Source organism: Giraffa tippelskirchi, chromosome 3, assembly GCF_054371585.1.
Source record: "Giraffa tippelskirchi isolate mGirTip1 chromosome 3, T2T-mGirTip1v1.2.pri, whole genome shotgun sequence".
Lineage (NCBI taxonomy): Eukaryota > Metazoa > Chordata > Mammalia > Artiodactyla > Giraffidae > Giraffa > Giraffa tippelskirchi.
Window position 1 is genome coordinate 17,922,552 of NC_137277.1, and position 51,799 is coordinate 17,974,350.

At 53.9% G+C, this 51,799-nt stretch overlaps 4 protein-coding genes and 2 long non-coding RNA genes across 48 annotated transcripts; 3 read left to right on the plus strand and 3 right to left on the minus strand.

Moving 5' to 3' along the window:
* Window positions 1-3,309: 3,309 nt before the first annotated feature.
* Window positions 3,310-12,355, minus strand: HEXIM2 (HEXIM P-TEFb complex subunit 2). Of its 27 annotated transcripts, none has more exons than XM_081577109.1 (5): window positions 10,750-10,890; window positions 8,809-8,905; window positions 7,588-7,682; window positions 6,534-6,634; window positions 3,310-4,308 (listed from the first exon to the last, which is right to left on the minus strand). In XM_081577109.1, the coding sequence occupies exon 5, from the start codon at window positions 4,228-4,230 to the stop codon at window positions 3,514-3,516; it is 717 nt and encodes a 238-aa protein (XP_081433235.1). In that variant the 5' UTR covers window positions 4,231-4,308; window positions 6,534-6,634; window positions 7,588-7,682; window positions 8,809-8,905; window positions 10,750-10,890; the 3' UTR covers window positions 3,310-3,513. The 27 variants fall into 27 exon arrangements, with proteins under 27 accessions (XP_081433235.1, XP_081433231.1, XP_081433232.1 ...); XM_081577105.1 differs by lacking the exon at window positions 10,750-10,890 and adding an exon at window positions 9,250-9,403; XM_081577106.1 differs by lacking the exon at window positions 10,750-10,890 and adding an exon at window positions 9,250-9,403 and having other exon boundaries at window positions 7,588-7,685.
* Window positions 5,871-8,835, plus strand: LOC145541224 (uncharacterized). The gene is made up of 3 exons (XR_014078885.1): window positions 5,871-5,924; window positions 6,029-6,118; window positions 6,540-8,835. It is a non-coding gene; the product is annotated as an uncharacterized LOC145541224 (long non-coding RNA).
* A 3,100-nt stretch (window positions 12,356-15,455) lies between the features above and the next one.
* On the minus strand, window positions 15,456-18,386 carry HEXIM1 (HEXIM P-TEFb complex subunit 1). The gene has a single exon (XM_081577087.1). The coding sequence runs from the start codon at window positions 16,996-16,998 to the stop codon at window positions 16,036-16,038; it is 963 nt and encodes a 320-aa protein (XP_081433213.1). The 5' UTR covers window positions 16,999-18,386; the 3' UTR covers window positions 15,456-16,035.
* Window positions 18,387-21,097: 2,711 nt separating this feature from the next.
* On the plus strand, window positions 21,098-22,866 carry LOC145541222 (uncharacterized). The gene is made up of 2 exons (XR_014078882.1): window positions 21,098-21,339; window positions 21,838-22,866. It is a non-coding gene; the product is annotated as an uncharacterized LOC145541222 (long non-coding RNA).
* ACBD4 (acyl-CoA binding domain containing 4) lies at window positions 21,297-27,643 on the minus strand. Of its 7 annotated transcripts, XR_014078879.1 has the most exons (12): window positions 27,576-27,643; window positions 27,373-27,471; window positions 27,078-27,197; window positions 26,706-26,826; window positions 26,537-26,621; window positions 26,145-26,265; window positions 25,836-25,922; window positions 25,449-25,599; window positions 25,258-25,333; window positions 24,739-24,832; window positions 24,415-24,554; window positions 21,297-22,029 (listed from the first exon to the last, which is right to left on the minus strand). XR_014078879.1 is itself a non-coding variant. In XM_081577085.1 (11 exons), the coding sequence occupies exons 3-11, from the start codon at window positions 27,163-27,165 to the stop codon at window positions 21,907-21,909; spliced, it is 912 nt and encodes a 303-aa protein (XP_081433211.1). In that variant the 5' UTR covers window positions 27,166-27,197; window positions 27,373-27,471; window positions 27,576-27,643; the 3' UTR covers window positions 21,297-21,906. The 7 variants fall into 7 exon arrangements, 6 of the variants coding, with proteins under 6 accessions (XP_081433211.1, XP_081433210.1, XP_081433207.1 ...); XM_081577085.1 differs by lacking the exon at window positions 24,739-24,832 and having other exon boundaries at window positions 25,449-25,519; XM_081577084.1 differs by lacking the exon at window positions 24,739-24,832 and having other exon boundaries at window positions 21,297-22,032; window positions 25,449-25,519.
* An 812-nt stretch (window positions 27,644-28,455) lies between these two features.
* PLCD3 (phospholipase C delta 3) lies at window positions 28,456-49,810 on the plus strand. Of its 11 annotated transcripts, none has more exons than XM_081577073.1 (16): window positions 34,070-34,138; window positions 34,444-34,509; window positions 40,868-41,029; window positions 41,145-41,373; window positions 41,718-41,847; window positions 42,694-42,922; window positions 43,400-43,601; window positions 43,766-43,910; window positions 44,718-44,870; window positions 46,078-46,221; window positions 46,370-46,520; window positions 47,303-47,419; window positions 48,271-48,437; window positions 48,579-48,714; window positions 48,824-48,977; window positions 49,171-49,810. In XM_081577073.1, exons 3-16 carry the CDS (start codon window positions 40,897-40,899, stop codon window positions 49,361-49,363), a joined length of 2,283 nt encoding a protein of 760 aa, XP_081433199.1. In that variant the 5' UTR covers window positions 34,070-34,138; window positions 34,444-34,509; window positions 40,868-40,896; the 3' UTR covers window positions 49,364-49,810. The 11 variants fall into 11 exon arrangements, with proteins under 11 accessions (XP_081433195.1, XP_081433198.1, XP_081433203.1 ...); XM_081577078.1 differs by having other exon boundaries at window positions 48,824-48,973; XM_081577076.1 differs by lacking the exon at window positions 34,444-34,509 and adding an exon at window positions 40,387-40,485 and having other exon boundaries at window positions 34,086-34,138; window positions 48,824-48,973.
* The last annotated feature ends 1,989 nt before the right edge of the window (window positions 49,811-51,799 follow it).

The window sequence follows — 51,799 nt, forward strand, 5'->3', positions numbered from 1 at the left end:
ACTTTAGACTGGAAGCTCCTGGGGGTGGGGGCAGGGACCTCATCTTCGCTGTTTTTAATTTTCTGAGCAGAACGTCATCAAGGTAGGCAATTCCTTTAGAAACCCTGACACCAATGGAATGAAATCAAACACGTTAAGCAACAGGAAGATCACCCACCACCCGCCCACACCCTCACCGGGGAAGTGAGGCTGGCACTGGGCTGAGTTCGGGTGCCACCTCCGAGCAGCAGGGGGGCTCCCGAGACTTCCCAGGGCCAAGAGGCTATCCCTCACCCCTTGCAGGCCCCAGAGTCCCCAGAGGGCAGCATCCACCGAGGGTCTGGGATGGGGGAAGGGGATGGCTGAGCACCTTGGGCTCCTTTGTCAGACCCAGGAAGGAGAGTGGGGGCAGCTACAGGAAGCAGGGGGGTGAGGAGCTCCCTCCGGAATCTATCCCCCCACTTCCCTCCCCTCTGGCTTTGCACAGCTCCTGCACATGCTCAGTGTGCCCTTGAATTGGGTTGGCTGGGGGAGGGCATTGACTGGCACCCCCACTTAAAGGGCCAGTGCCATCCTTGCCTGTGCCCAGTGGGGCAATGGGACCTGGCCATTCTCTTCACTCACACTGAATGACTTCACCTTGATCCCCATCCCCCTCTCCTGGCAAGCTCCTCCCACCCCATCACCTCTTATTCCCTGACCCCACGGCAGGCAGGGACTGTCCATTGGATACAAGGGTGTCCACCTTGGGTGGGGAAGAAAGAAGTATCCAAGACTAGGGTATGCAGTCTCTCCTGGGAACTACCTGCCCCTCTGGGCCTCCCTCTCCCAGTCCAGGAGACCAAGAAGGTGCTGGAAAGCAAATGAGCTGGAGGGAATGAGGCCCTGGGCATCTGCTCTGGAAAGGCCTCGGGAGGAGAGAGAAGTGTCCAGGTCCAGCTTGCCCAGCAGACAGGGTGATGGGGCCTGTAACCAGGAGCTTCCTCACCAAAGTGGGCTCCTGGGAGAGGGAAAAGCAGGGAGGCAAAAAGAACCCCCAGCACAGAGCTGGCTCCACCCAGTGCTGAGGGTTAGGGGCGCTGAGGTCAGGGACCCAGATGGGGGTAGGGATCCATACTGACTCTTCTCCCATCCTTCTCAGCCCCTCCTGACACTCTTCCAGCTCACACCCTTCTCCTTTTTTTTTTTTTTTCCTGTTTTCTTGCCCAATCCTGGGCCCCACCAGCCTTGGAAAAATTATCCCACCTTGGTGTGACCCTGACCCAGAGCCCTTCAACCATTGTGTGTGTGCATGCATGTGTGTGTACGTGTGTGTTGGCATTATGGCAGCTTTTCGGTCTCCAGGCTCCTCAGCTCCTTGGCCGAGAAAGGCCAAACTCTTCACCTGTCCCCTCTGCTATGTGCAGCTCCTGCCTGCTCAGGGACATGCTGGCCCCAGCTGCCTCCTGGACACACCCCCAGCACCCTCTCCCCTGACACTGCACCCACACCCCTCCCCCTACACTCTCACAGCCCTCTGGAATCTTCTCTCCCCTCCTAGTTACTTTCACACACACACACACACTCACACACACAGAGGCCTCCCGGTGGGTAAACAACTCTGTCCTGGCCCTGGCCCTCCCCTCTCCCTCTGGCTCCATGCTGAGGAATGCAGCCGCTGGGAGGCTGCCTGCGCCCTACCCAGGGGCCTTCAGGTCCCTGGCTAGCACCCCCACAGGGGAAGGCCAGCCCAGGGCCAGCTTTCCTGGAACCCAAAAGCGGCTTCCTCTCTGAGCCTAGGGCTTTCTGTCTGCAAAGTGGAAACGATCATTCCTCCAGCCCTTTCCTGACAGAGTTGTCTGGGATCAGAGGGGAGAGGGCTAAGACTCTCGGCCAGGGCTGGGTCAGGGGAGACCCCAAAGATGGGATTCTGCCCTCATAAAAACCCATCCCTTCCTAGAGTCTGTTTCGGCCTTGCTTCTGGTAGAAGACGCTGGCGAGGCCTGGGTGTGGCAGGGTAGAAATGAAAGTTATCCTGGCAACACACGGGGTTTGTCAACATTTCCATCCCAGCAGCTCCCAGGCCTGAGCCCTTCTCTCGCCCAACGTGGCCTGTCAAGATGAGTTTTCCTGAAACGGAGGTTAGGCTGGGCCAGCCAGGCTTCCACCGCTCCCTGAGCACAGTGGCAGAGCCAACACACGCTGGTTGACTAACTTCCCCTCCACCACCGCAGCTTGACACTCTGCAGCCACAAGAACAAGAGACGAGGTGCCTGGGGAAGGGTGGGTCTGAGTGTGAGGGGGTGTGTGAGCTCGCTTCAGAGCCCATATTGCTGGTGTGTTGGTGGCATATCTGGGATGACTCAGCTCTCTATTAGACAGACAGGTGAGGGGCTCACCTTCGAGGGAATTAACCACACAGGTGATTAGGCTAAAAGGAGCAGGGATGCACAGGTGCACAGCAGGCTTCCAGCTCTGCTAAGGATCTATCCCGTCCAACTGGCCTTGGGGTTATTTTCCATCAGGAGAAAATTTCCCTTGAGTGCTTACTTGTAAGTGCCCTTCTCGGAGGTCAGAGGGCAAACCTGACAACTCACCTCCTGCCCAAGCCCCAGCTGAGAGATGTGGGAGGCGTTTAGGGAGACTGTTAAGGACAAGGAAACACAAGGTCCCCAGCCTTTGTCTAGCCCAGCCCTCTACACTGTGGAGAGAATAGGGAAAACACAGGGAGCCTGAGAATAAACCCTGAAGAAACCCCTGGCCTTGAGCCCAGGCCTCTCTCCTCCAGGGAAACTCCCAGTTCCTCAAGGCAATCTGGCATCTTAAGTCAGGCTCTGGCTGAACTTGGTGGTTCCCTCCCTCTTCTGCCTTCCTCTCTCTAAAACCTTCAGAGCAGTTGATGGTTCCCAGATACATGGAGCAGATTTCAGGCAACCAAGACACCCCAGGGCAGGGGTCTCCGGTCCTCCCAGGCTTGAGGCAGTCCCAGACCCCTCTGGGAAGAATGGGCTTTGATTCTTTCTCACAGCTGCTGCTGCTGCTGCTAAGTCGCTTCAGCCGTGTCCGACTCTGTGCCACCCTACAGACGGCAGCCCACCAGGCTCCCCCGTCCCCGGGATTCTCCAGGCAAGAACACTGGAGTGGGTTGCCACTTCCTTCTCCAACGCATGAAAGTGAAAAGTGAAAGTGAAGTCGCTCAGTCGTGTCCAACTCTTTGCGACCCCATGGACTGTAGCCCACCAGGCTTCTCCGTCCGTGGGATTTTCCAGGCAAGAGTACTGGAGTGGGGTGCCACTGCCTTCTCCATTTCTCACAGCAGCCCTAGTGAAATCAATGCTAGTCACTCCCATGTGATCTCACCAAAATCATTTAATTCCTTTGTGAAAAGTAACATGACATCCAAGAACAAATTGTGGCCATGACAAGGTAGAAGCCTGAGCCTGTACTGGGTGTTCTCAGGGAGAGCAGGGGGACTGAGACCTGCCTGCCTCCTTGAGACTCAGCTGGCCTGAGGGTACACTCCTTGAGTCAGCCTGGCTGGGGCAGGGGGCACCCCTAGCTGCCTGGCTGCCCACCACGGCGGCCGCCTTCTCGGTTCCACATCTCATTCTCCTGCCGAAGTCGCTGGTTCTCCGTCCGGAGCCTCTCTATCTCGGCGGCCAGTTCCTCCACCTGGCAACAGGGGCGCCAGCTGGTGCACCCCCGCAGCTGCTGCAGCCTCCTCATCTCCTCCTCGGCCTGGGACAGCCGCCTCTCCAGATCCAGGTAGTCTTGCACCAGCTCCTCCTTGCTGCGGCCCTGCAGGCTCTCAGCGTGATAGCGCTCATAGGCCTCGGAGAAATCCTTCTGCTGGAACTCCCCACGAGCGCGGCCCTGCCCATCACTGTCCCCGGCTTCACTCTCCCCGCTGGAGCCTGGATGCGAGGCCCCCTGGAGCACATCCAGGTTGGGCTCCTCGGGGTCTCGGTCGTTCATCAGGAACTGGGTGGTGTTGTAGGGTGCCACGGGTTGGCCTTTGGCGAACATCTCTTCTCGGACCCGGGAGGCCCGCTTGCTCTGCCTCTCATCCCGCTGTTGCTTCTCAGCCCAGCTGAGCTCCAGGTAGGGCCGCCAGTGCCTCTTGCGCTTTGAAGGCCGCCTGCGGTGCTTCTTCCGGGCCAGCATGGCCTCTGCGGAACAGCCCCCTGGGCTCTGGGCCCGGGGACTCCTACCATTCCAGCCCAAGCCACCGCCAGTCCCAGGAGGGTCTTCCTCCTCTGAGTGGCTCTCCATTCGAGGAGTCAGGGGCCGGGAACCTCCAGGGTCATGAGGCTCAGGGGGTGTCTGGGGGCTCCCACAAGTGCCAGAGATCTAAAGAGAGAGGACAAAGGAGGAGGGATCACAGACGGCCTCTCCCCAGTGGTTGAATCCGACCCGCACACACCCAGCTCACTTTGTCCCTCTCTAGCCTCACACCTTCTACAACCATCTGTCAGTTTATGGGCTTACCTGTCTACTGTCTGTCCTCTAACCCTCCCCAAGCAAACTCATGGGGAGAGCCAGAATCTTGCCTGCGTATCTCACTCTGTAATTTCAACACCTGCAACAGTAGCTGGCATAGAGTAAACATTCAATAAATACTCTGAAACAGGATGGAAAGTCGCTCATGATGTATTTGCTTGATCAGAAGCCCAAAGAGCACTTGCTCTTCCCTCTTTAGAAAGCTTCTCTTACATGGATGGACCCAGAGATTATTATACTGAGTTAAGTAAGTTAGAAGAGAAATATCATATGTCACCCCTTATATGTGCAATCTAGAAAGAAATGATACAAGTGAACTCACCTAGAAAACAGGAACAGACTCACAGACTTAGAAAAAGAACTTTTGGTTGCCAGGGGAAGGATGGTAGGGAGGGATAGTTAGGGAGTTTGGAATGGACATGTACCCATGGCTATATTTAAAATGGACAACCAATAAGGACCTACTGTACAGCACACAGAATTCTGCTCAATGTTAGGTGGCAGCTTGGATGCGAGGGGAATTTGGGGGAGAATGGATACATGCATACAAATGCCTTGTGCGTGCTTAGTTGCTCATTTATCCCCAATTCTCTGCGACTCCAAGGACTGTAGCCCGCCAGACTCCTCTGTCCATAGGATTTTTCAGGCCAGAATACTGGAGTGGGTTGCCATTTCTTTCTCCAGATTTTCCCAATCCAAGGATCGAACCCATGTCTCCTGTGTCTCCTGCATTGCAGGTGGGCTCTTTACCACTGAAGCCCAGGTGATGAAAGTGGTAAAAAAAAATCTGCCTGCCAATGCAGGAGGCATAAGAGACGTGCGTTCCATCCCTGGGTCAGGAAGATCCCCTGGAGGAGGGTATGGCCACCCAATCCAGTATTCTTGCCTGAAAAATCCCATGGATGGAGGAGCCATAGCGTCACAAACAGTTGAACGCGACTGAAGAGACTTAGCACAGCACACACACATGTATGGCCGAGTCCCTTTGCAAGTCACCTGAAACTATCACAACAGTTAATCAGCTATATTCCAAAACAAAAAAAATTTTTTAAAAGAAAACGAAAACTTACCTTTTGGGCAGAGCTAGTTCCCTGGCAAATGACCTGTACTGTCCCACAGAACCCCTATCCAGAAAGCCCCAAGCTTAGCGCTTTGCTTAATCTCTGCTGCCATTGTCTTGAACTTCTTAGTAATTTTGAATTAGAAGCCCCACAATCTATGTGGCCAATCCTGCTTCCAGCTATCTGCATAGCTGATTCTTTTTCGTCCCTTAAGGTTTAGTTCCAATGTCAGCTCTCCCTGACCACCCTATGTAGCCCCCTCCTCCCCTTTCTAGTGACTCCCTGATATGTGACAGTTAACGTCCCACTTAGCATTAGCACATTACCATTTACCATCTTTCTCTCCCCTAGAAGAATGGGTCCCATCTGTTCGGTTCACCACTGTGTCGCTATGCATGGCTCAAGGTGAGTGTTCAATAAATATATATTAAATGACATAAGCCCAGAAGAAGGGGGTGGGGGGACCCAAAAGATATCAGAACACGAGACTCTCTTTTCTGTCATTCCAGGGTGAATGGAGTGTATTTATTCCAGGCAGAAGTTGGTATCACTCTTCTACAGGAGGGCCAGGAAAGCACTACAGGAAGGGCCAATCTGCAGTATGTAGCCCAGAGAATTCTAGAACTTATCTAAGAGGTGGAAAGGATTCTGTCAAGAGTGTGTGTGTTCAGGGCATCTGTTTATCTCTGTCGTGGTGAGGGTGGGAATACTGAGTGTGGGGGGAGGGGAATGAATTGCTAGAAGTTCGTGGTTTGGGGAATTCTAATAATAACTACTAGCATTAGAACAGTGTTTTATAATGTTTAACACATTATATGTTGTGTTCAGGGATATCTGAGCATGGGTCTACACAAGCATAGGGTTTGTCCTGGGAGGTAGACACGATCCTATAAGAGCTGGAGGTGTGTTAACACGCATTTGGGAGACCCCAAAGTCCTCTTCACAATGTGGGATGGGGTATGTTGGGGGTGCGCGCATGTGTGTGTTGTTGGTTGTGTTGTATTATTACTTTACCTGCAGGGAGGCTATCAATCAAGAGTGACAGGCCGTGTCTCCACCAGTGTCTTGGGCCAACTGAGAAGAGCTTCTGCTCCATCCAGGAAGAGGCAAGGCCACTGGGAAGTCCGAGGCGGGGGGCTCACTTGTGTGTGCACAGTCATCCACCCATTCCCAGCCCTCAGCAACTGTCCTGCAGGAGCTTACTCCCACCCAAGCCAGCCCTGCCCTCAGCCCCACATGCTGCCTCCCTCCTAAAGGCCTGTCCCTCTACCACCATTACCACTACTGCAGATAAGCTGTGTGATCTGGGTGAGTTATTTGCCCTCTCTGAACCTGACATGCCATGAACTCCAAGTTAAATAAATCCAGAAAATATACTGGAGGTAGCTAAGTATGGGTCAGAGGGCAAGTATTCCTTCCTTACCTATAGGTAGCTGTGGACTAGGGGAAAAGAATGGGCAAGGTGGAGGCAGTGAGACAGCACACAGGTTGGGAAGCTTTGGGCTCCTGCTGTTGATCAGAAGGTGATGTTCTCTGAGGGCCTGATACAATCTGACTCTCCCCTCCCTCCTGGGTGATTTTCTACCCCCTAAACCCAACCTAAATTATGAACCAATGGCTCAAACTCTTCTCCCTGCTTCAGACTTGGTTCTCAGCCTAGACAAAAATGCAAGGCAGGGTTCTGTTGTTTAAGGCCCTAAGCTTAAATCCTAGGTCTTCTGCTTGCTGGCTGCATGATTCTAAAAAAAGGCACTTCAGGGGACTTCCCCAGCAGTCCATGCTTCCACTGCAGGAGGCAGGGGTTTGATCCCTGGATCCCTAGTGGGGGAACTAAGATAGCAAAGGCTGCCTGGCCCCAGCAAGAGGAGGGGAGGTGTGGGAGTGGGTAACCATTGACAGAAAAGCGTTTTTTGAGATAGCATTGGCATGTTGCTCAGTGCACAGTAGGGACTCATTTAAAAAATACTGGTTTCCCAAATCCACCACCACATTTGAGACAAGAAGCCACAATCCCAGTTGGCAGGATCCACCTTCAGGGCACTAAGGTGGTTGGGAGAATGGGGCTTACCTTGGCCTCCTCCAGGGCGGCTGGTGGCGGTTGGTTTGGAGAAGCCACCTTCTTCTGTTCCCAGTCTTTCATCAGAGGCCTTTAACTAGTGACACCTGCTTTAAATAACACAAACTTAAGTCCAGAAGGAGAATTTTCAGGAGGATTCTGGCTGCCCAGCAAATTTTTACCAAGGCAGCGGCAGCCATTTTGTAGCATCAGACCTACACACCTTCATTTTCAAATAAAGGGCCGGAAGGCCGCCTCCACCCTGGTTTTCACACCTCTAAGCAGGGAGGGGGTCAAATGGGGATTAGGGAACCATCTTTCCAGCCCTGTTCCTCAGGTCCCAGGCCAGGGCTTACATCTTATTCTTCTCAAAGTCACTGAGGCCAAAGCAAGCAGCTAGGCAGCTGCAGAGAACCAAAGAGGGGGAAAAGACAGCCTGGGGAGGCGAATATACAGCAATGACCTGGATAGGCAGGGAGAGGAGTGGGTCAGTGGCTCTGACAAGCCTGAGGAGGAGTCCTTTCCCTACTGCCTCCAGAGGCCCCCATCTTGACTGCAGCTCCCCACCTCCATCCCGCGTTGGGCTCCAGAAGTCAACGCCCCAAGAGACACGACTGAGACCTGGGCCCAGCCTGGGACTGAGGCCCTTTCATCTATAGGGTTTGGCCGACTTCCCTCCTCCTTCTCAATGGGAAACAGAAGAAAGGGGAAGAGATGTCTTCGCGCTATAGACAGCTGGGAGGGAAAGCCAACTGGGATAAGGATGGATTCCTTGGAAAAGGGGAAATGATCCGGGAAGGAGATTTTGCAAAGGCAGAACTGACCTATTTGCTGTCAGGGGCTATGCACAGGACTACGTCTGTGTGTCTTTCTGTGCGACCGTCTGTCTGTGCAATTCCCAACGCTTCAGCCCTACCCACTGCTGCAGCTCTGGTGAAGCCTCTCAGGCACTGAAGTTGGGGGGAGGGGGGCCCTTCCCGGGGGCACCTCCCCCCACGGCCCCGCCTGGCAGCGCGGTGCCTGCTGGGGATTGTAGTTCTTCTAGCTGGGGAAGGGGGATCAAGAGCCTGTCACGCCAACAAGCACACAGAAAACTCAAAACCCATCTACCCTTTCGCGAGCGGCATCCCGCGCTCATCGATGCCTCCTTTGATTGGTCCATTCACCTATCAATATTCCTCCGTTTGTCAACGATTAGCTGTGCGGAAGCACAATCAGACCCGCCTTCCCTACCTCAATTAAAGAGTTCATTGATGGCGTTAATCTTCAGTGGGCAGAAAATAGATCCGGCTGAAGGGGGAGGGGCTTGGGCGCGGAGGTATCCTCGGCCCTAGAGAAAGGCGACGAGAAGGATCGGTGGCCGCCGCCGCCATTTTGGGCTGGGAGGAGGCAGCGGAGGGACTCGCTGCGCAGTGAGAGCACCCCATGGGGGGTGGTCCGGGCGCGGGGAGAGGCCGGGCCGAGTGGGCTGCCTGAAGTGGCGGCGCCGGGAGACGGCGGGGAGTGGGACCCGGGGCCTGGGGTGGTGAAGGTTTGAGTCTCTCCGGCCGGGCCCGGTCCTCAAACCGTCCCGGCAGCCCCGCAACCTCGCCTCTCACAGAGGGCGGGATTCTTGGGTAATTACCCCAAATTTCCCGAGACCCCAACTGGGGAGAGACCGGGTGAAACGACTACCTTTTGCTCCTACCACGGGGGCTCTGATCCTGCGGCCGAACTCCGCTAAGTTCTTTCCCCACCCCCATGCGGCCTGGGTATGGCGGCGAGGCCCGGTGTAGCGGGACCCCTACTTCGATGGGCATGGTGGGGGCGACGCCACATTCCAAAGACTGGCGCCGCGGGGGCGGGTGGAGGTACAGCTCCGGCCGCGCGTCCCTTCGGCGTGGCAGTCAGCTGGAGGCTCTGAGGGCAGAGAGCCAGGCGCACCCACCATCTTCCCCCATGCACCAAGGCCACCCCGCGGCCAGGGCTGTGAAAAGGAACAGCCTTCTTCCTACTGTAGCAACCACTAATTCTTCCCAGGGACCAGCTAGATCGCGGCACGTGCAAATCTCTGAGCGCTCTTGCCCTCGAGATTGCTTATGTCCAGCCCCGATTCTCACTCAGAACGACCTGACCTCGCACGTCGCCAGCCGCTTTGGGAAACTCCAAAAGTGTGCTGTTCTACTTCTCTTGAAAGTTTACACTAAAGGGGGATGGGGTTTTGCCCTTTGCAGAGTTGGGACACAAAGTAACTTGGGAGTCGCCACTGTTCTGGGAATAAAAGTGGAGTGGCCCATTTCGGTTGCTTCAGGAACATCTGTTTGCATTTTGAAATCTGAGCCATAACTTTTACCAAAACCTTTGGATTGATGGCCGCCCTCCTAAAGGAAAAAAAGAACTAATTCCAGTGTAATCTTTGTAAGACTACAGATTCTTTCCAATTTGAAGAACTTTTCTCCCACAAAGGAAACAAAATGGGGGAATATTTTGCCACTGATGCATTGTTAGTAGGGAACCTCTGTTTTGAAATTCCAAGTAATTGAAAGTCACTTCTGTGGATCCCAGATGACCCTCAAAATAGAAATTGCAGTTTTGAGCTACGTCATATGTGTGGTGTTTGAGGGAGTAGGAGAAACCTGCTTTGAAAAAAATAAACAACCTTTTATTACAGTTGTAGCAATGTCTTAAGGATTGAAGATTGATGTGAAATTCTTTTCTTGAATTGCAGATGAAACAATTTTGTTTCTTATTGCTTGAAATCTAAATTCAGAAAGATTCATAGCACAGGGGTTGCTTAATGTTGTTGCTAAAAAGTCAGTTAAAATTATGCCCAGCTAGACTGAAGTACAGATAGTGACTGGGCAGTGAACTTTTATCTTTGAGGGTATCTTGTGGTGAAGCTCATGGCTGATTACAGATGGTCAAATCGTTCCTAAGTATTTGGCCTTCATAGCAAAGTTTTTTCAGAACTGAAGTCCTGTTCCTCCTATTAGTAATTTTTTAAGTTGTAAGAGTGAAATTCCAGAGCTTTAACTATGTTCTCTTTGTCCCCCGGATGTTCTTAGAGAAAGTCTTAGAACTGGGTTGCAAAAAAATAAGATCACCTTTGATACATTCTTAATCTAAAATATGAGCCACTTATCCTAAATAAAGATTGAGTACACTTGATTCATGCTGTAGGTTGACTTGGCCTACCTCATATTCACTTTACACTCTTCAGATCAAGGGAAGATACCAGTTTGGAAAAGCTGACACTTAAGTTGGTAGGAGTTAAACAGTCATAGCTGAAGGGGGCTTTAAAGCTTATCTTTGTGGTTCAGTTGTCAAGAATGTAATGATGGAGGAACTCAGACTTGTGACTCATCCTCCATTGTGAAGTAATCTAGTTAAACATTTGGAAGCTACTAAGGAGAGGACTGTGCCAGGTGCAGAAATTTTGCTCATAAAGGGGAAAGCTTATCGTCTTTCAAGGATGACCCATATGCTTTTCCATTCCTTGATAAGAAAAGTTGGGAATAAAATCAGTTTGTTAATGGTCCCTTGGTTACCTACTGAGCAAAACACAGGACTGGAAGTTAGGAACTCCAAGTTCTATTTCTGTGTATGCTACCACAGACTTGGTTCACTTGGCCAGGAGCCAAATCCTGAAGATGAGGCCAAACTGGTCATTTTGTTGCTGAGTCTATTGTTTGTCTAATGTTCAACCAGACCTTCAACTTCCTTCTCAGCTCTCCTGTTTCAGATGAGTTGCTTTGTGGTTTATGACAAATTTGACAAACTTTATATGCCTCAGTTTCCTAATTTGAAATTGGTATCAATGCAGCCTCCCTCATAAATATCTTGAATAACTACTCTAGTGGCTGTGTAAACATTTACTTGTTATAACTTAGTTATTTGGGAACCTTAGAACTTCTGCTTCAAAGGTTATTTGGAGCAGTTGGGAGGCCTGCTTTTCCCAAAGTGTGGCCTTGGTTGCCATGTTCCATCCAGATAGTTTGAGCAAGGGTCAGTCTCTCAGGGTACCAAGCAGTTGTTACCTCAAGTCCTGAATGGCTTACATTCGCCTAATGGCCAGCTCCTGGGACTATTTGCTGTGTGTGAACAGGATTCATTGACAGGAGTGATTCTTTGCAGCAGCCCTATTCAGGATGAAAATTCTTACTCCTGAGCTATTTGATTTCCACAATTTTTTACTTTGTGTTTAGTCCTCCTCATCCTCTTCTCTCTCTCTTCTCTTTTTAAGTTAAAATGTTTGCTGTTTTAAATACACTTTTAGTAAGCCCTAGAGAGGAAGGTAGAACTGACCTCTTTGACATTTCCTTCCATCTTCTGGTTTGGTCCTCTGCCTTTGCCTGAAAGTTGTCCTGGGGTTACCCAGGTATGCAGAAGTGCATGCTTAAAGCAGACTTCAGAACTTCAAATTAATCTTCTCTGACACTCTGGAGGCTAGGACAGGTTCTACTGAGTAGCTTACAAGAGCAGTAATGCTATCGTTTTCTCAAATTGTTGTGCATGGAACACTAGAGCTCTCACATTTTCCTTCAGGAATATCATCTTTGCTCACCGTTGACCCAGAGTTGTTTTTTAACACTTCACACAGTCAGTGGATGTATCAAATAGAATGTGTCTTCAGATGAGAGTTTACAATACTCTACAAGTTTTCATTCTTTTTGGAAAATTTTAAGCCAACTATAACTTCTTGGTGCTGTATTGAGGGAAACAATCACACTAGCTATTTGAGAAGACTTACCGGCCGTTTCTGGTGGCAGCTCAACCATTTGAAAGAATTTTGAGGTGTGTCAAGATTTGTTAGTAAACTACTTGGATTATCCTTGCTGTTACCAGTGTTATATCATTTGTCATAATTGAATTGCCTCTCAGTAAAGCCCAGGAAAAACTTGATTCAGGAGGATTTGCGAGAGCTATGTTATTTATCTGCCTTTGTTTTTTCAACAAGAAATGAATTGATGTTGTAAGCTTTCCAACGTTCAAAGACAACTGGCAGGAATTGGCAAAATATTGAATCTTCGCTTTCTAGACCATATATTTTGTCTTACAGAGTGTGACTTGCCCTTTGGTCAGCAGATCCCACTATTCAGGGCCTGAATTTGACATTTTCTTTTAGAAATTACTTTTCATTTCTAGCAATAGCCCTTTACACTTTACATGAAAAAAGATAGCAAAGTGGAATTTTATTACAATCTTGCTTAAGAAATGGGGAAAATAATTTTTTAAAGCCCACAAACTCAGGTGTACATAGGTACAAATATAGCACTCTTACTCGCCAGCTTTTCCATCACACTGTTACGAATATTTGTTTCTTGCTGTTGGTGTAAGTGGCCGGGGACACCTATAGTACATTACCAAATATTTGGCTGAACGTTGGTTTTCTGAAGTAAGACTAGTTGTGGATTTTGCTTATTTTTGTAGATTTCTTTGATTTCTCTTTTGAATTCACCAGGATAAAGTATATTTATTTGCATTTCCACAAGCAAAGGATTTTTATTTTACTCTGAACAAAGTGAAAGTTAAAATACAGATTAAATGGGCAATTGCTTTGGTCTTGAAAAGAACCAGTGATATCAATGGTACCTTAATTCTTGTATAGACTATTTTCATGCTGTCTCTAATCCTTGCAGCAGTTATGTAATGTAGGCATGGCCCCATTTTGCTGATGAAGAATGAGGCTCTGAGTGTTAAGGCTTGCAATGCTAGTATATATCAAAGGTAGAACTAGGAGCCTGGTTTTTTGACTCTTTAGTCTGGTCTAATTTTATGTTTCCTCTCTTTAGAAAAACCTTGTCTATTTTTCAGAACTAAACCAATCTGAAACTCCCTGGTTTTCCCACTCAAGCAGAAATCAGGGCGCTATCTCCTGAGGGCGACTTTAGGTTATAGGCTAGCCCAAGAAAAGTTTTCCTTAGCTCAAAGGAGGATTAAGCTGCCCAGCCAGCTGTCTCCGAAGTTTGGGAAGTGCTTTGCCCTTGCTGGATACCCAGACCTCAGTAAAAGAGAAGGACTGAAATTGCTAATGTGTAAGCATGATCTTTTGAACAGCTTATTTAAATTGTTTAGCAGAAATGCCTTTAGTGAATGGCTAGAATGGACTTGAGGATCATTTGGCATGATCCTGGTAATATAGGGAATTCAGAGTCTTCCCTCTTCCCCCAAGAGCAGTATGCAAGTCAATTGTTTCACTTAGAAAGTGTTGATAGAAAATTGAAATTTTGCATAAACTGCATTATTCTAAGAACATTAAATGCAATAAATACAACAAAATGAAGGTGCCTTTGAAAGCAAAATTCAGAGTTGCATATCTCAAGGTAAATTGAAGTAAATTATGACAATTACCTTAAATTTGTGTAATTTTAGAGACTGGATTGAATTTGTGTCCTAAAACTTAACACACTTTTTTTTTTTCTGACGATCAATGCACTACAAGTCTTTCTAAGACTAATAGGAAAACAAGATCTTTATACTTAAACCCATCTTATTAAGAAGAGGTTCTGAAATCAAGAGGCCATCACTGCTACATCCCACGTAGTGCAGTCAGAACGAGGCTCCTGCTTGTGCACTGTAAAGCCAGAGGGCAGTGTTGCTGCTTTTGCAAGCAGCCGTTTCTGGGACTCCTGTATGACGTCATGGCAGAAGGAAAATTAAAAACACGAAAACTATTTCAAAATAGACTTTTAATGTAGTTTTTAGGCCAAAGGAAAAGCTGATCATACATTGTCTCCAGTGGACCATCTGCCAGAATAGGGCCACCTCAATCCAGCTTTGAAGGCCCTGAGTCAGTCTTAACTGCCATAATTTCCCTTGATTCATGGATTCATGTATGTTTCTCACGCATCATAAGGCACATTTCACTCTTGAAGTTCCCACCACCTCCACTATTTCATTTAGCTGCAAAAGCAAGCTTCCCAATGGGAGTTCCCCCCCCACACCCAGGGGTTCATAACTTTCTCCAGAACCCTCTCTCCAGGAGTACCTACACATAATACAAGTCTACATACAATTCCATGGGGCTCACGGACCCCACGGACCCCTATCTTTTTAAGGAACCAGGTGAAAGAAGCCTTGTGCTAGTGATTTGAGCAATGCATTTGCTCTAGGGAAACACAGGGCAGGTAAAGGTAGGCTGGGTAATCATGATAACAGGAGGGAACAGTCTTACAGTTTCTATTTTGACTTGGGGGCAAAAACGAATTCCCAGGGCCTCCTGCACTTTGAAGAGTAGAACTACTCAAGGACTAAGCAACTATCAGCACAGTTTAGAAGACTGAGAATAGAGGCTGTTACAGGGATGGTGCAGGGCTCCCACTTGGTCCCCAAGGACTTAATTTAGCTCAACCAGAAACTTTACATTTTATTTGCAGTGAGGGGGCATTTCTAATTTTAGTCTGAGTCTCATGGAAAGGTGGACAGCTCCTTTTCCTTTTTTTGGTATAGGGAGCACTTCAGTATTGGGCATTTAGGGTTAAGTCCTTGGAATGCCCCAAACGGTCGTTTCCTCTATAAATACAATATTCCCTACCTCTGAATATTTTAACATAAAGAGCTGTCTCACAACTGTTTATTCAACCATTGCTTGCACTAAGAAAGCAAGATAAGTGCTTTTCCCAGGCATCCAAGAACTCCTTCCAGCCTTACTGGGAGGAGGGGGGGGGATTACTAAAAACCCACTTGTAGGAGTGAAACGAGGCTGTCAGTTGTCCAACCTGACAAATGGCCAAATTAGGTTTACATTTTTGTTAATAGACTTGAATGGCTATTGAGACGCAGAATTAAAATTTAAGCTGCTGATCATAGTTACTTCTTACTACCCAAACACCCAACACTGGTTTATTTCTCCAGCATCAAAAAAGAAAATGAAGGCACTAGAAAACAAACACACTTAAGTATTGAAGATAATTAAATCTTTATATTTTGCTGGAACTGTATATTGTAGCACATTAACAAGGGAAAAATTGGCAAACGGAAAATTCTCCCATTAAGGTTTGTTTTTGAAAATGGACAAATTAAATGCTTCCTTTACCCCTCCCCCCAATGCAATCACATAAATCAGTATTACTTTGAATTAGCTCTAGAAATCACACAAACTGTTACATTTACAAATATTTATTATAACTAGAATGAATTTAATGGTTCTCAGATTTGGCCACCTTATAGCTCCATTTAAGGAGATTTTTAACAGAAAACTGCATTATAACCTGGTCAAGTTACTTACACATTAAAAAAGAAAAAAACTCCAAAAAGGAAAACAAGGAAAGCAACCCTTCAGTTTGACATAATTAAAGAACAGGAGAAAGCACACAAGCTACATCATAGCTAAATTGACCGAACCAACCAAAGCCAGGGGGGATTTCTTTTCTGATTATGTGTCATAAAAAGGTCCACTGTCTTATATACACATGTATATAATGTTACATTCCATCACTGTAAAAAGTCCCCTTTGCCCCCTCCCCCGGAAAAAGTTTCAGTCTAGTCTCCAAAGTTGGACAGCGGCGCTCGCTCCTGCTGCCGGTGCAGTTCGTTCTCCGTCAGCAGCTGGAGGTTTTCGGCACGCAGCCGGTCCAGCTCCAGCTCCAACTCCCGCACACGCGCGTCGTCGCCGTCCAGCCGCTGGCTTTCCAGCCGCAGCCGATTATTCTCGTCCTCCATACGCGAGAGGCACTTCTCCAGCTCTAGATATTCTTTGATGAGCTCCTGCTTGCTCATGTTCTGCAGGCTCTCCGCGTGGTACCGCTCATAGGTCTCCGAGAAGTCCCGCTGCAGAAACTCGCTGCCGTCTCCTCCCATCCCGTCGCTGCCCCCATCCTCCTCGCCCGCTTCCTCCATAAAGTCCTCATCGCTGGTGTCGTCGGATTTGGCAGCGGCCCGTTTGGGATAGAGGCCGGTTTTAAGATCCGGCTCCTCCTGGTCGTGGTCATCCATGAGGAATTGCGTGGTGTTATAGGGAGCAACTGGCTGGCCCTTGGCGAACATCTCGGCTCGAATCCTCGAAGCTCGCAGGCTCTGTTTCTCATCGAACTTTTTCTTCTCCTCCCAGGTCAGCGTATAGTACGGTTTCCAAAGCCGCTTCTTCTTGGAGGGGCGTCTCCTATGTTTTTTCTTGCCCACCTGTCTCTGCTGCGGGGGAGCTCCGCCAGCGGACAAGTCGTCCCCATTCTGGCCCTTCTCACCCGATTCCAGACAGCTGGATTCTGGACAGACCTGGGTCTTCAGGGGAGACGGCTGGGGTTCCAGGCTCCCTTCACCCCCCTGCCCCGGAGAGCCACCAGACTGGGGGGACGCTCTCGATTGCCACCTACTGTCTTCCTCCGGCATCCGCTCCTCCGCGCCTGGGGGGCGATCAGGGTTCCGTTCTTCATGGACAGCAACAGCACCTGTACAGTTGCTAGGTTGAGGCTGGTGCTGATACTCGGACAAGAGTGGCTCGGCCATTGCTAATAGAATCTTCTTCTCGAAGTTTGAAGAATGTTGGCTGTAAGTCCTTAAGGAAAAAAAGGTTTGCTTTTCTTTGCAAAAATGTCCAACACAGTCCTCTTCGGTCTGTAATTCCTGCAGTGATGCCTTTAGCCAGTCCTGTCAGCAAACTCCAACTGCAATTTTGGGGCGCTCAAGTCAGTAAAGGGTTAAGCGCCCAGAGCGCGGCCAGATAGCGGGTCCAAGGGGGTGCAGCAGCAGGAACAGTACGTAATGTGCAGAGGGGGTGGGCTTCAAGCCTTCCCGCAGACCGCCCCCGCGATCGAGAAGTTGATGGGCAAGAAGATTAGGTTAAATCCAACGGGTTAAACCCAGCCCCGAAGGGGTTAAAACTACCCGATGACGCTGACTCCGAGGGGCCGGATCCACAAAGGGTTAAATCCCCTGCCGCAGCACCCACAAGGGGTTAAAGTCCCAAAGCCACCTCCTCCCACTTCCACGGGTGTCGCTCCAAGCCGAGCTCCCCGTTCCCTAGGCCCGGCCGGAGCCTCAGCCGAGGACAGACAAACTCATCTCCCCTTTGGCTCGATGCTCTGCTCAGCTCAGTTCTCCTCCGCCTCCTCCTCTTTTTCCTCCCTCCCTCCTCCCCCTTCCGACAGCTCCTCTTCCGCCTCCTCCCCCAACTTCCCCTCCCAACCTGCCTCTCCACCTGCCAACTTCCAACTGCTGCCTCCCAGCCCTCTGCGCCCCTTTTATATAGAAGCCGGTCCGCCCCGCCCATGCGCATGCGTGACGGAGTCCCCGTCGCAGGAAGCTGGGAGTCGTAGTTCCCATCTTTCAGGCCCGCCGTTCTCGCGCGCCGTGCGACGTAGCCAATCCCAGGACGCGTAGGGGGCGTTTTCCAGGCCGCCTCCTTCTTTCGCTCAGCCCTCTCTAGAGAGACGTGAGCGCCCATTGGTCAAAAGGCATACGTCTCGCCGAGGAAGGAAGGCCAATCGCAGAGAAGATGGGGCGGGTTCTGGACCATACCATTCTGCTTCAGGGATACAAGAAGATTCGATGGCCTGTGAGGGCCTGCACAGAATATTTTTATGAAAAGGTGCGTCTTAAAGGTTATTATCTTATACTGTTCTCAGCGGAAAGGTTCTGAGGATCATAAACATTTGTTAACTTAAGCGAGAATGGTTTACCCCTAAAAAGTAGTCCCTAAAGTGTTAACGAGTACTTAATTCTGTAAAGGGAGATATTGGCTCATGGCTACTAATTCTCGATTCTTAAGATTACAAGAATGGCTTCAAGGTGTTGATTAGTGACTGGGATTGACGTTTGCGGAAGGATATTGTGAACACTTTTTTGTTAAAAAAGCGCATGAAGAGGTAAACAAATGAAGAATAAAAAGTGCCGCCTTAAAGGGACAGTGTGACTGCTTTACGGCGGCAACCTCCGACTAGGCCTCGGAAGATGAGAAAGCAGGTTCGAGTCCCGGGTGACGTCCACCCCCGGACTACCTGGGAGGACCCTTGGCGGAAAGTGGCGGAGTCCCAGCCCCAGCGTAGTCGTTCACGGCCGCCCTCGCCCAGGGGCCGATGCAAAATGGTGGGCCGTGGCTGATTTCTCTCGCTGGCGCCGAGAAGTGCTGGGTGTGCACCCTGGGATCCCCCGAGACCCCGGGATGTAAGACCTCGCTTCCCTTCTCCCTCCCCGGGCCTCAGCTTCTATCGAAGAAAATGGCCTCCTGGGGCTGTCTTGGTCTGTTCAGTTGGGAATAGACCATGAAATTTTCCTGAGCCTGGATGGGAGTCCAGGGCAGCGGATGAGCCTCTTTGTTGGGGGAGGGGTTCGAAATTAATATTGAGTTGAAATAATCAACCCTGGCTACTCGAGAGAGAAGCCACAGACTGGAAAGAACCATCCACTGAGGCTCTTCCTCGTCAGTGGACGCTGCACCGGCAAGGAAGCAGAGCCAGAGGCTTCCCCGAGGAGGAAACCTTGCCCAGAAATGGGGGCAGAGGGATTCTGGCCCAGAACTGTGGGACAGATTCATGGGGGGCGGGCGGCGCCCGACAGAACTCCCCTTGTGAAAATTCTCCAGATTCCAGGCTTCCGCCCAAAGGACAGGAGCTGAGGGCCAGGAGTAGCCGAAACCCTCCACTCAAATCACTTAGGCCTAAAACCTTTCATGCTGCAGTTCATGGGGTCGCAAAGAGTCGGAAACTACTGAGCCACCGAACTGAACTGAAAATCTTCCTGTAATCTCAGTTTTTCCCATTTGCGACACACTGTGACTCTTCTGTTTCTTCATCAACAGCCCTGTCTTATATTCCAACCGCTTTCCACCGCACAGCGTTCCTTTGCACACAGAGCCATTTGCCCCGCCGCAGCCCAGTGAGTTAGGCAGGGTAGGGATTCTTGTCTCCATTTTAGAGTTAAGAAATCTCTAAAGCTCAGAAATTAAGTGACTTGTCTAAGGTCACATAACAATTAAGTGACACTTTCGGCTAAAGCGAAGGTCTCTGTGATCCCGTGCCGTTTTTTGTAAGAACTCTGGATTTAGTTCCTTTCCATCTGCAGCACTTTCAGCTAACTTCTGGCCCTTCTCTTTTTTTTTGCCTCACCTGGAGGCATGTGGGATCTTAGTTCCCCCACTAAGGGAAGAACCCAGCTCCCTACAATGGAAGCACTGAGTCTTAACCAGTGGACCGTCAGGTTAATCTCACATTGGATAAGAAGGCACAATGATGAGTAAAATTTCATCCGTGCTACTCAAGGACTGTGTAGAGAGGCCATCAAACCTACAGTAAGCCAAAATGGCAGGTGATGAAAATCCTAGTAGGAGCTTGAGCCAAGTTGCTTAGGAATTGAGAACTGTGGGCAGGTTTCATGGAGGAGGTGACTTCGTGGTTGTCTAAAATATGAAGCATTTTCAAGCAGAGTGGCATGAAGCAGGACATTCTATGATGAGTAGGCATCTTGTCCCAAGACAGGACTTGTCTGGGGATTCAGGAGTGGTTTTGTGGGGAAGTGGTCATGGGCATGCCCAGAGGGAGAGGCAAGCAAGAGTGACACTGAGGCACATCCAGATGTTTTGAGATGGAACATCCTAGCCTGTTTTCCTTGAGAACTCAGGTGTTTCTGAAAAGCCTGGCCCTCCCCTGTGCTGCTTCATCAGTCATGCAAGAAGTTCGCAGGAGCAAGAGCTTCTCCTCAACAGTGGGAGCTCCCTGAGGAAAGTTTTTGGAGAGAACTCGACTGGGAGTCAGAGACCTCCAAATTGTTACATTTTCAGACTCCAAAGGACTCCTGGGTACCCTCAGTCAGGGAATTTGGAAGGTACAACTGAGCCCAGCCTCAGTCTGTTGAACCTGACTCAGCTGTATGGGCTCATTTGTTCTATTAGGGGAGGAGTGGTCAGACTGACAGGTTGTGGAATTCCAGAATTCTATGAAACTGGAGGCCACGCACCTTGATATTAGCTAGGCATTTTGTCATTAATGTCCTGGTCGTTAAACCTTAGGACTGCCTTATGGTGAAAAAGTCTTCATCGCTATTTCACAAACACGGCAACCCAGGGTCAGAGCAAAGAATCCTGCCCAAGTCACACTGCTAGTATGCGCAAGTGGTGGCGCTGGCTTCCGCTTGCATCCCCAGCACCAGTTTGGCCCCTCTTCCATTGCCCTCCAGTTGTTCATCCTTAACACAGGGATTAACTCAAAATTTCGTAGCCCCAGCAGCCTGCAGCAGCCAGCGGCTCCCAGAGGTCTCTGCTCAGTTTGGCACTTGACCCACCCCGACGGGGGCCGCAGGGACGACGCTCCCGCCGTCCTTGGCCCTCCAGAAAGTTCCCTGGGAAAGCCCGAGCGCAGAGGTCACAGGGAGAGAGCAGCTGAGGGGGAAGCGAGCAATGGGCACTTCCGGGGCCCGCATCTCGGCCCCCGACCCTACGCCGGGCGCGCGGAGGAGGGAGTAGCCGCCCTTCCCTTCGGGCGGGAACGGAGCCTGGGCTCGAGCCCGCCGGACTCCTCTCCTCCCACCGCCCCTAGCTCGCAGCTTCCCCCCCCCCCCGCAATCCCCACCCACGACGAGGCAGGGGGCGGGGCCCGGGCCGTGGCCCCACCCCCGGCGGCCTCTCTGCCTCCCCTGCAAACCCGGGGCTGTGTTCCCTCCACTAGCCCCGGGAGGGGGGAAATGCTCCCTCTGGAACTGAGACCGCTGGCTTCTCGGGGCCGTCCACGGCAGCGGGGGAAGGGCCACAGAAGGGACCTGAACCTCGCGCGTCCCGGGCGCGCTTTCCGCCTCACTCCGTGGCAGCCCAGACGGCAGAAGATGAAGGTTTTATTTTATTTAGTGAAACACTCTTTTGTAAGTGCATCTTTAGTGAGGACGTCCTGAGTACTTCTGCGGGTAGGGCGGCCAGCCAAAAGGAGCTGACTGCCCTCCCCCGGGGCCAGCTCTCTCCGCCTTTCCCCAACTCGGTCGAGCCTCCTGGCCTCCCTCCCAACAGCCCGCCAGCCAATCACACTTCTAGGGCCCGGCCGAAGTCCCAACTTGCCCAAGAGCTGAGCCTCCTGGGGGAGAGGAGTCAGGTGACTCAGAGGGTGGGGAGGGCAGAGGCTGAGACCCGGTAGCTCCGCCCCTGGATCACCCGCCCACCCCGAACTGGGGACTTGCTCCACAAGGACAGTCTCCCCAGGCAGCCTGAGGTGGTCGAGGGAGAGAGGAGGGACAGTCTCTGTGGAGTTGCAGGAAGAGTAGGGTGTTATCCGGCTCCCACACGAGGAGAGGGGTGTCAAGGCGAACACTATTTGGGGCGAGAAGCGGGGTGAGAACGGGGGTTAATGCTGTTCTCCTAAACCCTAGGAACGCTCAGGGCACAGCAGAACACAGGGCTCATAGCCTCCTGTTGGCTGCAGACTCCTCCACCGAGAGTCATCTCTTCTGGGTCCGAAACTGTCGGAAGAGCCACTGGACGATGAAGGGCCACAGGAGGAAGAAGATCAGCGTGGGACCGGAAAGCCTGAGGGGCCAAGGCCTGGCACTGGGTGGGGGCATCTGCTGCCAACAGGAGAGAGTCAGGCACTAGCCCAGGCCTCAGCTCAGGCTAGGCCCTCCTTAGGGACCTGCTTCCAGAACTCAAGTGGGAGCTGCTACCTCCCTCTCCCCAGTCTGAAGACTGGGGCTCCCTGTTTGTCCCTGAAACATTTAAGCCCCAACTCCCTCTCCTATCCTCCTCCCACAGCAATTCAAGGTGCCTAAAAGAGCGGAGGAACTGATTTAGAGGTCATCTCCTCTGGGCCACAAAGCCTGATATGGCCTGAAGACCCCATATCGTAAAGGATGTGCCACATTTCCAATGAAGACCCAAGGTGTTCAGATTTTAGTTTCTAAATCCCATTATCTGTTGAAAGGAAGCAAGGCTCCTTGGAGAAGTGGCAGATTTCACGTCTGGAGCAGAGAAGGTGGAATTGAATGTAGGATGTTTTATACCAGGAAGCAAGGAAGCTGTTAAGGATTAATGAGATCGTATTACAAGAAGGTAGGACCCAGCTAGAAAGGGAGGGTCTTACCAAAGTTGTGACAGTCTGGGCATCAAAAAGAATATGATTGCAGTTGACTGAAATACTGAGTCTTTAAAGTCCATAAATTCATAAAGGAGTAAGTTGGAAATTTATTACCATTGAGGTGGCTGTTAAATCAACTCCTTACTTTAAAAATAGATAATTAAAGAGAAAGAATTAAGCACTTATTCTGCCCTTCCATAAGGCACCATATTTCAGGGAAATCTTAGATGGTCAGGGAAACTCTACAGAAAAATGCCAGCTAATAAATGTTAAAGGAATCATAGATAAGTCGACATTTTTGCAACCATTAAATTATTGATCCAAGCAAGGATTATCTATCACTTGTCAAAAGCTGTGTGTCAAATGGGGCTAATGGGGAACTGAGACAGTCCCTGGCTCCAAGTGGTGGAATCAGACTGTCACCCCTTCATCCCTGCTGTGGTCCTCACTAGGAATATTCATGGTAGGACATCCAGTTATGTGTCTCTTGATGTGGAGAAAGAACATCACCTCTGATGTAATCTGGTCATGTAATCTAGCCACAGGGCTGTCATGAGACTCCAGAAGTGGTACAGTCTACAGGACTACTGTCCAGTCTCATCAGCAAGTCAGTAGCAAGGAAGAGGGACTGGTCTAGACTAACAGAGTCTTAAGGACAGAGGCTCCTGGCCTGCACAGACAGGAAAGCTGGAAAAGGCAATTTGAATCTGGATTGTGTATTTGATGATACGAAGGAATTGTGGTGTGCGATAAAATGTTTTTGCTAGGTAGTAGAGTGTTTATTTTCAGAGATGCAAATCCAGGTATCTCAGGGTGGAAATATTCAGCATATAAAATTAGCAAAAGGTAAACAAAAAATATTAGTAAAACCTCGGCGAGGCAGGGGTGAGTGTTGAAATGTTAGCCACTGTGGATCTGAGGAAATTCCTACCAATTCCTCTGTGCCAAGCAGACAAAGGGTCACCTGAGTGATTCCTCCATATCCAGGACTTCAGCCATCCCCTGCCCCCACAGCTCCAGGCTTCACAAGAACAGACTCATTCAGAGTTAATGGTGGATGCCAGCTTTGGAGGGAGATACAAGTGGGACCACTCCCAGCTCCATCACTTAATAATAATGCTAATAGTAACAATGAGCCCCATTCGGAAGCACCTACATACATTATCTCATGTAATCCTCACAGCAGCTCTGTGGGGTTCTTCCAGGCTGTTTGAGTTACTTCCAGGCCCTGAGGTAAGTTATTCAACCTCTCAGAGCTTTAGTTTCCTCATTTGTAAAAAGGGAATGAAAAGAAAACCTATTTCATTGTTGTTTGTGTGTGTGTGTGTGTGTGTGTGTGTGGATAAAATGAGGTAATGCAGGTAATGTGTTTGGCACACAGCTGGGGCTGCAGAAATGGCTGCTCTTATTTGCAGAAACAGAGGTGTCAGGGGCAAGCAGATCTAGAAGTCAGGAGAAGGCAGTGAGGGGTGCAAGGGCTGAATGTGAGGGGAGGGAAAGACAGTAAGTCTGGGAACAGAAGAAGTCCTGATGAAGGGGCAGTTGGGACCTCCTGCCAGTCCCAGTGCAAGGAGCAGACAGGTTCTGGCCCCTCCAACTGTTGGAATTCCCCCTGTCCTCAGTTTCCCTTCTGGCCCAGAGTGGGGGTAAGAGCAGGAAAGGAGGGCTTCTCCCACTCTCCCTTCCAGGTTGGAAGCACTTCAGAACCCCTGACTTCCTGGCCTGACCCATAAGCCACACCATTCTCTGGAGAAGGCAGAAGTGTGGGCAGGTAGAGATGGGGGGACAAAGACAGAAGTGGCTGGCTGAGGAGCCTAGCATAGAGACCCTCAAAATTCTGCCCCAATCTTGCCCTGGACCTTTGGAGGGGGCTCACCTGCTTGGGGGGCACAGGCATGCTCTCCAGGCTCTGCAGCCTCTCCTGGATGTCCCGCATACTCTCCTGCAGCGCGCGGACTGTCCCCACCAGCCAGGAGTCCAGTTCCTGGGGCCCCAGCAGGGGGCCTTCCAATCTCCCTGCAGAGCACAGACACACAGGGAAGGGGGCTCAGGAAGCAACTCAGCTCGGGGCAGGGTGGTGGCGGGCTGGGGCAGGGCCAGGGAGGAGTCGGTAGAATGCCATCCCTTGTGCCCAGTGTGAGTCTTATAAAGTCCATGCATGCAGCTAATGGACTGCCAGGGGTTCGAACCCCAGTACTACCATTTAGCTCTGTGGCTCTGGGCAAGTCAGTAACTTCTGTAAGTCTCGTTTGTCATCTGAAAATCATGTCCTCTCCCTCATAGGGCTGCTCACTCTGAGGAATAAAGGAGATAATATTTATGAAAGTGCCTCTTATGGGACGTGGCACACTGGAAGTTCTAGGAAGAGATAAGGCAGAACTCAACTCGTCGTCTTTGGAGAGTCCCAAATGGGAGACCCCGAGAGAAAAGATGACTCCCAAGGCCACGCAGGTGTAGGTGAAAGAACTGGTCTAGGAGTTGTACCCCAGCTGCCCTGACTCAGGGCCAGCCAAGGGCACAGACTCCTGGTGGCCCTTGGAGAGGAGGCCAGGCAGGGACTTTGCTCCTCCAAGCCAGTGTCTGGCTTTTGGCAACCCTTCCCAGGCAGAGGCTGCTCTTTCTAGTGCCCAGCGCTGGACTTTCACCTCTGCCCATGAAGGCAGCTGGGGAAGGCCCCAGGCACTGGAACCATGGGGCAAAGGGTCAGATAGGGGCTCACCTTTCTCTGCAGGAGGCTCGGGGCTGTTTCTGGTGTCAATCTCTCCTCCCAGGGCACCCCATGGCTCTTCCCCAACCTGCAGAGAAGAGTCACAAAGTCCACTGGGAGGAGGGGGAGTGGGGGTGGTGGAGGTGGGAGCAGCCAGGGCCCCAGTGGGGTGGGGAAAGGGAGGGGATGGGAGTGGGTCTCACCAGCTCAGGCTCCAGCTGCTCCACAGAATCACAGAAAACCTCGGAGTCCTGGTCCCTGGGAGGCTGGGACTCTGAGGAGGTGGTAAGTAGGGCGAGTGGCAGTAGGGAAGCCATGGAGGGAGGAGAAGGGTGTGCACCTGGGCAGAGGCACCTGTTCAGGGGACCCTCAAGATGCTACCACAAGAGGCACAGATGGGTCCCTGAGTAGGGCCCTGGGACAGGGATTCCAGAACCTGCCCCTGGCCTTTGGGAGCACAGGGGGTCTCAGTGTCTGTGGGCATGAGGTGTGAGAGGCACAGCGTGGCATCTAGCCTGCTCCCCTCCATGATGCCTGGAGGCCCTCCCACCTCTGGCCTGGCCCTCTGCCCCTCCCACCCAGACACTGACCTGGGCTTGGGGGTGCTGTTTCCTTGGGGAGAAAGGGCGGCTCTGGGGCAGCCTCAGCATCTCCATTCAGTACCTGCTCTTTCCAACCTGCAGAGACACAGCACCCAGAGGTGGGGCTGGGAAGAGATCAGGCCCCTGCTCCCCATCCCCATTTAGCCAGGGACTCTGAGACCCACCCCATTGGGGCGCTAGCTGGGGTCCTTACAGGAACATCTCTAGAGCCCTCTGCCTCCAGGCTCCCCTCCGATTGAGCAGCCCTCTAAGACAGTCCCATCAGCCTTTGTGGAGCTCCCAGCCTGGGGGCCTGACCTGTGACCCTTCTCAGGAACATTTCCGGGGGCCTCGGCATGTCAGGGATCACCTGGTACAGGGGCTCGAAGTAACCAAACATGTCCTCTGCCACCTCGCCCAGGGGCACTGTGTCGATCACCTGTGCGGGAGGGGGTCTAATGGGGAAAGCCTGGCTCCTCCCACCACTGCCCTCCTACCCCCTTGAGCTGGGCCACCTCCGCCCTGCTACTGCCATCATATCCCTCCACCTTGTGCCCAGTCAGGAACCAGAGTCAGGCAGGGTAAGGGGAACAACATGAAGGTGGAATTCCCATAGGTGGATCAACGTGCAGGAAACATAATGGGGGAAGGGGTGCAGGTCACCTGGCTGAGAGCCTGGGCACAGGGAGGAGCCTACAGCCTCTCCCTACCTTCTGTGCCACCAGCTTCATCTCGGTAATGTAGGCGGACATGGCCTCCTCCCTGCTCATCTGGCCCAGGCTGTTCCAGGCTTCCCTGGGGGTGGGGGTGGAGGGGTGGAGGGCTGTGAAAGGCTGATTGACAGCTGAGGCTTGTTTGCCCAGCTGATGGGAAGCTCACCATTTGTAACGTCCGATAGGGTCCCAGAACCCAGGCTGGGGGATGAGGCAGGGCCCCATGGTAGCCTGCTTGTAGTAGCTGTAGAACCTCAGCATCTCTTCATAGGAGGGGCGGTAAGAGCCTGGGCAGGAGTTGAGAAGTGGAGGGGAACAGTGTCACTCCCAGCTCCAGGAGGATAGAGGCGGGAGGAGAACCATCCTTGGCGGGGGTGCAGAGATGGTTCTCACTCAGGGAAGATAGGGGCAGGTGGCAGAGGGGAACCCCAGGTCAACACATGCAGGGACTTGTCTGCAAAAGCTGCCAGGATCAGAGCCTCCTGGGAGGCAGACCCTGGTCATCTGGACCCCCAAATGCGGGTCCCCGTGCCCTCACCGTTCTTAGGCAGATTCTGAATGACGCTGACTGCGGCCTGGAACTGTTTCTGACAGTCCGGTTCTGGACTTTCGTCTTCGGTACCCATCTCCAGCCCTGGGACCCTACTTATGGGCGACTCTGCAAGAACAAGGCTGTGGGTGAGCAGGCTCCAGGTTCCCCCACCCCACTCCCTGGCATATGCCTCTGTAAGCCACTGGTCCACTTTCCAGAGGGGCAAACTAAGCTCTTTAGAGGCCTGAGTGAGATGCCCCAGGAGGTCAGAAGCTGCGACTGAGGAGACTCCTTTTCCTACCGCAAGGCAGAGTGGGTGTGACCAGGGTGGCTGAGAGGGCCTCGGTGTGTGGGTCAGGTGGCAAGGGTCGCGGTGTCTCTAGATGCACATCTTCGACTCCTAGACAGGCGAACGGGCAAGCCGAGAGGAGTCAGGGCGGGGCAAGCAGTCTCCCACCCCAGCCTCCCATACCCCGGCTCAGCCTCTCGGCGCCCGGCACTCACCCTCAGGGCCCACTGCCCGGACACCTAGGTTCCCTCTCTTCACTAGTCTAGGCTTCCGACCGACCTCCGGGCCGGGATGGGGACGCAAGGCAGGAGGGAAAACGTACGCCAATCAGAGAGCCCGTTTCAAATTTCTTCTATACCACAACCACTCAGCGCGGCCCTTTCAAGATTATGCAAATAGTTTAGTGGTGCCTCTCCAGATCAGGCGGGGCGAATCCGCGAGTTGGCTCCCCAACCGTGGACGGCCAGAGGCAGGAGGAAGCGCCCCCTGGTGGACGTCGTGAAATTACGCTGTCTCTTGCGCCCCCTGGTGGAAACCGCGTAGTCAGCTGAACCCAGGCCCAGCAGGTTCGAGCCACTTTATTCAGCCCTTCACTTACCAGATTCTGGGGATAAAACGGGAATCAGGTCTTGAGATCAAGAGTTCTGCAGATAGGACATTGGAGCAGAGTTTTGGAAGCCTTGACAGTAAGCCAGGAGAAGAACGAGGAAGGTCATTCCTGGAGGAAGGAATTGCAAGATCCAAAGTACAGAGGAGAAGACTAGATATTCAGAAGGAATATCCAGAGAGGATATTCTTGGAGACGCAAGCCAGTGCGGACGGAATCTCCAGGTCAGGGCTACCTGCAAATGGAATAAAGCAAGTAGGTGGCAAATCTAAGTCCAGAGAAACTAAGCTTTATCTTTTGGATGCCATGTTTCCGGCCGCCGCCGAGTGGCGGTGTGCACCCAGCTCTCCGCCCCCGACCCTGGGTACTTGCTGCAGAAGAGGCAGATCACATCACACCCCTTGTGCACAAACACGCTGGTAGTTTCTTATGTAGTAAGTGCACGCATGACACGGCCACCAGAACCCGTACTCGACGCTCACCCACACGTTGATGTCAAGAACATCCACGCGACGTGCGGTGGCTGTCTCGGGACGATCAAACGCCCGGTGGAGGGATGTCAACCGATCCAAGAGTCCATTCCCAGGTTCTGCCGGGGACCCATCCTCTCCAGACCAGTCTGCTTCGAGTCTCCTACCCCTTTGGGGGCGGCAACTGGCCGGGCGCGGAGAGAGTTAATCCTATGACGTCATAGCCCGAGCCTTCCTCCTTACCTGCCTTCAGTCAGTTTCCGCCCCCCTTAACCCTCTGGTTCGGGCTTCCCTGCCTCCTCGCTCAGCTCCTAGGCCCAGGACTAGCCGGCCCGCGGACCCGATCCCCTGTCTGGCTCCCTTCTGAGACCTTGGGCAGGACGGGGAGGAGGAGGTGAAAGGGGTCCTGAGTCCGCACTGAGCCCAGGTCAGGGGAAAGGAGAGGGTGTCTTCGCGAGATGGCAGCCCTCGCCCCCTCCGAAGCCTTCCCCTGCACCATGGGGGCTCCGTATAGGGCCGGGATCCCAGGACCGCTCGGAGAACCGGGAGGACTCAGGAGCAGAGGGCGAACGCGGAGACTCGGGGTCGCGGGCCAGGCCGCCTCCCCACTTGCGCGCCAGTGTCCAGCTCCCCGCCGAGGGTCACCGCCCCCCTCACCGCCGCCTCGCCCCGCCCCCGCGCCGTCCTCGGTCCCTCCCTCTTGCTCCAGGTCCCTCCTTCCCTGACCCTCGTCCCTCCCTTTCCCCCTCCTCCCGACACCTCCTCCTCCCGACTCGCTCCCGGCGCCGCTAAGTTTCTCCGCTCCGCACCGCGCGCGCTGACCCCGGGCCCGGCCCCGGCCCCTCAACCATGCTGTGCAGTCGCTGGAGGAGCCGCCAGCGGCAGCCCGAGGAGCCCCTGGTCCCGGCCCAGGTCGTAACGCCCGTAGGGCTCCCGTCACCGCCCGCATCCCAGGACGGCAGCACCAAGAGGCCTGGGCTGCGGGCGCTGAAGAAGATGGGTCAGTGAGCGGCCGGGGTGGCTCGGGGTGGGCGCGGACGCGCCCCGGGGGCAAATCTTGGGAAGATCGGGGGGTCCCGGCCGTTCGTGGGCTTCCCAGTAGGGATGTGGGGAGTTTGGCGAGGGATAGAAGGCCAGCGCCGTTCCAGCGGGGGGCTGGGTGGAGTGTCACACCTGGGGTCACCCAAGGTCCCGGGGTCTGAGCGAGGCTCCCAGGACGACTTCTGGGAGTATGGAGTGGGAGTTTGGACGAGGGCTGCGGACTCGGGTCCGAGAAGGTTGGGAGAGTAGAAAGGGAGAGACAGGCTTAGGATGCCCGTCACCCGCTCCCGGACACCCTGTGCCTTCTAGGGTCTTCGAGCGCTCAGGGCATCCTGGATTCTTGGGCCCTTTAGGACATGAGAGTTGTAGAAGAGGCTGGCATCTCATGCCGACCTTCCAACCCTACAGTCCCCACTGGGATCAGAGCAGCCGCACAGCACTGGTAGGACTGGTCTAACTGGTGAGAACACTGACCTTCGGGTCAGAAAGCCAGAGTTGCCTTCTTAGATTTGAGGGAAGTCATGGGGGAACAGAATGCAATTGTGGTTTATCAAGCATCTCCCAGATGCAGGCCAGCACTGGGTGGTTAGGGATGTGGTGCCCGTCAGTCTTCTTCACCTTCCTGAGAGGTAGGTGGTATAATCCTCATTTCACAGATGAGGAAGAGAAAGTAAGGAATTTGCCCATGACCATAGAGCTAGTAGAGGGCAAAGGTTGGCATGTACCCCCACACTGCCCCTGGCACCCTCTCAGAATCTGGGCAAAGTGGGAGTGAGTAGGGGTTGAGGGCTTGAATAAGGAGGTGTGTGTGTGAAAGTAATTTTTTAGTATTTATTTTTGTTTATCTGGTTATGTATTTGGCTGCACCAAGCCTTGGTTTGTGGCATGCAGGCTCTTTAGTTGTGGCACGTGAAATCTTTAGTTGTGACGCGTGGTTTCTAGTTCTCTGATCAGAGATCAAACCCTGGCCCCTGCATTGGGGCCAGAGTCTTACTGAGTCTTACCACTGGACCACCAGGTACGTCCCTGTGAGAGTATTTTATACACTGTGAAGTACTGTAAAACTGAAGTGGTGTAGGAGAACTGTGGTCAGTAGAATAGTTAATGATGGAGAGACTAGAGGTGGGACTGAGGGAATAGAAGGACAGGGTTGCCTGAAGACCTGTGTGAATCTTGGGGTAAAATGCTTGCCAGTCTTAGCTTCACTTACAGCCGCAGGACATGTAAGATCTAGTTCCGTTCCCAGACCAGGAGTTGAACCCATGCCCCCTGCATTGATAGTGTGGAGTCTTAACCACTGGACCACCAGGGCAGTCCTTCTGGTGTTACTTTCTCTGTCCTCCATTGTTTTCGTTTTTATTTCTGCCTCCTTTCATTTGACCTGAATTTGTTGAGCGCTGTGTTCTGATCACTGTGACTGGCGCTCTCCTTATAAACACAGGAGACATGCTCTCTGCCCTACACTTCATCAATCACACATGCGTTCAACCAACATTTATTGAGTGCCTATAGTATGCTCTGCCCTAGGGATTCAGGAACAAACAAGACAGATACAGCCCTGGCCCTCAGAGAGCTGAAGCACCGGTAAGGGTGTCAGACAACGAAACCAAGAAACAAGGCTCTGAAGGAAAGAGCAAGAAGCTGGGGAGCCCTGACTGCACCCCGGAGCTGGAGGGAGACTGGAGTGAGGCCAAAGAGGAGAGACAGGGGGAGGCTGGATCCTCGAGGCCTCTCTTTCTCTGGAGGGTGTCAGGAGCTCAGGAAAGGTCTTAGACAAGAGGAGAGCAGGAACTGTGTAGGGTAAGCGTGGGTTGGATGAACACAGGGGTAAAACTGGGAGTCCTCCTGGAGGGAGGCTGAGGGGTCAGTTGGGCCAAGTGTCGGGGGGCTCAGATGTGAGCTGTGGAACCAGAACGGATTCCAGGACTACAGGGAGGGGACTGAGCTGGACTCTGCTGTCGGCGAGATCTGGGAGATGTCTGTCATGGGTGGTGGTGTCATCCTCTGGTTTACAGGGCAGTGGTGGAGAGGACAATGCCCATGGGAAGCTGAGGTGCTGCGGAGACAGCTAAGGGCTGGTGTTAGGCCAGAGAAGCAGCCCTGGGAGTCAGCTGCCCTCATGGGTTACGTTTGCCATGGGAGGGTCGAGGTGACGATCCTGCCCACCTGCCTGTCTCCTCATTCCGCACACATTTGCCAAGCCCCATGGCTCAGATAAGGAGTCTGCTTGCAAGGCGGGAGACCCAGGTTCAATCCCTGGGTTGGGAAGATCCCCTGGAGACAGAAATGGCAACCCTCTCCAGTATTCTGACCTGGAAAATCCCATGGATGGAGGAGCCTGGCAGGCTATAGTCCATGAGGTTGCAAAGAGTTGGACACGACTGAGTGACTTCACATCTGGGTGCCAGGGTGTTGTGCCAGAGCTGGGGCTTCAGAGATGGAGAATACTTAGCCCTGGGGGAGAGGACAGTCTAGGAAACACTTGTAGACAAGTAATTAGTGCTGAGCCCAAGACTCAGTGCCCTGTGGCTGAGTAAGGCTGCATGGGAGTTGCGGGCTCCCTGTGACAGTGACGCTGTTGGGAACTATGCGGGTGTCAGGATGTCACCTGGGCACCCTCCCTCCCTTTGACTGCTGCACCATCCTGTTGAGTGACTGCCTTCGAAGAGAGGAATGTCAGCTCCATGGGGAATGCCCCTTTCCCAGGCCTCGCTGAGTCCAGGAACAGGGTGGAGGTGAAACCCAGGTGTCCTGGGGCCCAGCTGCTCAGGCCCACAAGGCCAAGGCCTATGTCTACCACCCACATAGCTTTTGATGCGACCCCTGTGGCTGCTGCCTCTCCCAGAATGATCCTCAGGGCCCGGCCTGGTCACCGCCTTCACCACACCCCTTGGTGGTGGTTGAGTCGCTCAGTCGTGTCCGACTCTTGTGACACCATGGACTGTAGCCCATCAGGCGCCTCTGTCCGTGGAATTTCCCGGGCAGGAATATTGGAGTGGTTTGCCATTTTCTTCTCCAGGGGATCTTCATGACCCAGGGATCAAATCTGGGTCTCCTGCATCGTAGGCAGTCTCTTGACTGCAGTAGATTCTTTATCAACTGAGCCACCAGGGAAGCCCCACCCCTTAGTCCAGTGAAACAGATTCTCTTTCAAATGGGGTCAAGAGGCCAGGGCAGGGAGTGGCTCAGAGTCAAAGGCTCAGAGGGGCTCAAGGAAAAGAAAGGGCTTGGAGAGGCCATATTGGGGAGAACTAAGATGAATGGGGAGGGAGGTAGCTCCTATAATGAGTGGGAGTCATTTGTGGAGCACGGGTGTCCAGCCTGCTCCAGCCCCCTGCCCCTGGGCTGGGCTGCTGCCCGGACCTGTACCTGGGAAGCCAGGGAAGAGTTGAGCCAAAAAAGAGCTGGGAGAACAGCGCGATGCTGAGCACCCAGCAGCCCTGATCCTGTTTAATCCTCTCCGTCCCCAGGGAAGGTGCTGAGATGTCCCCATGTGACAGATGAGAGGCTCGAGGTGGAGGGGGAGAAGTCACCCACCCAAGGCCATACGGCTAAGAGGCAGCAGCGTCTGTCTGCTGCCAAAGCCATCATTGAATGATGGCTCTTTATTGCCTGGGCTCCTTTGGTGGCTCAGATGATAAACAATCTATTTGCAATGCAGGAGACCCAGGTTTGATCCCTGAGTTGGGAAGATCCCCTGGAGAAGGAATTCAGGGAATTCTTGCCTGGAGAATTCCATGGGCAGAGGAGCCTGGTGGGCTACAGTCCATGGGGTCACAAAGAATCAGACACAGCTGAGTGACTAACATACATATACATGCAATTAACACCTTTGTCAATTAACCCCTTTGTAACACTGTGCTAGTGCTTTTCACATACTAGCTCATTTAATGTCACAACCGTATGAAGTAGGTGGAACCATTAGCTTCATTTTAAAATGTGTATTTATTTGCATCAGGTCTTAGTTGAGGCATGCGGGATCTTTAGTTGTGCCATGAGACCTCTTAGTTGTGCCATGTGGGGTCTGGTTCCCTGATCAGGGATCGAACCTGCACCCCCTGCATTGGAAGCACAAAGTCTTAGCCCCTGGACCACTGGGGAAATCCCTAACCTCATTTTTCAAGTGAGGAATCTGAGATTTAGAGAGGTTCAGTAACTTGGCCCAGGATTCAAAGCTGGGAAGTATTTATAGCTAAGAGAGGATTTGAGGATTCGAACCTAGGAAGTCTGGCCCAGAGTCCAAGCTCCTAACACAATGAATGGATGAGTGATTTAAGCCTCGTGGGGAGGGACCTGCTACACCCCTCCCCCATATTGGCTCTGCCAACCTCCAGGGGGTGTCCTCATAGGGCTGCCCCCCAAAATACAGAATGCCCAGTTAAATGCACTTTTCAGATAAACCACACATAATTTGGGACATACTGATACTAAATTATTATTTGTTGTTATCTGAAATCCCCATTTAACTGGGCATACCGAGTTTTGCCTGGCAGCCCTACCATCCCAGAGCCCCAGTTGCTCCACCCCCACCCCTAATCCCCCGGAGCAGAGCGCTGAGTGGGCAGAAGTTGCTCGCTTCCCTCCCCAGTCTGCACACACCACCAAATGCCACAGGGCAAGCATGCTCTCCCCACAGCCTGCCCAGAACATGTCCTGCAGGGTGAGTGGGGCTCCCAGGGGAGATGTTGGCAGCTGGTGGGGGGTCTTCCGAGAAGCCCCTGGTCCAGGCAGATGCCTGGCCTGGGTGGTGGGGAGGGCTGGGGTGTGCCAGGCAGGGCCGAGGGACTGGCTCTTTCCTGCACTGTGGCCCCCTCACCTCTTCTCCTTCCCCAGCTCTGGGGCGACCCTCTCTACCATCTCAGCCCCCAAACAGCCTTCACCCCTGGTCTGGCCCTGCTGAGAAAGGAGATGCTGCTTGGAGCAGGGGAACACCGCCAGCCTTCCCTGACTTTGTTGATGTTTCAGGGAATGTTATGGATTCTGGCGCTGAGCTCCACTGAGTTCTAGCCTTGGATGTGGCTGCCTGCCTGGGTGAGGGGGACTCTCTTGGTACCCGAGATGTGGGGCTGCCTGCTGCCTAGGGGATTCGGGTGGGAAAGTGTTTGAGACCCCTCACTGTTGCCTGTCCCCTCCCAGAGCCTCATGGCCTCAGTCACCAGGAAAAGCTCTCTCCTCCCTGCCCCTGTTGGCATGAAGCTGACGGCTGTCTGTCGCTCTTGCCTGCATGTCTCACATTCCTGCTGGAGTCCTGTGTGCCCTTCCTGAGTGTATAGTGGTACGCAAGCACACACACACACACACACACTGCCTAGTTTCCATCCCAAGTGAATCACCTTCCTCCCACCCACCAACCCCCCCCCCCACACACACACAGATGCACATACGCTATATGCATACACCACCCTACACACACCTTCAGTCCTTACACACCCTGGCCTCTGCATACACACCCCGTGACCACGCAGCACCTCCCACCCCTGCCCCCTACACAGTCCTTACATCCGCCCCGCCTTGGGCCACCACACTGTTCAGAATACATGGCTCGTCCTCTGTGACCATCAGTGGCCCATCTATGAGAAGGGTGGGATTTGTTTTTAACAGTAAACAAAATGTATTTGTTTTTAAAAAAGAAAAAAAAATGTATTTGTTTTTGGCTGCTCTGGGTCTTCGTTGCTGTGCGAGGGCTTTCTCTAGATGTGACGAGAGGGGGCTGCTTTCTAGTTGCGGTGCGCAGGCTTCTCATTCCGGTGGCATCTCTCGTGGAGCATGGGCTCTAGGGTCTGTGGGCTCAGCAGTTGCAGCTCCTGGGCTCGAGAGCACAGGCTCAGTAGTTTTGTGGCACAGGGGCTTAGTTGCTCCGCTGCGTGTGGGATCTTCCCAGATCAGGGATTGAACCTGTGTCTCCTACATTGGCAGGCAGATTCTTTTCCACTGAGCCACCAGGGAAGTCCAGAAGGGTGGGATTTAAGAGCCAGAGATGAACTTGGCCTCCCACAGCCTCTTCCAACTCTGTCACTGAGGCAGATTCCTGCCCCAACCCTAGCCTTGGCCACAGAACCCTTCTGGCCCCCTGACCATACACAGCCTGAACTGCCCAGGCTGAAGGTGGTCGCTGGGAAACTGTGGGGCTGCCCGTTTCCCACCGCCTTCCGGTCCCTCTCTGGGGACGGGGGTGAGCCTTCAGCTCAGGGAAGGTGTCTGGGCCCGAGCCGGTGACAGTGGGCTGAGCAGGAGACAGAACCAGCTGGAGGCCATGAGACTGAGGAGCAGGGATGGAGTGAATTACCCATCTTCCTTCCCAGGCGCTGCCTCAGTTTCCTTCTTCTTTATCATTTATTGCAAGCTCCCTGTGGATGGGCCCCAGGTGGGTTAGGGTTCAGCCCCATAGAGCCCTTTGGGTGAGCTCCCTCCCCAATTCTCAACACACTCCAGCTCCACCACTTACCGACCCTGCAACCCTGAACAAATTCATTGACTGCCTATATAACAGCTTTATTGAGAATTAATTCAGCCATTTAAAGTGTATGGTGGTTTCTGGCATGCGTGCTCAGTCGCTTCAGTCATGTCCAAATCTTTGTGACTCTGTGGACTGTAGCCCACCAGACTCCTCTATCCATGGGGTTCTCCAAACAAGAAAACTTGAGTGGGTTTCCATGCCCTCCTCCAGGGGATCTTCTCTACCCAGGGACTGAACCTGCATCTCCTGCATTGTAGGTGGATTCTTTACACACTGAGCCAACTGGGAAGCCTCCTGGCATATTACATTATTATTACCATTATTTTTGGCTGTGCCATGTGGCATGTGAGATCTTAGGTTCCCCACCAGGGATCAAACTCATGCCCCTGCATTGGGAGCACGGAATTCTAACCACTGGACCACCAGGGAAGTCCCTTCATTTCTAAAAATTGTTCTAAAATGTATATAACATAAAATTGGCCATGTAAACCATTTTGAAGCAGATAACTGAGTGGCATTAATTACATTGACAATTCTGTGCTGTTTCCAAAACTTTCCCATCACCCTAAACAGAAGCTCTGTAACCATTAGACCATAGTTCCCTGTTTATCCCTTTCAACAATCCCTGGTAACCTCTGATTTCCTTTCTGTCTCTGAATTTTTTTAATTGAGGTATAAGTGATAGAAAATGTTTCTATGAATTTAACTGTTCGAGGTACCTCATGTAAATGGGATCGTATGTTTGTCCTTCTGGGTCTCTGGCTTATTTCACTTAGCATAATGTTGTCAAAGTTCATCCATGTCGTACGTTGCAGAGCTCAGACTTCACTCTTTATACGGCTGAATAATATCCCACCGAATGGATAGACCACATTTCGCTTATCCATTTATCTGCTGATAGACACTTGGGTTGTTTCCACCTTTTGGCTGCTGATTGTCCTCATTTTTGCTACTGTTATTTCATGATTGTTCCCCAAGCTGCTCTGTCGAGGTGGCCATGGTGCTGGCCCAGCCCCACTCCAGAAATGGATAGATAGAGAACCCACGGAAACCACAGGAGGTAGGCTCCTTGTGAACCTGCTCCAAGTGAGTAGGAATGAGGGAACATCTGTGGGTTTGGGTCTGGCAGGACTGAAAAATGTTTACTGGGAGGCTAGGCAGAGGGCCAGGCCCCTCCCAGCATCACTGCCCAGAGCTTGGACCCTCCTCCTGACCTCACCCCTTTACCTCTGCCCCCTTGCCTGACACCCCATACCTCTCATATCCCAGGGTTCAGAAGCTCAAGCAATGGAGAAATAGAGACACCCATCCAGGTGCTCCACACCTGGCCCAGCCTGGCACTTCACCCTCATTCTGTGAAGCCTTTCCACTGGCAGTGTGGTCGGAGGACAGTGTGGTCCAAGGGGCAGTGTGATCTGGGGGCCCTTACTGGTAGGGTGGGCAGAATGGAATGTCACCCCTTCCTGCAACAGGCTCTTTGGGAGCTGGGGTGAGGGCCAGGAGCAGGGCCCCCCTCAACGTGGGAATCTGTCCCATTGAGGGACCGGTCAGGAGCTCAGGCTGCCTTTCTCCATGTCCTGTTTGCAGAAAACTCTGGACAAAACAGGCCCTCGGTGATGGTGACTCACCTCCATTTCCGGCCTTAGTCATTCACCAGCCCCCTTCCTCCCCGCCCCCCAACTCTGGGCTTGGCATCACAGGGCTGGCCGGGTCAGGGGAGGTGGCTCCAGCTACAGAGCTTAGTTGTCATGGAAATGAGAAGTCCCCTTTCCCACAGCTGAGGAGGTTAAGGAGGGGTGGGCTCAGCCCCGGTGGCACTGCAGGGCCCCCTGACTGCCCTGCCCCCCACCCTCAGGAAGAGAGAATGCAGAGGTTGCCCAGATGTGAGGATAGGGGGCTGAGGGTCTGGTGAGTCTCTTGGCCTGGCACACGCCATGTTCTAGCTCTTTGTCTGGAAGCAGGAGGGTTCCACCTCCCCTTCCTAGCTAGGTGGCACTGAGTGGGCATTGACCCTTCCAGAAGGCCACAGTCCCGAGGACAATGGGCCTCTCTTCCTCCCTTTATTTTAAAGGGAGACCCCTTGGAGCTGTTAGGGTCACAGATTGGCCCCAAGAGGGACCATAGTCTCTTTTATTTATTTATTTTTTATATATTTATTCAGCTGCATCAGGTCTTAGTGGTGGCATGGGGGAATGTTGTTGCATCATACTGATCTCTCTTGGCCACACACAGACTCTCTAGTTGCGGCACAAGGGCTTTGAAGTTGCACTTAGCTGCTCCAGAGTGCATGGGCTCCACAGCGTGTGGGATCTTAGTTCCCTGACCAGGGATTGAACCCGAGCCCCCTGCATTGCAAGGCAGATTCTTAACCATTGGACCACCAGGGAAGTTCAGTAACCTCCCAAGGACGGCAGGTTTCTCCTCCTGCCTCTGAGTCCATGATTCTCGATCACAGTCTCTCTCAAAGTCACAAGGTATATGTATATTTTTTCCGGCTGCACTGGGTCTTTGTTGCTGTGTGTGGACAGTTGCCGCAAGTAAGGGCTACTCTTCATTGCAGTTAGTGGGCTTCTCATTGCGGTGGCTTCTCTTGTTGCAGAGCAGGGGCTCTAGGGTGCAGGGGCTTCAGTAGTTGCAGCACATGGGCTCAGTAGTTGAGCGTGCGGACTTAGTTGCCCCGCAACATGTGGAATCTTCCCAGACCAGGGCTCGAACTTATGTCCCCTGCATTGGCAGACAGATTCTTAACCACTGGATCATGAGGAAAGTCCCACAGGGTAGGACAGATACCCAATATACGGATACCCAATCCCCAACCTGTACCTGTTGAACAAGAATCTCTGCGTCATGAGTTTCGCAACCTCTCCAGGTGATTCTGACGCACAGCCAGGGTTGAGAAACCCTGACCCACAAGGCTGCTGCCCAGAAATCGGGACAGATGGCTCAGGGCTGGGACTAGAATGCACTTAGTCCCCCAGCTGTCTCTCCATCTGCCTCCCCTTTCAGAAAACACTGACTGCAAGCCTGGCTCTGGGACAAGCCCTGGGGTGAGGACATCCCAGTGTTTCAGTTTATTAAAAATCCATTGAAATTACAGTTTAGGTGGGGTGATTTAATTAAAGTAAAAAGTGTCGTTGGTGGTCAGGGAAGGGGAACTCCCATTTGAGGATAAATCAGAGAAGGCTTCCTGGAGGAGGTGGTATCTGAGCTGGTCCTTGAAGGACTCTGATATGAAAAAGAGATGGAGAAGGATCCTTCAAAGGCTCCCAGAGAGAGGGAGAGGCAGTTGCAGGGATTTAGACTTGATTCCTCAGGTCAGGGTTTACAGTCAGGCAAGCAGGGTCCTTGAGGGATGGGGCACAAAGCCTAAAGCCAAGCCCAGTGCTGGGAGCTTGTTAAAATAAAGGGAGGAAGAGAGGCCCACTGTCCTGTTTCCTTTGGCACACACGGTGGGATTTTTATTTTTATGTTTGGGGATTTTTATTTCAACTTGATTTAATTGCCAACACTGAAAAATTTGGAGGCATCACATACAAATTCAGATTCCAGTTCTCTGGAATCTCTGGGCCCACATCCACCCCTGGCTGGCCCCGTCCTTTCCAAAGGGCGTGGACCCTGCAGTTCGACTGGTTCCCACTCATTCTATTGTCCCCTGGCTTATAAACTTTTGTTTTTGACCCCTGCTGAGACACATCCAAGCAAAGGGTGTGGCCCCATGGAGCAGGCAGCAGCTTGACTGAATTCTGGATTTTGCAGCAGCTACTATTGTGGTCGCAACTTTATGAATGGAGAACTGGAGGCTTAGAGCAGTCACAGGGTAGTGCCACCATGGCCGTGTAAGTGACAGAAGTGACAGAGCTGGGATTTGACTCCCCAAATCTCACTCTGTCCTAGGTCCCCAGGCCCAGGGTGGTTGCAGGGAGGGGCAAAGAGGATAAAAGAAGGAGCAGAGGGGTCAGTGTGCTGGCCAAGGGTGAAGATGCTGGAGCCTGACCTCCAGGGTTTAAAGCCTGTTTCCCTCACTCCCCAGCCATGGAATTCTGGCAAGTTTCTGAAGCATCTCTGCACTTGTTTTCCCGTGTGTTAATACATGAGTGGGGTCTGGCATGTAGTAGGTGCCTTATAAGCATTTTGTTGTATTAAGGAAGAGGGATGCTGTGACCGGAGGGCCCTTGGGGTTGTGACAGTGTCTGGGCAAGGGGGATACCCAGTGTCCCAGGAGATCATGCTTTCTTCTGGGCCTCACCAGGGCATCTGGAGGTCAGCCTCAGGCTGGCCAAAGCAGGGCTGGGCCTGGCCTGGTTGGTCTGAGACCCTGGATCCAGAGTGACCTCCTTGTCCTTGAGAAAGCAGAGATGAGGAGCTTGGGTTGCAATAAGAAAGATTTAGGTTGGATAGTGAGACTACCCTCTTGATGATGGTTGGATGGAATGAGTCTGAGCAAATTCCAGGATGGTGAAGGATAAGGAAGCGTGGGATGTGCTGCAGTCCATGGGGTCGCAAAGAGTCCGACATGATTGAGCAACCGAACAACAACAACCCTCTTGAAGGTCAGAGTTTTGTCTCAAGGGAAAAGGCTCTTGATGGCAGATTCTAGGCTTGACGCCTGGAGGGCAGTGGCAGAAAGGGTGACCTTTAACAGGCTGGAGCCCCAGGCAGTGTCTTGAGCAGTAGCTCTGTTCTGAGGCCTCCAGGGGAGGCTGCTTGGCAGGAAGGAGCCCTGAGTGGGACACACCAAGCATAGGCCTTGGGGCCAAAAAGCCTAGAGCCAAAGCCAGTTTCCTGACCTGTAACCTGGAGACGAAGAGCCGCCTGGGGGCGTCCGCCCAGACTTGTGGCCGGAGGATGCTTCTCCCTGCTGGGGAGGGGGTTGAGGGAGAACATGAGGGTGGGGCCGACGGCCAGGGTGCCCATGGCCTCCTGTCCCCGCAGGCCTGTCGGAGGATGAGGACGTGCGGGCCATGCTGCGGGGCTCCCGTCTCTGCAAGATCCGCTCGTGGACGTGGCAGAAGGAGCGGCTGTACCGGTTGCAAGAGGACGGCCTGAGCGTGTGGTTCCAGCGGCGCATCCCGCGTGCGCCTTCGCAGCACATCTGTGAGCGGGACCTGGGAGGCCGTGGGCGGGCTGGGGGACAGTGGTGGGCTGGGGACAGTAGCGGCCTGGCTTCGTCGCCCAGACCCGGCCGCGCGTGGCTCGTTCCTCTCCTCAGTCTTCGTCCAGCACATCGAGGCCATCCGCGAGGGCCACCAGTCCGAGGGCCTACGGCGCTTCGGGGGCGCCTTCGAGCCAGCACGCTGCCTCACCATTGCCTTCAAGGGGCGCCGCAAGAATTTGGACCTGGTGGCACCCACCGCCGAGGAGGCGCAGCGCTGGGTGCGTGGTCTGGCCAAGCTGCGTGCACGCCTCGATGCCATGAGCCAACGCGAGCGCCTTGACCAATATCCTCCCGGGGAGTGGGGCGGGCGGGCATGCGGGGGGGCCAGCCCCATGCAGGGAGGACTCCCAGCCCCAGGGGAGGCGTGGCTCCACTCTTAGGGGCCCTTAGGTTTGAGACCGAGCCCTTGTCTTCAGAACTGAGGGTGGCAGCCAGGCGTCCTCTGGGGAGCCCAGGTCCCACAAACGATGCGCCCCTACAGTGCTCAGGCAGTTCACAGGCTAAGGGGAGCACCCAGTTCCCAAACTGGGAGCCCCCAGGGCGGGAGAGGGTGAGTGTGTGTGTAGCTGGGGGAGATTGCCTATCTGTCAATTGTGTCTCTTGCGGATATTTCCTGAGCACCCACACCTGGATCCACGCCTATCTGCACCGGGCAGACTCCAACCAGGACAGTAAGATGAGCTTCAAGGAAATCAAGAACCTGCTCCGCATGGTCAATGTGGACATGAACGACATGTACGCCTACCGCCTCTTCAAGGTGGGCACCTGCCACCACTCCGACCCCTGCCTCCCCCGGCCATGGGAGTCCTCAGTTCCCTTCCCCCGCCCCACCCCCACCTCAGGCTTTTGGGGAGAGTGGCCTCTTTCTGCAGAAAGGCCGCCTCTGGGCCTTGCTCTAGGCTTTCATCCAGGGAAGCCAGTGAGCCAGGTTGGGAGTGTGGGCCCAGAGCTCCTTCCTCACCCTCAGGCAGAGCCCAGGTAGCGAGGACCCTGGGCTCATGGGCACACACGGGAGCACACCCCCTCCACTGTGGCACATGTGGCACCTCCACACGTGACTGTGTATACCCTACATGTGGGAGGGGCAACAGGGCTGGGCTCTGCATCCATGGCCTAGTTGGAGCGCGTGGACTGTATGACCCTGAAGGATAGGAGGGCCACAGCACCTGTACTCCTGGACAGACAGCGCCACATGGACTGTGCCACATGCATTCTCAGTTGTGTGTTACTCGTTGACCCTGGGTGTGAACGTGTGAGAACAGTACCACATACACACCAGAGCAGGGGTTCCGGCATACACTCAGCCCTGCCTGAAGCTCACAGTTTTTCCTCCCCCATCTTGATTCTTGGGGTAGGCAGAGGAATAAGCCCTGAACCCAAGAGACCTTCTTTAGAACCCCAGCCCTGTGATTTAACAGCTGCGTGAGGCTGAGTGAGACCCGCGGCCTCGCCAGCTCTCAGTTTTTCCACCTGTGAAATGGGAGACGTCACCTGCCGTCCCAGCTGTGGTGGATGACAGGGGTGTGTACAGAGCATGGGAGTGAGAGCACCCGGCTCTCCCAGGGTGTCGTCCTCCTCTGAGCCTCTCCCTCCTGCCCTCTAGGAGTGTGACCGCTCCAAAAATGAGCGGCTGGAGGGGCCTGAGATCGAGGAGTTTCTGCGGCGGCTGCTGAAACGCCCTGAGCTGGAGGAGATCTTCCATCGGTACTCGGGAGAGGACCGCGTGCTGAGCGCCCCTGAGCTGCTGGAGTTCCTGGAGGACCAGGGCGAGTGCGAGGCCACGCTGGCCCACGCCCAGCAGCTCATCCACACCTATGAGCTCAACGAGACAGGTGAAAAAGGGTCTGACAGATGGGGTTGGGGCCAATGCAGCCCGGGGCTTGGCGTCTGACAGGTCTGGCTTCCCAGCTAAGTGGGCTCTGCTGTTCCTGACTGTGCGCGCCATCTTGGGCAGCTCACCTCACCTCTTTGAGACTCAGCTGCCATCTCTGTGAACTGGCATAGTAATGTACCTTCCTCACAGGGTTGGGTTGAAATTAAATGGCGTAACTCAGGAGTCCCCTGGTGTTCTAGTGGTTAAGATTCTGGGGTTTCACTGCTGTGGCCTGGGTTCAATCCCTGTTCAGGAAACTGAGCTCCCAGAAGAGAAGCTGTGTGGCGTGGCCAAAAAAGAAAGGCATAACTTATGTAGAGTCTCAGTCAGTAGACAAGTGCTCATTATTACTAAGTTGAGTGAGCTTTGATATTTTTGGGGCCAGACACAGGGGTCCCTGCGTGGCCTGATGCTCTCTTCTGCCTGTTTTCTGAAGCCAAGCAGCATGAGCTGATGACACTGGATGGCTTCATGATGTACCTGTTGTCCCCTGAGGGGGCTGCCCTGGACCCGGCCCACACACACGTGTTCCAGGACATGGACCAGCCCCTCGCCCACTACTTCATCTCCTCCTCCCACAACACCTATCTGACCGACTCTCAGATCGGGGGACCCAGCAGCACCGAGGCCTACGTCAGGTACCACAGTGGGGGGATGGTGGGGGTGAACAGGTTTGGGAGCCAGTTGGGGGTGATCAGGGGCTCAACTCCCACCGTGGGCTTCCTGGGGCCTACCTGGAGGCCTGTCCATTGCTCTGCTCTGTGCCACCCACAAGGTACTTTGTCCATTCGTCTGTCCACAGGGCCTTTGCCCAGGGATGCCGCTGTGTGGAGCTGGACTGCTGGGAGGGGCCCGGAGGTGAGCCGGTCATCTATCACGGCCACACCCTCACCTCCAAGATCCTCTTCCGAGACGTGATCCAGGCAGTGCGAGAGCACGCCTTCACGGTGAGCCCCGGGACCCCCACACTCAGCCCCAGAACCTTCCCGGCGGCCCCAGCTGATCTCGGTCCTTCTGAAAGAACCCCCTGGGACTTCCCTGGCGGTCCAGTGGTTAGGACTCCACGCTTCCACTTCAGGGGGCATGAGTTCAATTCCTGGCTGGGGAACTAAGATCCCACAGTGCTGTGCAGTGTGGCCAAGACAAAAAACAAAAGAAACCCCTGCCCAGAGACTCACTTTTGCCAAGTGCTGCTGGGACAGCTGGCCAACGGGGTGGAACAAAGCTGGACGAGAGGCTCCCTTCTCCCACCCTTACGTTTAGTAATTGCATGAAAATCATAAAATTTCCAGAAGATAACCATGTGGCTAGGGAAGGACATTTTAATCATGACTCACAAAGAGGAAATCATAAAAGAGAAGCTCAGCGTTGCACCTGCATAAAATTGCCACATGTGTCAAGCTATAGGAATCTTTCCATCAGCAAATAATTGGCTGGGACGAAAAGTGTGCAACCTAAACAGCGTGGTCAGTGTCATTAACATATAAAGAGCATTTATTAAAAAAAACATTCCTGCAGCCACTCTCAGCTCCCCAGACAGTCCACCCCCTTTCCCGGGGCTCCAGATCTGACCTCTGCCCCTCCATGGACACACTGACCCCAGTGTGTCCCACATCCACCCTCTCAGTCTCCCCCAGAGTGGGTTCTCCAGACATCTGCCTGCCTGTCCTGAAGGGGGTGGGGGGCTGGGTGTAGCAGGGGTCCTGGCGGGGAGGGGGCAAGTGTCTCTGAGCTGCTGCCCCTCCCCCTCACAGCTGTCCCCGTACCCCGTCATCCTGTCCCTTGAGAACCACTGCGGGCTGGAGCAGCAGGCTGTCATGGCACGCCACCTGCACACCATCCTGGGGGACATGCTGGTTACACAGATGCTGGACTCCCAGGATCCGGAGGAGCTGCCATCCCCAGAGGTAAGGCTCTCAGACCCCCAGCCTGGGTGGGGGGAGAGTCTGGCTCCAAGGTCAACCATCCACCTTTGTTCAGGACCCCTCTCCTCTGTCTTAACCTTCTGTTTCTTTTTTTGGTCGCCTTTTGTGGCATATGGGTTCTTAGTTCCCAGACCAGGGATCAAACCCACGCCCGCTGCAGTGGAAGTCTTGGACTGACAGGAAAGTCCTCTCTACCTTAACCTTCTCCTGCTTCACTGTTCATCTGACATCTGCCACCCTGTGGTCTTGTCACTTCTCTACCTTCCATTTTGACTAGACGCCTCCCACCCTTGCCTCTGGCATGCAAGGCCCTCCATGACCTGGCCTGACCTCCCCACCCTGCCTCCTGCCCAGAGAGTCCCCGCGGGCTTGGCTGTTCCCTTGTTTGACACTGTCTTCTCCACCTGGAGCTCCTGTCCCAGCCACCCGTGCTGGCCAAGCGCCACCTGCTTAGAGTCTAGCAACTTCCTCAGTGCTCTGGCCAAAAGTGGTCCATCTTCCTCTTTCCCAAACCCCAGAGCATTTTATCTGCCTCTTCAGGACATTTATCCTTTTGGGGTTCTTGGAGAAATCTCCTCCTACTCCCAATCCCAAATTATGCGGGGAATCTGGGTTCACCTTTGTGTGTGATTTGACTTTATTATTATGAAAAAAACATACATATGGTAAAAGCAAAAATAGAGCATACACAATGAAAAATGGATTTTCCTCCACTCCTGCTCCCCTTGTCCTATTTCTGAAGAAGTGATCACCTTCAACGGTGTCTTGTATATTCTTCCAGAATTTTCCTTGCATCTATATACCTATATACCTGTGCATAGTGATCTTCTCTTTCAAGTGGTAGACAAAGAAGATCATGTGAACACATGTTCTACACGCGCTTCTTCCATGTGAGATCGTTTTTGAAGAGAACGCTTTCTCTTTCAACCCTGAGCTGCCTCATTCATCTTATTGGCTGCCTTGCACTATTCTGAGGCTTGGAGGCACCTCATTAGCCAGTCCCCTGTGGATTGTCCTGTAGGCTGTTTCCCTCATAGGTTTTTTCCTGTTAGAAACATCACTCATGTGTGTCTGTTTCCCTGCTCACCACCCCAAGCCAGCCCCTCACACAGTGGTGTCTGAATGATAGACCGACACATAGAATGATACAGGGGCAGGAGAGCTTCATTCTCCCATGTTGGATCTACAGAGGCTGAAAGGCCGGGTCCTGGTGAAGGGGAAGAAGCTGCCAGCCACTCGGAGTGAGGACGGTCGAATCCTGTCAGACCGGGAGGAGGAGGATGAAGAGGAAGATGAAGAGGAGGAAGTGGGGGCCATAGAGCAGAGGCGGCGGGTGAGTGGGCCCGACTGGGTGGGCCAGCCCGGGCTGGGCACACACTGTGGAGCTCGGGGACAGGTGGCCGAGAGAAGGAAGGTGGGAGGACCAGGGGGCTGGAGCCAGTGGAGAGGGGGGCAGACCCCCGCTGAGGCTTGTCTCCCAGGCCAAGCAGATCTCCCCGGAGCTGTCCGCCCTGGCCGTGTACTGCTGCGCCACCCGCCTGCGGACCCTGCGCCCTGCCCCTGTCCCGCCCCAGCCCTGCCAGGTCAGCTCCCTCAGCGAGCGCAAGGCCAAGAAGCTCATCCGAGAGGCAGGTGGGAGCCAGGACACGGGGCATCTGAGGCAGGAGGGAGGTGGGGACCGGCACTCCCGGTCCCTGGAGACTCCGGGTGGGTGGGAGATGCTGACATTGATCTGGAAAGGAGAGTGAAAGGGCTTTGGGGGCAGTGAAGAGAGGGGCTTAGGGAATGAGTGCCCGGCACCGGGCCAGGTGTACATGCAGGAAGAGGGCACTGGGGCCAGGGAGACTGCTGTCTGCCTTCACGGGCTCACAGCCTAGGCTGGGACAAGACACAGATGGATAATTGTGGTGTGGGGTGATCCACCGGGTCTGACAGAGGCTGTGCGAGTCCTGCAGCAAGCAGCCAGATGAAGAGGGGGAGGGGACTTCCAGACAGGAGAAGCAGGTTGTCCCAAGGCCTGGAAGTGTGACATACACGGAAGGGTTCCTGGAACCCGGAGGTGGGGCTGGAGTAGTGTTTGTGGAATGAGCAATTCAAGATTGCAGCCTGGGGCCAGGCGCTCCACCCAGGGAGTTGGGAATGTGGGGACTCTGCGTGGAATGCAGTGCCAGGCTGCGGGAGGGGGGGTCCCTGTGCCTCTCTGGACTTCAGCAGCCTCCTCATGAGGACCCCCCGCCCTCTCATCAGGGAGAATGAGGAAAGGGGGCAGCAGGAGCTGGCCATGGGAGTTCTGCCTGTTCCCAGCTGGTCTCTGGAGGTGGCGGGGGGCGGGGAAGGTGGGTGACAGGCTCTGGCACCCAGTGAGCGAGTGATACCCCAGCGGCCACCACAGTCCCACCCCACCTCTCCCCCAGGGAACAGCTTTGTCAGGCACAATGCCCGTCACCTGACCCGCGTCTACCCTCTGGGGCTGCGGATGAACTCGGCCAACTACAGCCCCCAGGAGATGTGGAACTCAGGCTGTCAGCTGGGTGAGTGGGGACAGCAGGAGAGGGGGTGGGCAGGGGGCCACTTTGTAGGGGTGGCCCCTGGGAGCCACGGAGGCCCCAGGGGTGATGGGGCTGCACAGCTTTCCAGAAGTCGGAAACGTGAGTCTCAGTCATAACAATTACTAAAAGACTTGTCAACAGGGTAGGTAGGGAAACACAAATCAGGGTTGTTGGTTCTTGCCAGTGTAAAATCTCAATTTTTTGATGAAGGTAGAAATTAAAAGGGCTTCCCAGGTGGCGTAGTGGTAAAGGAGCCGCCTGCCAATGCAGAGACATAAGAGACGCAGGTTCCATCCTTGGGTCGGGAAGATCCCCCCGGAAAAGGTAATGGCAACTCACTCCAGTCTTCTTGCCTGGAGGATCCCACGGACAGAGGAACCTGGAAGGCGGCCATTCATAGGGTCGCGAAGAGTTGGACACGGCTGAGAACAGAAAAAACTTCCACTCCCTTGTGCCCCTAACATAAACACATCCACATACACACACAGAGGCAGTCCCCACTAAGTCCACACTGACGAGAGTGGGCTCTGGAGGACACTGAGCATCGCCAAAGGAGAGGAGTGTGCCCCTTGGAGAAGCTAGGGAAACCTCTCTCTGGCCTTGAGGGGTTCCAGCCATGAAGTACAGGTGATAGTGGGGCTGGGTCCCTGGCTGCCATGATGCCCCAAGCCATGGTGGGATGGTACTCCCACCCAGGCAGGGGGACCCTCTCTGGAGAGAACCAAGTCCTCTCCATACAAAGTCTGTCTGCGGGGAAGGCAGCTAGCTCCTGAGACTGAGCAATGAGGAGAGGGCCACTAAGAGGTCCTGCCCTGCCCCTGCTGTGTCCACAGTGGCCCTGAACTTCCAGACACCGGGTTACGAGATGGATCTCAATGCCGGGCGCTTCCTTGTCAACGGGCAGTGCGGCTACTTCCTGAAACCCACCTGTCTGCGGCAGCCCAACACAACCTTTGACCCTGAGTGTCCTGGGCCCCCCAGAACGACTCTCACCATCCAGGTCAGAGGCCTGGGCCACGCCCTGCCAGGGGTCCCCTCTGCGGGGGTGGCACCAGCCCAAGGACAACGGAGGCCTGGGGAGGGCCCGGGAGGGTGGTGTGAGCGCCTCGGGCCAGGCTGCAGCCCCCTCCTCCCCGCACAGGTGCTGACGGCGCAGCAGCTGCCTAAGCTGAATGCTGAGAAGCCCAATTCCATTGTGGACCCGCTGGTGCGCATTGAGATCCATGGGGTGCCCGGGGACTGTGCTCGCAAGGAGACCAACTATGTGCTCAACAATGGTGGGTGGGGGCCCTGCTGTTGGGAGTAGGGGGTGGACCGCAGAGAGCGGAGGGAGGTACTGGGCGGGGCTGGCCCTGCGGGCTCTTGACTGCCAGGCCTGCGCCCTAGGCTTCAACCCCCGCTGGGGGCAGACCCTGCAGTTCCAGTTGCGGGTTCCGGAGCTGGCGTTGGTCCGGTTCGTGGTAGAGGATTATGACGTCACCTCCCCCAATGACTTCGTGGGCCAGTTCACGCTGCCTCTTGGCAGTCTGAAGCAAGGTTGGTGGGGGTTGGTGGGGGTGGAAAGGGATGGGGGGTCCGGGCCTCCAAGACCCTGTTTACTGGGGCTGCCCATTTCCTCTGAGAACCTGCCCTGAGCCAGGCCACCCCAGGGGTGGGATGTGGTCTGCACCCTACACGCCTGGCCATGCAGGGCGGTGGGCAGAGAAGCTGACGCGCGGCTACCCTCCCCGCAGGGTACCGCCACATCCACCTGCTTTCCAAGGACGGGGCCTCACTGTCACCGGCCACTCTCTTTGTCCACATCTGCATCCGGGGCTCCTGACGGCGCAGCTGAGCCTCCCTGCGTTCTGCACGTGCCAGTCTGCATCCCACGCCCTCCGGAGTGGAGGGGGTGATGGAGGACCAGCCCCTCCAGCCTCCCACTGAGCCTGCCAGGCTCTGGTCTCAACTGGGTGCTGGGGGCTGCCTGCACCCCTCCTGAAGAACGGGCAGTTGCTCCTTGCTCCGGGATGTGAGATGGCCTCAGCCCACCTGGTCGTCATGACTTATGAAGAGCCAGGCCTGGTGCTGCCAGGAGACTTAGGGAGCAGGACTCGTGAGCCCTCGACCACTCTCTGCCCCCCAGTGGGGCCATCCCAGCCTGCTTCCCACGAGGAGTCCAGCCACCTCCCCAGCCCCCTCCCCTGGCATTAGCCACCCGTTAAGGCCCTCCTTCCCTCTTCAGCTCTTGAACCTGAGCTCCCTTCCCCTGTTAAAGCAAGGAGGGAGAGGGAGGCTCAGCTCTGGGGAGACCTAGGAGTCGGTTTCTAACTTGTGTCTTAGAAGAGCCCTGGAGAGGTCAGTAGAACAAAATAAAGAAGCAAGTTTATTTTACCACTGCCACCGGCTGAGTACCGCTGAGGCCACATCCACAGGCCTTGGGGAGGGCCGGGGCAGAAGGAGTGTCCCTTGGGCCTCTTCCCACATCTGGGCCATTTGTCTAAGATGGACAGGGCACTGGAGGGGCTGCCACAGCTCAAAATAGCCCTGACCTCTCTTCTTGGCTCCAAGCTGCTGCCAGCATCACAAGACTGTGAGGACAGCGGTTCACAAGGCCACCCTCCCCCGAGAAACACACCGGGGATCTGGAATGGCGAGGGGGTGGGCAAGGGGGCTTCTGCCAGGGTGCAAGTGTTGTAGCCCTAAAGGGGGTGGGGACAGGACTCTGAAGGACTTCAGACAGAGTCCCCCCCTTTCCAGGCTCAGCTGGGTTCGAGGCCCCCGTCTCTTCAGTAGATGAATCCCAGAGACCTGGGACTCTCCTTCCACCAGCCAAGCAGCCTTTTTTGCACAAAGGCCTGGGAAGCAGGGGGCTGCTCAGGCGCCCCTAGAGATGCTGGGAGAGCGTGGTCAGACCGGAGATGACAGAATCTGGAGGAAATCCATCAGAAAGTGACTTTCTGGAATTAAGTGTGGAGCCCTGGCATCTGGGGTTCCTTGAAGCATCAGCACTAACATTGAACAAGCACAGAGCTTGGTGCCTGTTTCCTGGAGGGCAGCCTGGGGCGGGCTGGGCTAGGCTTGGCTGCTGCTGGAAGCTGCCCCGTAGAACCCAGGGCTGGGCTGTCTCCACCTTCCTGGCATCCCAGGACCTGATGCAGCAAGTGATGGCCTCACCCTGCTCTGTTTACACTGAGGAGGGCATTTGGTTCTGATGAATCTGTGCATCTGAAAGAAGACAACTAGACTCTGAAGGGGCCCAGATGCCCCCAATCCAGGAGCCATGAAGGAATGGGCCAGGTAATCTGGGTGCAGTCTTAGGCTGTCAGAAGAGCTAGGCAGCCAAACTGCACCCCCACAGCGGGGGCAGGGTGAGGCCCCAGGTCCAGGGTTAGGGCATGAAGAGCAACTAAGCATTGTCCTGCCCCCACAGGGCCAGGTCTGGTTAGGGTCTGGGCCGGGGGTCCTGTGTCAGGTGAACCCTGGCCCCCAGACTGAGTCCCCCATCCTGCCTCTCATCTCTGGTTTGATGCAGCAAGAGGAAGGGTTTACAGCTAGAAGAGCCCCAAAGCTGGGAAGATGGCCTTGAAAGGGCAAGAGTCTTTAAGGCAACAAAGTTGACAGGAACTGATTATGGGAGGTGGAGGCAAAGAAGAAACACAGCTGGTAGTTCTGGAGACCTCTGGGCGGAGACCACCAGCAGGGCTGTATTTTTCCCCAGCCCTGAAGGCCTGGAGTGAGCTGGTCCCCGGTGGGGAGAGACAAAAAGTGTAGGTCTGGGAGGGTCAGGGAAAGGCTTCAGGGATGATCCCAGCGGCAGGACCTCTCAGGCTGCTGCTCAGGGCCCAGGTTCCCTGGAAAGGGGCTTGGAGGCACCAGCCCTGGGGGGGAAATGGATGAAAAGGTCCACAGGAAGAGAATAGGGGTTGGGGCAGGGAGGAGTTTAGACATGGTTCCTCAGACCCTTCCTGGGAAATTTTCTGGGTTCAGTGGGATCTGACAGCTTGCAGTGTTAAAAGCACCCCTGGAGGGGACTTCCTTGGCAGTCCAGTGGTTAGGACTCCGCATTCCCAATGCAAGGGGTTCCGGTTCAATCCCTAGTCCGGGAACTAAGCATGTGGGCATGCTGTGTGTCAAGAAAATAATAATTAAAACACCCCAGGTGGCTCAAAAGAACCACCTGGCTCCTGCCCCGCAAAGGGAGGTGTGACTTCTGAACAGTGGGAGGGGTGCTGCTCCTCTGTGAGAAGAGCCACGCTGACCTGGACCGAGGGGGCGGCTCTGCCAAGGTCCTGGGTGCTGGCCCAGAGCCTCGCTGCTCCTCTTACACAGAGTAAACCCGAGTCAGTACCGGCTCCTCACTGGCGGGTGGGAGAGGTTAGG

What these genes read in the sequence shown, in the direction of transcription:
- ACBD4 (XM_081577086.1), bottom strand. Translation starts at nt 27,165, where the DNA reads ATGGGTACCGAAGACGAAAGTCCAGAACCGGACTGTCAGAAACAGTTC. An exon ending in TCAGAATCTGCCTAAGAACG is followed by an intron (nt 26,827 to 27,077) that starts GTGAGGGCACGG and finishes ACTCCTGCCCAG; the next exon opens with GCTCTTACCGCCCCTCCTAT. An exon ending in TGAAGCTGGTGGCACAGAAG is followed by an intron (nt 26,266 to 26,536) that starts GTAGGGAGAGGC and finishes CCTCCCGCACAG; the next exon opens with GTGATCGACACAGTGCCCCT.
- HEXIM2 (XM_081577103.1), bottom strand. Translation starts at nt 7,659, where the DNA reads ATGAAAGACTGGGAACAGAAGAAGGTGGCTTCTCCAAACCAACCGCCA. An exon ending in CCGCCCTGGAGGAGGCCAAG is followed by an intron (nt 4,309 to 7,587) that starts GTAAGCCCCATT and finishes CTCTCTCTTTAG; the next exon opens with ATCTCTGGCACTTGTGGGAG.
- HEXIM1 (XM_081577087.1), bottom strand. Translation starts at nt 16,998, where the DNA reads ATGGCCGAGCCACTCTTGTCCGAGTATCAGCACCAGCCTCAACCTAGC.
- PLCD3 (XM_081577067.1), top strand. Translation starts at nt 29,287, where the DNA reads ATGCTGTGCAGTCGCTGGAGGAGCCGCCAGCGGCAGCCCGAGGAGCCC. An exon ending in TGCGCCTTCGCAGCACATCT is followed by an intron (nt 41,030 to 41,144) that starts GTGAGCGGGACC and finishes TCCTCTCCTCAG; the next exon opens with TCTTCGTCCAGCACATCGAG. An exon ending in CCATAGAGCAGAGGCGGCGG is followed by an intron (nt 46,222 to 46,369) that starts GTGAGTGGGCCC and finishes CTTGTCTCCCAG; the next exon opens with GCCAAGCAGATCTCCCCGGA.